Consider the following 58672-nt stretch of genomic DNA (forward strand, 5'->3'; position numbering starts at 1 on the left):
AATTGTACTTGTTGTAATGAATACGAGGAAACTGCCTTGTGCATGTTCAGTTACACTGTGGGGTACGGTCCAGAAGTTTATTAGGGAGAATATTCAGTGTTTAAAACATTTTTCACTCTTATGGGAAAATATACTTTTTGGTTTAACTGACTATCCTGATGAAAAAGAACAGTGCTTTTATTTAATTAATTTACTGATCTGTTGACCAAATTTCACATTCATAAATGTAAATTTAGCAATAAAAATGGTTTTGTTAACTGAAATATGTGTTCATATTGACCGTATCAGAGACTCTGTGAACAAAAAAGCTGTACTTTCCTCCCCCTGGCAATTGTTTTGTTTGTTGTAATTTGTATTTCCATCTTTTTCTGTTTTTTGTTTTTTTTACTTTTTTGTTTCTTGATAACATGTTGTATGTTATACCCCCCCCCCCCCCCCAGGCTTCATTTTGAACAACTTTAAAGATGATTTTCTCAATATTTAGATTGTTTTGCTCCCTCAGATTCTCAGATTTTCAAACAGTTGTATCTCAGACAGATATTGTCCTCCGAACAAACCACACATCAATGAGAGATGACTTATTCAGCTTCAGATGATGTGTCCATCTCAGTTTTGAAAAACCCTGACCCTTCTGACAGGTCTTGTGCTCCAGGATCTCATATACTTGGATATATTAATAATTCGTATTTATTTGCTGCTCCAAGAGTGTTCATAGTTCAACGGACACGTCTCTGTCCGGCCAGTAAACCTTCCTGCTGTTATCTATGTAGTTTATGAATAAATGATGCCGTTTTAACGTGTTTCTTGGACTGTCACCAGTTTTGACCGCACTGTCATCCGCCATCGAGCCGCTCTGCAGATATCGCGAGAGTTTCGAGTCATAGCTCGTATGTAGCTTAGAGTTCTACAGATCTCGCGAGAATGTAGAGCGACACTATCTTCTTTTGCTCAAGACCAAACTATGTTTATACAGTACGGAGCATTGATAAAACACGCTGAAATGTTAATAACTTGTATTTTACTTACATACTGAAACGACGTTTTGTGAAAAAGTGTTTAGAATCAGAGAGTTTTATTGCCAAGTATGTTTGCACATGCAAGGAGTTTGTCTTCGTGTCTGAAGATTATTATATTTATCTATAAAAACATAATAATCCTTATGTGTCAGTTTGATGCAGATTATTGTGTTTGCTATTATTTAAGACCCTCAGATACAATACATTTGAAGCTAACTTTCAAATAATTCATTCAGATTCTGATTAAATGAGATATCAAATAAATAAATAAATAATGAGTAAACCATCCTGATGCTCTTTACATATCTATATAATTGTGTTTTCAATTGTCTCATTCGTTGTTAATGAATTGTTTATATTACACTTTTATCTTTCTCTCTCTAAAATGATTTTAATAACAAAACAAAGAAAAAAAACTATTTTTCTGACTGAGCTCAGGCTTCTTGTTTTGAAGTGTTATTCAGACTACATGAAATAAAACAACAACCAAAATACAAAGTGCAAAAAAAAAACTTAACTAAAATAATAAACAAAATAAAATAAAAATAAACAAACATAACTTAAACTAAATAGAAATGTTTTTTTTTTTTTTTTTATAAGTTTCTCGTTTAGTGTTCTAGGTGGTTATTTTTATATAATGTTATTGTTTTTAATGACTGCTCTCTGCCTCCCTCTAGCGCCCGCCCCACGCCCCGCCCTCCTCACTTCCGCCACGCCCCTCTTATTCTATATTTGGCCATGCCTTACTAAAGCGCCAGTGATTGGTCTGTGCGGCATCGCAGCAGAATGACCCGGATATGCAAGCAGGGTCCCGGATGAGGAAGTGCAGCGCTGACAGGGCTGGGTTCCGTTAGAGAGTCGAAGCCGAACTGCGTCCAGAACGACCCAAACCGAGCCGCACCGCACCGCGACCCGAACCCGCCTCCGCCGCTTCAGTCCCTCAGACACCGACACCGAGCGCCGCAGTCATGGTAAGATCCGCCGCGCGCGCGAGCTGAGGCGAGCTGATGGCCGTTTTAGGAAGAGACGCGCAGCGCTCCCGGAACCCGAGCCCTAGACCACTATTATAACACCACAACACGCGCTAAAACACCCGAAATAAACACCCCGCGAGCACTGAGCGCTGCAGGCCTAGTGTCTGTCTCAGATGTGCCCAGTGTTAGAGGCTTCTGAGGGGTCTATAGATTGTGTTTGTGTTCTCAGGGCTCTAGGGTTTGTCGGATTGGTGTTTGTTTGTTGTAGCTTTATTCTGTGTAGTGTCAGAGTTCTCGGACCTTAAGTTTATTTTTAGGGCTGTTAGGGTCATTTGGTGGTCAGTGTTTGAGGTTTTAGTATTTATATATCGTAGTATCGATCTATCTGAGTTTAGTGTTTGGTGTTTGAGAGCTGTTTTGATTTTAATATTGTAGTCTTCAGGGCTGGTTTGAGGGTTTACGGATTGACTTTAGGGTCATAGTGTGTGTTGTTCAGATGTTTTGGGGTTTAGCAGTGTTTATGTATCTGCTAACTGTCAAATGGGTTTTTTAGTGTTTGGTTAGAATAATTTAATATTGGGTTTTCTTTGATGTAGTTCAGTATTTGAGAGTTTAGTATTTAAGAATCTTATGTTTGAGTTTACCTGTCAGATGGGTTTTGGTGTTTAATGGGTGGAGTGTTTGTTTGGTTTAATGTTGGGTTATGTGTTTATGTTTTATTTGTTTACAGTGCGCCAGGCTCATCATTTGATCATTTTTGTAGCTTAAACACCATCAAACCGCTGAAAGCTTGGGATCCTCCGGTGTTTCTCTGTCCTGGACTGCTATTGGCTCATCTGTGTTCGGTGGGAGGGGCTTGTGATAGGTCAGTCAGGCGGTCATCAAACGGTAATCACTAATATCAGGATTTGTTTGTCCATCAGTGTTCAAGGCTGGTCTGAGGATGTTTGAAGGGTTGAGTATTAGACTTCTCTAGGGCTTTAATATTGTGCTTAAAGGGATAGTTCACCCAAAAATGAAAATGATGTCATTAATAACTCACCCTCATGTCGTTCCAAACCCGTGAGACCTCCGTTTATCTTCAGAACAGTTTAAGATATTTTAGATTTAGTCCGAGAGCTCTCAGTGCCTCCATTGAAGCTGTGTGTACGGTCTACTGTCCATGTGTAGAAAGGTAAGAAAAACATCATCAAAGTAGTCCATGTGACATCAGAGGGTCCGTTGGAATTTTTTGAAGCATCGAAAATACATTTTGGTCCAAAAATAGCAAAAACTATGACTTTATTCAGCATTGTCTTCTCTTCCGTGTCTGTGTGAGAGAGTTCAAAACAAAGCAGTTTGTGATATCCGGTTCCTGAACGAATCATTCAGTTCACCAAATCGAACTGAATCGTTTTAAACGGTTCGCATCTCTAATACTCTAATACTTTTTTAATGTGGCTGACACTCTCTCTGAGTTCAGACAAACCAATATCCCGGAGTAATTCATTGACTCAAACAGTACACTGAATGAACTGCTGTGAAGAGAGAACTGAAGATGAACAACGAGCCGAGCCAGATAATGACTCGTTCACGAGTCAAGAACCGTTTCTGTCAGATGCGTCCGATTCGTGAACCGAGGAGCTGATGATACTGCGCATGTGTGATTCAGCGTGAAGCAGACCGACACACATCTGAACTGAACTGATTCTTTTGGTGACTGATTCTGAACTGATTCTGTGCTAGTGTTATGAGCGCTGGTAAACCGAAGGCTGAATCAAGGGCAGTCATTGCCAATGACACCTTTATGTCGAGCGCAAAAGAACCGGTGAACCGTTTTCTTCAACCGGTTTATTGAATCGAACTGTCTGAAAGAACTACTGATGCAACCGGTTCTTCACTCGTGAACGAGTCAGTCTGTTCGTTATCTGGCTCGGCTCGGTGTTCATCTTCAGTTCTCTCTTCACAGCAGTTCAGTCAGTGTACTGTTTGAGTAAATGAATTACTCCGGGATATTGGTTTGTTTGAACTCAGAGGGAGTGTCAGACACATTAAACAAGTTAACAGCTTAATTCATTTGTGGATTAATGCGTATTGGAGACGCGAACCGTTTAAAACGATTCAGTTCGATTTGGTGAACTGAATGATTCGTTCGGGAACCGGATATCCAGCTACATTGTTTTGAACTCTCTCTCACAACAGACACGGAAGAGAAGACAATGCTGAATAAAGTCATAGTTTCTGCTATTTTTGGACCAAAATGTATTTTCGATGCTTCAAAATATTCTACCTGCCCCTCTGATGTCACATGGACTACTTTGATTATGTTTTTCTTACCTTTCTGGACATGGACAGTAGACCGTACACACAGCTTCAATGGAGGCACTGAGAGCTCTCGGACTAAATCTAAAGGTCTCACGGGTTTGGAACGACATTAGGGGTTATTATTGACATAATTTTCATTTTTGGGCGAACTAACCCTTTAACTTTTAAGCGTTTGAGTATTTGTTTGGTGTTTTCTTGGATTTGGGACTTGAATAGGGTTTATTTTGAGAGTCAGTTTTCAAGGGTTTATTATTTAAGAGTGCGGTGTTAGATTGGTTCAAGTGTTAAATGTGTTGAGTGTTGGATTGGTTGACTGTTTGTTTGTTTGTTTATGCTTTGAGTGTTTTATTGGACATTTATTCAGTGTCTGAATTTCACTTGAAAATGGAGAGATGTGTTCAAATTCTGCACAGAGAAGTGTTTATGTTGGCGTTTAGTATTGATCTGCTTTAATGTGTAGTATTTGAAGTAGTGTGGGGTTCAGTGGTTTAGTGTTTGAACATGTCACTATTAGACTTGGCTTAGGGTTTATTCTTGGGTTAGTATTTGAGGGTTTAGTGTTTGTTCTCAGGGTTCTTGAGTGTAATGTTGGTTTAGTTTATGGTTTCTGTATTTGCTGTTTTAGGGGTGTTTTGTTGGGGTGTTTATCATTGAGGGTTTAGGTTCGTCGTAGATCGATGTGTAACTCCGGATCATTGACAGAAGTGATCTGTGTTGGTGTTATATCAGTGTTCACTCATCAGGCAGTTATTCCAGAGTCTCAGATGTGTGAGGATGTTATGGGAAGAGACTCCAGGTTCACTTCACATGTTCTCAGAGACAGCGAGAGTTTAGATGCTCTCAGACGTCCCGGAGCAGCTGGGGGTGTGTCTGCTGTGACCTTTGACCCCTCACACACACACACACACACACACACACACACACGTGTAAACCTGGCGTCAGGAGCCCGAGGTGTCGCTGTGACTCTCTCTCAGTTCTCAAGAGCTTGTGTTTTAGTGTTCACTCTGAAAGACAGCAGTCACCCGTTAAAGCGGAGCAGATGACAAACAGGAAGTTAGAGGACGTTTGTTGTTCTTGGCCTAAGCCAGAGTTTCCCAGACCAGATTAAAATAGCCACACATTAACTTGGACGGTGTTAATAATCATACAGCATCCAACTCAAATACAGCAAGCTTCCGCTCAGGGTTTCATTTATTACTGATGTCAGTACTCTAACGTTAACTTGGACAGAAATGTTAAACGTTAAAGTTTCAGCCAAAGATACTGTGTTTTTTCATTCATTAAAATAAAGATGTATTTTTCATATAACTTTACATTTCTAATTTTGATACAAATGTAAGGTTTTAATCTAGTATTTGTTGGTCCAACTGTATTTCAAACATTTTATTTTAGTTATTCGCCATGGCAACGTTTCTAATTTTAGAAATCTTCTTTTTGTATTAGTTATATTTTTTCAATTAATTGTAAAAGAGAATAGTTTATTTTAGTCCTTGGACTTGAAATGCCATCTATCTGAACATGACTGTGCTGTTTGAGCTGATCTGAGACTGTAGTTGTATTGTAATGTTTAGTGGGAGACTGATATAGTTCTGATGTTGTTTTGTAAAGCAGGGTGGATGATGCTGAAATAAAGATCATATCATTGTATTTATTTTAATCAAATATTAGAAAATGGATAAATTAAATGTGTAAAATAAAGAGAGAATATGAGCACTGTGCGCTCTCAGCGCTGTCAAAATAAAAGTCCTGTCTCGAATGCGTCGGCCAATCAGAAGAGAGATATATCCATCTGTGTTCTGTGTGAATCTGTGTTAAAGTGTAATGTATTTCTGTGATGCTCCGCTGTATTTCCAGCATCATCAATGTCACAGAAATCCTCTGGTGTGATGTTTTACTGGTTCAGGATGAGCAGAAGCTGAATGTGTGTGTGTGTGTGTGTGTTTCTGCAGAACGAGCAGCAGTTGGACTGTGCTCTGGACCTGATGAGACGTCTGCCTCCACAGCAGATCGAGAAGAACCTCAGCGACCTCATCGACCTGGTCAGTGTGTGTGTGTGTGTGTGTGTGTGTTAGCAGTTATTAGCGTTAGTGTCAGTCACACAGCAAGCACTCAGGTCTGACAGGAGTGTGTGTGTGTGTGTCAGGTGCCCAGTCTGTGTGAAGACCTGCTGTCGTCGGTGGATCAGCCGCTGAAGATCGCTCGTGATAAAGTGGTGGGCAAAGACTATCTGCTGTGTGACTACAACCGTGATGGAGACTCCTACAGGTGCGCTCACACACACACACACACACACACAGTGTCTCCGGCTACACAAGGTGCAGCACTGAGTGCTTGTTTGTCTCAGGTCTCCGTGGAGTAATAAGTACGAGCCTCCGATCGATGATGGAGCCATGCCCTCGGCTCGACTGCGTAAGCTGGAGGTGGAGGCCAACAACGCCTTCGACCAGTACAGAGACCTGTGAGTACACGCCCCCTCGCTCTGATTGGCCGAGAGCCGTGACTGACACACCCTCTCTCTCTCAGGTACTTCGAGGGCGGGGTTTCCTCCGTCTACCTGTGGGATCTGGACCACGGATTCGCCGGAGTCATCCTCATCAAGAAAGCTGGAGACGGCTCCAAGAAGATCAAGGGATGCTGGGACTCCATCCACGTGGTGGAGGTGCAGGTGAGAGTCATTAAGAGTCTGAGGCTGTTTGTAGTGTGGTGGTGTGTGTGTGAAGCGTGTGTGTGTGTGTGTGTTCCAGGAGAAGTCGAGCGGCCGCACGGCTCATTATAAACTCACGTCGACAGTCATGCTGTGGCTCCAGACCACCAAGACCGGCTCCGGCACCATGAACCTGGGCGGCAGTCTCACCCGACAGGTACCGCTCCCCCCCCCGCTCCTCTTATAGTGCTCAGGGAGTCATGTGACCGCCTCGGGTTACCCTCCGTGTGTGTGTGTGTGTGTGTGCAGATGGAGAAAGACGAGACGGTGGGTGAATCCTCTCCTCACATCGCTAACATCGGACGACTGGTGGAGGTGACTCTCTCTCTCTCACACACACAAACACATGCTAGTTTAGCTCACACGTGTCGTCACACACACTCAAACTCTCTCTCTGTGTGTGTGTGTGTGTCAGGACATGGAGAACAAGATCCGCTCCACTCTCAACGAGATCTACTTCGGGAAGACCAAGGACATCGTCAACGGCCTGAGGTGCGTCTCACCACACCAAACACTGCATGAACTAAAACTACATCTTCTACAAACATGACTTATACACATGCTCAGAGATAATACAGATCTGACAGGTCAAGGTCATTCAGATTCAGAATGACTGAGGGTGTAACAGCAGTAGACTTGTATTAAGTAGATCTATAAATGAACCGCATCTCTCCGTCTGTCAGCGTGAAGCACACGTGAAAGATCAGACACACAGCAGCTCTTCACAGGTTTATTATTGCATTACGCTGCTTTTCCTGTTTTCTGTGTATTCATAGACACGTTTGACTCTTGCAGCGTCTCTAGAGACGTTAAAAACACATTTTTAATTATTTGTTATTTAGTTTGTTTTGGGCTGTGCACTTCAGGTGCTGCGCAGGTATATAAGTACAAGTGTGTAATATTTTAAGACTGCACCGTTCGGGTTCTGTTTATTATTATTGTATTAATAGTAAGTGATTGAGTGAGCTCATGAAGTAAACTCATTCAGACAGTAACCTCCGAATGAGCGAGTCTTCTGGAATGAATCATTTAAAGAACTGGTTCATAAGAGTCATTTGTTTATGAATCAGACAGCCAGCACAAATACTGAATATAATGACGTGTTTTTCTTCTATGAATCAGAAAATTGACTTCTTACCCAGCTTCCACGTCTCTCATATAAATGTCCAATACTGTTGTTTTGTTTTATTGAGTCACTTTATTACATCAACAAATATACTTACTTAATATTTAATGTTTTTATTATTAGTATTATTTTGTTTACAGGTTCAGATTCATTACAGATTTATTACAGATTCAAATTCATCACAGATTGACTAAAGACTCAGATTCATTACAGATTCACGGCAGAGTCCTATGCATTAGTTGAGGTTTCCTCCTGTTTTCACTGTCTGTCTGTGGTTCTGTGGTTCTGTGGTTCTGGGGCTCCAGATCGATCGAGTCTCTTCCTGATAATCAAAAGTACCGTCAGCTGCAGAGGGAGCTCTCTCAGGTTCTGACCCAGCGTCAGATCTACATCGACTAGGGTCAGAGATGTCTGTGTGTGTCCGCCTGCACACCTCCTTAACAGACACACTAACTGCATGCAGTGCATTCTGGGTACTGCTCATCAGTATTAACCAGTGTTCATAGACCTCCCGTGTGGTTTAAACTGTAGTGTCATGCTGTCGATTCACTTTTACTGCACAGCTGAGCTGGTTTCTCAGGGTTTACATGGCTCCTTAAAAGCCTATAAAAAGTCTTAAATCTTAAATCGAATAATAAGCGTTTTAAGCATTATGAAGCACCAATGATCTCTTTGAATGAGCAGCTGAAGTAATAAAGAGTAGACATTTGAATATAAGAGATCTGATTGACTTGAATACACACGTCTTGAGTGTTTACTGATGTGAGATTGCCTGCTTAATGAAGTGTGTATCTGAGATCAGGAGGTATGTGTTTGTTGTTTAACAGCATGTGGAGTTGATGTGAGCGCTCTCCTGAAGCCTGTTCTCCGTCTGCTGATGAACTAAACCCGTCTCTCTTCCCTCGTGTGTTTCAGGAGCGTTCAGATGCTGGCGGATAAATCGAAGCAGGAGGCTCTGAAGAACGACCTGATGCACGCTCTCAACCAGCGCAGCAAACAGCAGAGCTAGAGACCATCTCTCTCTCTCTCTCTCTCTTTGTCTCTCTCTCTCCCTCTCTCTCCACCTCACCACTGTCTCCGTCTGCGCTAAACTAAGGAAAAAGGAGAAAAGGCTACGCTTCTTGTTTTTGTATTTGGGCTCGTATCACCTCACCCGTCTCTCTCTCTCTCTCTGCTCTGTAATCATGTAGTATTAAGACAGCATCTGATTGGCTCTCGGTGACGTCATCGCAGTGGGGCGGAGCTTTTCTCTTGCCATCAGAAGAACACGTTTTCTTGTAGTGTCACGCGTCAGGAATAAACGAGGAGCGGGTGATTATATGAATATAAATCTATATATAAATATCCACACGTATGTATGTATTCTGATCACTGTCTTGCTGTTAATATTAAAACTTGTGCTCGAGTCCATGCAGACGAGTGTGTGTTTTGCGCGAGTGTGTTTAACGTCATGTTTTTAACGTGTCATGATGCAGTAAACATACTCTCCTCTCTGTCCATCTGGGAGCGTCAGACGGTTTCCTTCTTTTCTTTGGGTTGGATAATTATTTGTCAAGTTCACTTTTTTTTCTTTAGGTCTTTTTTTTTGCTTTTGTTTTTTTTGTAAAGCTTACGGTTTATGTTGTATTAGGGCCTCCAGCAACAATAAAAAACAGGAAAAACTGACCCTGCGTGCTTTGTGTTGTGTAAAACTGGTTTTCTCACAGGTCATTGTGCAGCTCCGTCACGATCACTCTCTTCTCACATCATCAGCTTCAGGTAATCTATATTTCAGGAACTTTTATTCATTTCTCTAAGTAGCCCTGTCGTTATCACAAATCACACACTTGTCGCTTTGAATGCTCTGGTGATTTAATCTTAATAGAAGGAATAATCACATGAAGTTGAGAAGAGATTTCCAGATTCAGATCGCAGTGAGACAAATCTTTATAGTTTTTATAAACAGGGAAGCTTAATCGTGCTGAATCGTGATTTACTGAAGGTTACTTGTGGTGTACCACAGGGCTCAGTGTTAGGCACTGCCTACATGTTTTGCACTGTATATAAATGATATTTATAAGGTGTCTTGAGTATTGAAAGATGTCATTTTGTGATTAGATAAATGTATATTGGTGTGGAAAACATTTGGAACAAGCCTGCGTTTAAATGGGCATTTTAAAGAAATGGTTTGATGCTAACAGGTTCTTAATGAATTTTAGTAAAACAAAGTATGTTATTTAATAATCTGCAAACTGTTAATCAAGTGCAAAACTGTGTTTTAAAATATATCACACTCATTCAGAACTCAAACCGCGTGTTTCTGTGAGGTGAACCGAAGCAAGGACAGCAGAGGGCGCAGGAACAACACCAACACTTCCGGAGTTTAATAAAAACATGTAAACAGCTCAGAGTTCTGTCACACACGAAACATACTAAATACTCTCTGACTTGAAGCGCCTCTTTCACTGATGAATTAAATGCGTGTTAATCGTGGGTTTAAATGCATGACTTGTATTTGTGCGTTTATACATGAGTGTTGTGTTTACAATCCATAAATAATACACACAGATTATGTTCCAAATAATAAAAAAAAAATATTTGTTTAAATGGTTCAAAGTTGATGCTTGTAATGTAATTTCTGCGATAGTGTCTATTGTTTGTCAGCATGGAGACTCCGCACAAACTCTGAGGAGATGAACTGGTTTAATAGGGCTTGAGTGCCGCGTTGCATTCTGGGACGCGGCGGCCATGTTGATGGCCTCGCGAATGTAAACATACAGCAAGTCGAACGAGAAGAAGCAGAGTTGGGAGAAAGAAAAAATATGTTAAAATCGTGAAAAGCTTGTGGGATTTATAGGGATACGCTAAATAGGGATGCCAGGGACCGGTATGTGGACAAAATCTGCACTATTAACTGTTTGGATCCATATCAAATTCCCAACAAATAGTGGAGTACCGACGGAGACTTGCTGCCACACTTTTGCATTCCAGATATCTTCAGATATTACAGATATCTTCGGCTACCTTGTTTGTTTTGTGAGCGCCTACACTTCAGAACAGTTCCGAAGCTACAAGTCATTGGAGTCTCATGTGCAGTTCACAAATGGATGGGTTCAGGAGCTGCAAATCATAAAGCCGACAAACACTTTACAGTAATCTGGACAAAGGTAAGCTGTGTTCTACCTAGCTGCTAGTTTAGTAACTGTTAGTGCTAACAACCCTTCACACATGGACTTTTATCTGTGTTTCAAAAGTGTAGTTAGTGACTGTCCACCCTCCCGTTTTGTTCCGGGGTTCTCGTGTATTTGAGCTGTTTTCCCGCTGTCTTCCCGGTTTAGTGTTTACTGTAAAATATCCCGTTAGCTCTTCCAGTGAAACAGATGTTCAAAGCATTACTTGAAAGCAGTTTCTGAGATTCTCGGTGACGCTGGGCGGAGCTTACATGAATATTCATGAGTTTCCTGTTTCGCGGTAAAGCGACTCTGAAAATATTAGTGCGTTGAAACTGAAACATAAACGATTTTTAAAAAGGTATGTTTTAGCGTAGAATGGCATTATGCTTAGTTTATTGTTGTTTTTATTACTATTTTCAATATGCAAAATACTTTTATAGATTGTGTCTTGGTTAGTGATTGTTGTAATGATTTACCTGAGCTATGCTCCAAATGAGCCTTCAATGAAGCAGTTTTATAATGTTCTTATTTGACATAAAATGTGTCGATTAATAACTTTGACAAAATGTATGTGTTGTATCATTATGAAATGTATGATGATTATTCTGTCTCATTCTTAATTGTTTACTCAATCATTCAAAACATGTTTTTAATAACAAAGCAAAAGCTGGATGAGCTGAATAAACATTAATCTCTGTATTTATTATTTTATTTATTTGCCCCCAGAATTATACATTTAGTATACAATGCACAATATAGTAAAAAAAAAAAAAAAATGCAAAAATCTCTTAATAAACGTTATTTTTGTCTTTAATCATAAACTTCATTGTGGTGCACGTGTAAATCATCTGGACTTAAATGTGTTTTGGTCAAGTTTTGAAACCGACAACCTTGCAGTACTTTAATAATGTTTTGCTTGTTTTCTACAAATTTATAACAATTAAAATGTTTTGTGGTTTAATAACAAATGGCTAAATCAAACCATACAGTAATTTGTATATTCTCATTTCAAAGATAAAAGTAGATTGCTTTGCTAAATAAAGACTTCAGCTGATTCTGTGTTAAAGGTTTTATGAACAGATGTGAAGGCATTACATAAATGAGATTTAATACACACCTGTATGAATATAAAAGACATGTTGAAAAAAGAAAACTGCTGAAAGCTACAGAAGGGTTTACTTGTGTATGTGTTTAGGGACAGGTCTACTGATCCACACAAGCAAACATGTTATATGATTTCTGCTGTAAGTCAATTATTAAATACATTATTAAAGTAAATTCCTATAAGAACAACAAATGGCAAACAGAGATTTAAACACCACGAGAAAACTCAATGAAATCAGTCTGAATGTTGGGAGAAGAAACATGTCTATACCACTGCAGAATAAACCATTCAAGAATAACCAACATGTTTTTAATATTAATATATCCACCAACATGATCTTTCTTACAAAACCCTCTATCTGTGAAACTTGTTTTGTTAGGTTGTGCTTGGTTTGATTACCTTCGATTATCTTGATTTTTAAAAGTGTGGATTTCAGGAATAAAATGTAGTAAAACTGGTTAATAATACAACACTTGTATCAAATAGCAGGCTTTAGTTTTTATTTTGTATATGATTTGTTTAACAGTGATAAAGTACACACTCTGTTGGTCATCTTCCACCATCCCCTGCATCAGATAAACAAATAAAATCAAATAAAAAGTTAATTCTGAGAAGGTTTACCCATGTATGTGTGCAATATTGTCTCATATATAGCTTGAGAAATAAGTCTCTCACTAGAAGATCTTCTGAACTAGGAACAAATGACAGTCTCTGCTGATTTATAACAGATATATCAATCACAAACCGCTTCTCCACATCAACTGAAGGATGTCATGCACTTCCTTCTGACGCCTTTTAAGAGAGAAAAAACAAGTTAAATAGTTGTTACTTCATAAGAGTCTTTATATCCTTCTTTATTTCTCAGCTTACAGTGAGTTTGTAGCAAGTTTGTGCCATCATATGATACACAACTTTAAAACACATACTTATCAGATGACATGCTTTTAAAAGCGAAACAGAGGAATATGATGAAATATTTAACATCTGCTTAACATCAGCAAACAATGAACAACATTTAGTGCACAAATAATTCTATTCTACATTTGCTTCTCTTCATCCGAAGCTGAAACGTAATTAACATCCACAATGCTAAATTATATTGCTCACAACACACGTACACACAAACACACACACACACACATAGAGGAATACATTTTTGAGACTATAAAAACTGTTCTCTTATCATTTGTCAAATAAAATCATCCAAAATGCAGAACCAACACAAATATAAAGTGGTGACACTGACACTGACAATGTGTACACACACACACACACACACACACACACACACACGCACGCACACACACACACACACACACACAGGAGTCATGTGGTTTACCATGCTTACTGCCTGCAATGCATTGTAATGTAACATCATTGAAAAACAGGAAAAAAATGCTAAACTTTGACAAAAAGTATGTTATTTTTGTTATAATTGTGATTTTATAATATTTAGATATGAATCCAACTGAATCCAGCTTGTGAAAAGATATCTTTCAGCTAGTCACATAGCATATAGCACATAGTGGAGCTCTATAGCAAAAAATGGGTATAACTGTTACATGAAATCATTTAAAATGATCCATGTTATCCCATGAATGAAACTTAGAAATCTGGGTCTTTAATAAAGGGAAGTTTACATCAAATGCTGTTTCTTTGTAAAAAGCCTATTTAAATAAATATTTATTTATTTATTTATAGAAATGTAAAAGATATCATAAATCCTCCAAAAACTGCACAAATGTTGAGTAAAAACATTAACAAACAGAGTAAAATTACATTTGTAAAAAAACACAACAACTGTAATCTTGTTACAGAATGAAATGTTATTGTCTGGGGTCTCTGGAGACAGGAGTGTGGACAGGAAATGAAGAGCATCAGAGGGTCAGGTGACGGTGAACCGCACGGTCATGATCTGTGAGTGTTCTCTCAGTCTCGTGTTGTGCTACACTTCTGTGCATGACACCAGCAGCTCACTGATCTTTACGAACACACACATTTGATTTGAGATCATTTAGACGGGATGTTTCTCTTGGTTTGCACTGCAGACGGTCCTGTCCTGCACTTATACAGTATAAACTCTGTCAGATTAACCCATTAACACACAGTGTGTGCTCTCTTCACAACACAGTGTGTCTCTTGTGTTTGTGCTGAATCATTACTGAAGATCTCTGATAAACCTGGAATCATCTTTATATCGCTGGACTCTTGCAGTCAGAGAGATAACAGAATGAGACTCAGTGAAGTGTTTATCTGTCATGTGTGATGTGAAGAGTGTTCCTCTATAGTACTGTGACCTGCTCATTCTTCAGGACGTGTGTGTGTCCAGGCCAGGGCTCAAACAGCTGGACACTGGTCATCCGGATCATCCCAGGTCTCAGTTCTGCAGTTCATCTACACAAGTTTGGAAATGATGTGTAAATTAAACCTAGTTTAGATGACAACTACACTGCACAAAAGTGTTTATTAATGCTTGTGTCTTGTTTTCTAGTATAAATATCTGAACGCTCTTGAATCAAGAAGCATGTACTTAAGATTTTAAGTCTTGTGTTCTAAAAGAAATTATAATCATTTGTGTTCATTTTTGGTTAGAATTAGCACAAATATCTGCAATGGGAAAGCAGGTAAACGCGAGTATATTTTCTGTCCTCACTGGCAGATCTTTGTTCTGAAACTGAAGTGAAAGCACATCACTCACAGCAGTGTTATCTCAGCCATGGAGAAACTCTCTCATTCACATCTGCTTATTAATCTTTCATTCTTACAGTGCTTCATCTGTCTCTGAATGTGAACGAGCAGAAAACTGTAACAAACGCATCGATGATGAAAGTGTGTGTTATTTTCAGCACAAACAACACGTTCAGAGCAGAATGCAGCACTTATATCTTTTAATGCTGACACTGTTAATAGTTTGGCGTGTGGTGAGGATAAATAAAGTTTGCACACTTTGAAACTCTCCTGATATTTTATGTTTTATGTTTTAACATTGTGATTAACTAGCGTGGAGGATTGACATCAGATTAATGTGTGTGTATTGTGCATCGTTAAGATGACTTTCAGTTCATTCAAATAACAAATAAAAATAATGTTTAAAATGGTATTTTACTAAAGTTGCTGTGATCTGTAGTATACTGTATTTGTATTTATGTATTTTTTACTGTAACTGACAGATTCCAGCCCAAAATACCCATCCCAGGAGTGGACGGGACGGGAACGGGATCTCCCCAGTGATTCCCTGTAATCAGCACATCCTCACTGATGAACCCATGCAGTCCAGCTGCTCTGTGTCTCAGAGGGTCAAAGGTCAGGTCATCTCTGTTCAGTTCTCCACACACGGTTCGGCACGCGCTGAGACCGCTGTTCAACCTAAATCTGACAGAGCATCTGGAATATGGGTTAAATAAATAACACCTAAAACAAACAGGGTTCAGTTAATATATGTTTCTGCTGATGGAAGCTTCTGGACTCCCAGACATTACCCTGGACAAACCACTGACTCTTGATCAACACTCATACAACACTGCATCAGTGCATTCTCTTAAAGCGACAGTCTTTATATTAATCAAACAGCAACAACCCAGAAATCACCCACTGCTCTTGATTTACTCAATTCAATTCAAGTTTATTTGTATAGCGCTTTTTACAATACAAATTGTTACAAAGCAACTTCACAGAAAATTACGTTTCTACAATATTTAGTAGTAGCTTATAAGTGGTGACTGTCAGTTTGTGCGTGTGTGACAGGCAAAACTGAATGCAAGACATATTCAGCAGCAGGTGCACTCACTCACTGGTGTCTCAGCTCCACCAGCTGGCCGTGTGTGGTATAACACCTCACACACACATAGTAAACCTGGCTTTAACAGACAGTGTGTGTTACTATGATCTGTGTGGCTTTCTCATTCACATTCGGACTGGGACATTGATAAGCTGATACTTGATTCAGATAACATTTTACATCAATATTTTATACTCTATTTTATAGTGTGTTTGACTGGACAGGTGTTTTAAGTGATGATGTCAGTCTGTGAATCAGTCAATCAATTTAATCACCACAATCTCTGTGATTACACGATCTCTGTGATTCCACAATCTCTGTGATTACACGATCTCTGTGATTATACGATCTCTGTGATTATACGATCTCTGTGATTCCACGATCTCTGTGATTCCACGATCTCTGTGATTACACGATCTCTGTGATTCCACGATCTCTGTGATTACACGATCTCTGTGATTATACGATCTCTGTGATTCCACGATCTCTGTGATTACACGATCTCTGTGATTACACGATCTCTGTGATTATACGATCTCTGTGATTCCACGATCTCTGTGATTACACGATCTCTGTGATTCCACGATCTCTGTGATTCCACGATCTCTGTGATTATACGATCTCTGTGATTATACGATCTCTGTGATTACACGATCTCTGTGATTACACGATCTCTGTGATTACACGATCTCTGTGATTACACAATCTCTGTGATTACACGAACTCTGTGATTACACGATCTCTGTGATTACACGATCTCTGTGATTACACGATCTCTGTGATTACACAATCTCTGTGATTACACGATCTCTGTGATTATACGATCTCTGTGATTCCACGATCTCTGTGATTACACGATCTCTGTGATTACACGATCTCTGTGATTATACGATCTCTGTGATTCCACGATCTCTGTGATTACACGATCTCTGTGATTCCACGATCTCTGTGATTCCACGATCTCTGTGATTATACGATCTCTGTGATTATACGATCTCTGTGATTACACGATCTCTGTGATTACACGATCTCTGTGATTACACGATCTCTGTGATTACACAATCTCTGTGATTACACGAACTCTGTGATTACACGATCTCTGTGATTACACAATCTCTGTGATTACACGATCTCTGTGATTACATTGGTTCAAATGTAAAAAGATTTGATCTTGCACTGATTGGTGGCTTTCACTGTGAATGATGATAGTCTGAATGCAGAGCGATGAAAGAGAACAGTTACTCACAGATGACTGATCTCACAGAAGATGAATAAAGTCTCGTAATTCAGGAGTCAGACTGTTCAGGATTGTTTAGGATGTTTAAGCTAAGACATGACTGTTCTAGCCTCTGTCTAATCTTTTCTGTAGCAGATTTAACTTCTCAGCTGCTGATTCTGCTGTTTTCACATATGTAATAATCACAGTATTGTCCTTGTTTCCCTTCACACTGTGACGAAAGATCATTAATATACAAACTAAACCGTAAGGGACCTAGTACTGATCCTTGGGGTACACCCATTGTATAATGCAAATCACAGGACTTACCTCCTATCATTTCTACACGTTGTTCTCTATTTGATAAGTATGAGGATACCATGCTAAAGCTTCAGATCAAAACTGAAATGTAGAGAATTTAGCGAGCAGAACTGAATGACTAAGCGTGTCACATCCTGCTTTATCAACTTTAGATGTTATCTGTAGTATTGAAGGTAAAGTAGCTGTTTCTGATAGAGTGATTTACTCTGAAACTAAACCTCACACAGTGTAGGGCAGTCTCGGTGGTATTCAGATGGGATCTTCTCTTCAACCGCTACAGGTCTGTAGTTAATAACTTCATATGATCTCCAGATTTAACAACAGGAGGAACAAATGCTTTCTTCCACGCAGTAGGAACAACACTGCCTTCAAATGATAAGTACATTAAATGAGTGATGACGGGGTTAAACTATCTGTGTAACAAGATGATCAGCATCTTTACATTTGAGCTAATAACTTTATTAGTTTCCAGTTCATTTGTCTTAATTAGATTTATCTCCCTTCTTGAAAATGTCTCTCCTAGTTCTTTAACAGAGTCAATAATAAAAATAAAAATAAAATAGTAGCAATGGCACATCTCATAGCTTTCCCTTGACTTTGAGTTGAACATCTTCTATATAATAAATGTCTTTGGCTCCTCTCAGCTCTTGAATAAGTGTTTCTCAGAGCTTCATAATAAATCTATCAGTGTCTTCACAGCTTTCTGTATTCTTCATCTTACACAGATGACAGTAAAACACTCTTCAGCTTGAGACAACCGTTCACTCTTTGCACCAATACTTCTTATATTGACGGCCGAAAGTCTTCTCGCTTCACTTCCGGATCCCATAGGACCTTGATCAGCAGACTGAATGATGTTTTAACACTCACACACCCGTGTTATCAGACTGAGAAGAGGTCATGATGAACACTTAAACTACTCTCAAGTGTTTATTCATTATCATCCAGCAGATAAACTGAGAAGTGATTATCTAATAGTTGTATCTCAGACAGATATTATCCTCCGAACAAACCAGACATCAGTGAGAGATGATTCATTCAGATTCAGACGATGTGTTGATCTCAGTTTAGAAACATTAACCCTTCAGACTCCAGGATCACACCTTCTGTGCTGTTTTTATTCATTAATAGAGGTTTTCCACTTTTATAATTAGTAAAAATAGTCAGTTACACATGTTCTAAGTAATTAATAAAATAAGGCAATCACTTTAGCTTTTGGAAATGACATACAACAATATGACTATTGCACAATATTCTACTTTAGTTTTTTCCCCATCACATATTTTAGTAATTATCATAAATTATAAATCATGAGAAATCTGAAAAACCTCAAAGTTCAGGTAAACAGAAAATCAAATCAAATATCCAGGGGAAGCTTACAATCATTACACAGTGAAGGAGGACTGTATGCTGATAGTTTTCACAGCCTTTTGTTGTTTGAGCCAGAAATCAGATTAATATGTTCAACTTCATGGATAAAAAGTACAAAACAAGAGCTGAATTGACATTTATGAATGTGAAATTGTGCCAAAAGATGTTATAAATGTATAATGAAGTACATTTTTTCTTTACTTTGACTTTTATAAAAACATAAAATAGCATCCTTCCACAATAAGGTCTTTATAAATATGGTCAGTGATGAATCTGCGGAGGTTTTGCCCAAATGTTCTGGTGTGTGAGCAATGTCCCTTCTTCTACATGTAATCATGTAATGATTCGCAGGGAATTATACCTCTTTCACCTTATTTACTAATAAATACCTGTGAGGAATCATCCAAACCTTTTCCAGTCGATGTCATTTACATAAACGTAACATTTGGAATAGAAACGATCTCTTTCTGAAATAATGCACGAATGATCTTATTATTATGTGGAAGTTGTGAAAAACTGATTCTTCCAGCTGCTGAGTCAGTCTCAACACTTGAACATCGAATCTGCTGAATTTTGCTCTAGTGCCGACAAATACATACAAAATATGTCAAAATATCCACCTTGGAAATTATGCTCGAAAAAACTGTCAGTTATCTCTAAAGTGACAGTAAACAGTTGAGGAAAAAAATGGGATGTGTATTATATTAGATGCGTTCATGGTCTCTTAAAGTGACCGCGTCTAATTTAGCGACTGGCTGCTGTAATGTTAATCCAAGAAAATGAAAATGAAAGAAAATCACTCACTGCTCTTGACTGAATTACTTTCTAGTTTTAACAGTCAAACCAAAAATTATTCAGACACCAGATATAAAATATTATATATATATATATATATATATATATATATATATATATATATATATATATATATATATATATATATATATATATATATATATATTAATAGTAGATACAGGAGACTATGATACATTTATGTAAGTGAGTAGAGCAAAATTAAGCCAACTGTGACATATTATACCCGAAAAATCTTCATACAGTGAACTACTAGTGAAATTGATAAAAATGTTATATATATACAGTACAGACCAAAAGTTTGGAAACATGACTATTTTTAATGTTTTGGAAAGAAGTTTCTTCTGCTCATCAAGCCTGCATTTATTTGATCAAAAATACTGAAAAAACAGTAATATTGTGAAATATTATTACAACTTAAAATAATAGTTTTCTATTTGAATATACTTTTTAAAAATAATTTATTCCTGTGATGCAGCGCTGGATTTTCAGCATCATTCCTCCAGCTTCAGTGTCACATGTAACATCAGTCGATCACATGATCATTTAGAAATCATTCTAATATTCTGATTTATTATGAGTGTTGGAAACAGTTCTGCTGTTGAATATATTTGATCAATAAAAGGTTCAAAAGAACTGCATTTATGCAAAATAAAAATAAAAAATTCTAATAATATATATTCTAATAATATATTTTCTTTACTATCACTTTTGATCAATTTAACACATCCTTGCTGAATAAAAGTATTGATTTTATTTAAAAAAAAGAAAGAAAAAAAAATTACTGACCCCAAATTACTGACCAGTAGTGTATATTGTTATTACTAAATATTTATATTTTATAAACATAGCTTCTTTTTTATTTTTTTATTTCTTTACTTTTAATTTACTTTTTATTCATCAAAGTATCCTAAAAAAGTTCTGAAATAATATTAAGCAGCAGAACTGTTTCCAGCTTTGATAATGAATCATCATATTAGAATGATTTCTGAAGGATCATGTGATAATGATCCTAAAAATTCAGCTTTGCATCACAGAAATAAATGATCATTTAAAGTATAATACATTTTAAAACTATTGTAATAACTGTTGTAATAATATATCAGAATATTACTGTGTTTTTTCTGTATTGTTGATCAAATAAATGCAGGCTTGATGAGCAGAAGAAACTTCTTTCATAAACATTAAAAATAGTCATGTTTCCAAACTTTTGGTCTGTGCTGTATATATATATATATATATATATATATATATATATACACACACACACACACACACACACACACACCATTGGGACCAAAAATGATACCTTAAAAACAGCACCTTATAAAGCACCATTTGTTGCATTTATTTATTTTATTTATTTCTGAATTGCTAACCCAACCTCACACCACAGTCTGAACAAAAGTAAGCATTGCTTGGTAATTTATTTAATTTATTTATTTATTTGTTCGGGACAATGCACATTAATGAACAATCTAACATTTCTGTACAGACTGTAAATGAGCCAGGTTATAGCATAAATGCTAATTTTCACCTGTAGTCCCGAGGCAGGAAAACAACAACATACAAATAATACAACATAAAAGAACAGATAATATACAGTATCAAGACAGAAACACATTAGCACACATTCAGGCAGATTACATCAATAAATTAGTCAAAATGAGGACAAATCTGGGAGCTTTTAAGAAACTGTTTAAGGTGCATTTTAAATGTGCAGTAAGTAGGACATTCTCTAATATTTGTTGGGAGGCTATTCCAAAAATGACCTCCTCTGATAGACAGAACAGTTTGTCCAAAGGTAGTTTTTCTGTGCGGGATCTCTATATCTCCTCTAAACGAGGCTCTGGTGCTAAAACCTCTATCAGACCTAGGTTTGATATATGTGGAAGAGAAGGTGGGGCCAATCCGTGAAAAACTTTATAAATTAAACAGCTATTTTTAAAATTAATACAATTTTCAAAATTGAGCATATTGTATTTTCCCAAAATATTACACTGATGGAATGACAGAGGCTTTTGATCAAGTATTTTTATAGATTTTTTGAATAACATTTCTATTGGTTTTAAAATTGTATTTCCAGTGAGTGACCAGGTTGTGATGCAGTAATCTATATGTGAGAATATCATTGAATGTAGGAACATTTTAGCAGAAGTAATTGTCATCGATGGTCTAATTTGTTTAAAGTTATGTAAATTGAATTTGATTCTGTTTGCCGTAAGTTTAATGTGTTTTTTGAATGAAAAGTGTGACCCCGAGGTACTTGAACCCTTCAACAATGTCACTCCCCCCAGGAACACATTGGACCGCTCCAGTTTTATGATTTTTTCTTTGAACAGTTTTCTTTTTGTTCAATAATAGGCCGGATTTAAGCAGCCGATGCTGAATATTCTCCAGTGCTGATGTAAGAATGGATGATGCTTCCTGTGTGCTTTTAGCAGGTGTAAAAACAACTGCATCATCAGCATACATTTGGAAATGGACTTTTTGACAAATGTTTGGCATATCATTTATATATAGAGAGAACAGTACTGGTCCCAAAACAGATCCTTGTGGGACTCCTGCTGAACATTCAAGGTAAGACGACATAGTGCCACTAACACTCACAGCTTGTCTTCTGTTGGACAAGTAAGATTGAAACCAAACTAGCGCATCTTCTGCAAAGTTGAAGAGAGTCAGTTTAGACAGAAGGGCTCGATGATCTACTGTATCGAACGCCTTCTTTAAATCCAAAAAGACTGCACCAACACATGTGGTTTTATCAAGCAAGGATTCACTTTAATTGTTCAACAAAGTATTGATAGTTGTGTAAATATTATCATATTAACAGTTGTCTGTAGTTTTGGTTGATTGTAATGCATTAAATACATATTTTATAACCATTTAGAAACAATAGCAAATAAACTGTAATAATGTGAGAAATGTTGAAGGTGTCTGAATAAATGTAGGTTTGATTGTATATTTCATTTTTACACTGAAGACTATCCAGTGCTATTTTACATTTAATTATTCAGTTTCAGAGGGACTCGTGTCACGGTGGGGACCTAATTTTCAGCTATAAATGTAACTATACTGATACTTAATACCAAATATAATTATGATCCAGATCCAGTACATAACATCTAATAATTTGTATCTATAGCGATGACTAACTCTAACTGTGAATATCTGTCAGTGCTGCTTCCAGTAGTGTAGTGTTCAGTTTTAACATGTGATCGTGTCACACATGAATCCTGAAGAAGAAGCAGCTGTCAGTCATCTGGAGACTCCGCCTCCTCACGAGCTCCAGGGGGCGGGGCTAGACGGCGTCATCAGAAGGGGGCGTCCACGAGCAGATCACGACTCTCTGAATCCGAGTGATTCACGTCCACTGATCTGTGTGCTCTTACTGAGACTGATTCATCAGTGATGTGTACATTCTGCTTTATATGCAACTAATATATATATACAAGCTTATATAGAGGAATAAATGATACAATAATATTCCACGATGTATCCAACCATGCTATATATTCAAGAGCAGTGCAGTAAAATAGTTTAGATTTAGTTTTATAAAGACAACTATACTACACATCCAACTTTATTTGAAAGAGCTGTCAGATATTAGTCATGTTTTTCTGTATACCATATATCTAATTTAATCAACGGTTTTATACTTGACTTTATGCTTCATATCCAACTTTACATTTAGAGCTGGGTAATAATGTAACGTATAACATAATAGTAACAGATACCATATTGTGATGAAGTGTCTGGATCAGATACTGACAGATGTGTGTGTGTGTGTGTGTGTGTGTGTGTGTGTGTGTTCTCCTTCATGACACACCACTGATCTGATCCAGTGCTAAACGTGTTCACACTTCTGTTCACATGACTCGAAGCACTCCTCTTGTCCTGTCGTCTCATTGAAGACACATGTTGTAAAGGAGCAGTGAAAGCTGAGCTGCTGGTTCTGATCGAGTGATGAACTGACTCTGATTCCAGTCTTTCTCTGGTGTTCACCATGTCTTCTTCTCCTCCTGCGGGGTGTTTATTTCACTCCACCGGAGGAGACAACACGTCTATACTCACTTTAAAAGACTGACGTATGTTATAGATCAGCAGTGATGTGATTGTGAATGTAAATCTTAGTTCAGTGTTAATAGTACAGCTCTGTAACACATCATGCTAACGCTAATCACTGATCTGAATCACATCTGCAGGATTTACACTAACACTGTGTACAAATGAGTTTGATACAGAAAATGATACAAACACATTCAGAATTATGAGACGTAAACTCACATTCAGAGAAAAAGATTGATTTGTGAGATGAAAACTTTCAATTTAGAAAAAATACAATCAGATTTGTACGACTGAAAAGCCACAGTTACGTTAGAAGTGTTTTTAAACTGTTGCAGAAAGTTGTAGAAGTGACTTTCATCAGTGTGTGCCAGACAGGATCTTCCGTCTGTGTGTGTGTGTGTGTGTGTGTGTGTGTGTGCTCTCTGTCAAACACACACAGATGAAGCAGATCCTCAGTGTTTAATGTGTATTCTCATCAGACGCTGGTGTGGTCTGGACTCTGAGCTTGTCTGAAGATGAAGGGTGTCCAGCGGGTCCAGGTGCCCAGGACGCTCTTCTCTGTCTCCTCTGTCTCTGTGTCTGGACTCTGAGCTCGTCTGTCTCTCCTGAAGGGTGTCCAGCGGCTCCAGGTGCTCGTCTCTGTCTCGTCTCTCACACCTCGAGCAGACCGTCTGTCTCTGAGCGTCTGGATTCGTCTCTGAGCGTCTGTGGTGAGAGTGTGGTGTGGACCCAGGCTCCGTCTGTAAGCTGAACACCACACCTCACTGCAGGAGACTCAACTACCAACGTCAAATACAAATACTGTCCTAGATACACATACATAGACATATTAATAATGTTTTACCTCAACAATAATTTTTTCTCTCATCAAAAAAATTAAAAAAAAAAAATTCTCTCATTAAAAAAATCTTTCATTCTTTGTCGTTTCTTAAACCTATCATGAGATTTTTTCTTTCATCAAAAATATGTTTTACATTTCTCAAACTTTCCTTCTCTTAAATTTCTCATGAATAAAAAATCTCTCAACAAGAAAAAGAAAAACAATGTTTTTATGAGAAGTTTTTTTGATGAGAAAAAACTTTTCTCTCAAACTTTTCTCATAAAAAAAAAAAAAATCTCATAAAAAAAAGTTTTCTTGTCTCAAAAAAAGAATGAAAAAACATCTTTACAAAAAAAAAAACCTTAGTTTTTCCTGTTTAGAAATTATCTTTGTTTCTGTCTTCAGGAATCCAGCCATCCAGCCATCTATCTATCTATCTATCTATCTGTCTGTCTATCTATCTATCTATCTATCTATCTATCTATCTATCTATCTATCTATCTGTCTATCTATCTATCTATCTGTCTATCTATCTATCGATCTGTCTATCTATCTATCTGTCTGTCTGTCTGTCTATCTATCTATCTATCTATCTATCTGTCTATCTATCTGTCTATCATCTCGTCGTCCAGCAGGTGTCGCTGCTGCACCGAACCTGAGGCTCTTCACGAGATTCTGCGTCAGAAAACTAAATCACTTACTGTGAGATCTTGCAATGTTGGAAACCGCACAATGTGTTACTTTTTATAATAGAGATGAATGCTCATGTAAACTGTGCAATTGTTGAATAAAAAATAAAAAAACGTAATGTTAGATCTAATGTCACATGAGACACTCTGAATTATATACAAGCTTTTGAATAGAGAACGTCTTTATAAGGGGGAAAAATGATCTATATAATTTTTTTTTTTTTGATGACAGAATTTTTTTTGATAAAATAACTTTTTTGGATGAAAATAAAATTATGAGAGAAGTTTTTCTATGAGGAAAAGTTTTTTTTTTCAGAAGATGAAAAAGGTGTGATGAAAAAATTATTGAGATGAGAACTACTAAGATTAAAAAAATGATGAAAAAATGTGTTTAGAAAAAAGGTGCTAAGAAAAATAACATTTTTAATAATAATAATTTTTGGGGGGATTGCAGAACAAAATTTTTTGATGAAAGGAAAACATTTTGATGAGAGAAATGGTTGTAATCTTCAGATTCAGGGAGGATGTAAAACATTATTTAGTCCAGATTCCTGCAGGGTCATAGTTCTGTGTGTGTGTGTGTGTGTGTGTGTGTGTGTGTTACATTTCTCCACGTCCAGCAGGATGAGCAGGGTCTCCTGGTCCATAGCAGAGGCCAGCGGCAGCGGCACCTGCACACACACACACACACACACGTGAGCTCTACACTGGGAGTGTGTGGGTGATGCTGAGGCTCACGGTGGATCTCAGCTGGAGCTCCTGCTCTCTCTCTCTCTCACACACACACACACACACACACACACTCACACACACACACACACACACACACACACACACACACACACACACACACACACACGTGAGCTCTGTGTTCTCTACACTGGGAGTGTGTTGGTGAATCTGAGGCTCACGGTGGATCTCAGCTGGAGCTCCTGCTCTCTCTCACACACACACACACACACACACACACACGTGAGCTCTACACTGGGAGTGTTGGTGAATCTGAGGCTCACACTGGATCTCCGCTGGAGCTCCTGCTCTCTCTCTCACACACACACACACACACACACACACACACACACACACACGAGCTCTACACTTGGGAGAGTGTTGGTGAATCTGAGGCTCACACTGGATCTCAGCTGGAGCTCCTGTTCTCTCTCACACACACACACACACACACACACACACACACACACACACACACGAGCTCTACACTGGGAGTGTGTTGGTGAATCTGAGGCTCACACTGGATCTCAGCTGGAGCTCCTGTTCTCTCTCACACACACACACACACACACACACACACACACACACATGCGCTCTACACTGGGAGTGTGTTGGTGAATCTGAGGCTCACACTGGATCTCAGCTGGAGCTCCTGCTCTCTCAGCACACGTCTGTACTCGGGGTCATCCGTGTAGAGCCGGGCTCGAACCCCTCTGCGCTGCGCCGAGCGCCACTTACTGATGAACAGACCGGCCGACCACACGGACAGATGAGCACCAGACTCCTCCGTCACGTCCTGAAACAACACACACAGCTCTCCAGATCTGACTGAAGTAACTGGAACCGATACACTACTGATTACAGGTAATATCGGATTACATCTCCAGAGTTACAGAGGATAAATACCTTCTGGTCTTCATCTCGCGGTGACACTTCCACAAACCTCACGTGTCTCTTCTCCTGTCCTGATCTGTGTGTGAACACACACTCGTTTAGTGTGTGAGAGTGTTGATAAACTCATCCTGATGTTGATATACTGATGTACTTACACTGATGGCGTCTGAGGATCTACTGGAGTCGCCATCACCTCAAAACTGTTCAAACACGGTTTTACTACGGCTACAAACAAGGTTACTGTCGTTAAACCACAGTCGACAAAATATAACCATGGCTTTACTACACTAACCATAGCTTAACCATGTTATTTGTAGTACAACTGGGGTTATACAAATGATAATCAATCAGAATCAGCCAAAAAATACATAAAAACGGTTAATACTACTTTCATTTGACTATGATAAAACTATGGATATTTTTTGTAAAATATGGTTCACTCGCAGATGATCTTAAGCTTATTTATTTGAAAAATAATATTTTAATATTTAAAATCCTCTTGGCGTTTTAGTGCCATTTAATAAATAAAATAAAATGATAAAAAATGTAAAGATAAAGTCAAAAGTGACGATATATTAACAAAGTTTAATACTTTGAAAAATAATGACGAATAAGACATCACTTACCTCGACAAACATCGAGCAGAAATATTAATTTCGACCTTAAGGGTTAGGTTTCACTTTCAAATGTAAACAAACTAAAGAGAGATATGAAACATGAATCGTAGTTATGTTTTGACTAATTCAGACGATTTAACAACTTCGACGCGCAAGTCATGTCAAGTCTAAACTCGCCTCAGAAATCGGCCGTTATTAATAGGCGCGCTCCACTCACTGCGCATGCGCGCCAACGAACTCTTTAAAATGAACGCGTAACTTCATACCTATATATTTTAGGAAGAGTAGTCAAATGAAGACATCCCGTATAAAAAACAACAACAACGTCAATATGAACTTCGTGAATTGTGATTTCTTGAAAAACGCTATTTCACTGTAAAATTACCTCAGTAATAATGAATCATAAACTAGCCTGCTAGTAGATTGAATTAATCCTTTAACTGTTAACGAGGTTTACCTGGTCTTTAAATTTAACTTATTAAACTAAACACAACTGTTTGTTATTATATAAATGTATATATATATATATATATATATATATATATATATATATAAAATCAGAAAATGTTGAATAGTAAAAACGTTAGGCTACTATAGGACTGGAAGAAAATACTCCGACTATCCTGTCTTTGTGAGACTACTTAGTATACTTAACAACCAGTGATTGATATTGAATTACTTGCAAATAAGATAGTAAATATGTGTTAATATTACTCTGTTGTTATTAAATATAAGAAGAAAATCAAGTCGATCTTAATCTGTAGGATGATGTTGTTTTAATAATATTAAACTCCCTCATCAGCTCTGCTGAATGTTTTAGCAAATCACATTTAATACACTTTAATAATCAAAGAAGCACAGAGGAAATCAACACAAGTGCAGAGGTGAATTCATCCAAATGATTTTATTAAAAAATGTCAGGATAATGTAAACCAGTTTAAACACCATCTAAAAATCAGCAGTTCAGTTTATCTGTAACACAAACTCGACTACGAGTAAAACGCTGGGTTCTAGCACTGAATATGACACGCGTGATCAGGTTTGTTCAGAGGCAGACATCACAACCTTCGTCTGTTTTCACACACAAAACAAGAGCTGCTTTCCTTTAGCGTCTCGAGGAGCATGCAGGGACATGAGTGTCAGTTTGAGTCCTCCAGGTTGCCACACAGGCGTCCCATGATGCTTTGCAGGCTGGGCTGGACGATTCCTAGCAGGGGTCTCTGGGAAGGGTCTGCGCTCCAGCAGGCCTCCATCAGCTGCCAGCACTCCTCGTCAAACGTGGACAGACGCTCGGGACGCGAGCCTGAAAGCAGCACACAGAGGTTACCCAGAGTTCACAGCGACGCGATCCGGCGACTGGCGCTCGTTACCTTTCTTGACGTTGGTCCACAGCTGGTCTTTACTGGAGCATTTCTCAAAGGCTTCTGGGAGTTTGACGGAGCCGGAGCAGAGATACCAGAAGAGGATCCCAAACGCGTACACGTCGACCGAGTTATCGTACTTTCCTACGCCAAATAAACAAACACACGTACAATCAGAAACTAATGTAAACAATAACTACATTTTCAAAACATCAAAATAAACATTTTCAATTCTAAAAAAATATAAAGATGATTCATTTCACTGTCCACTATTAAAATCACATAAAAAAATTGGGAATAAATTGCCATTAAATTAACATTTAAATTAACAAATCATTTAAAAAGCAATTTTAATCAACTGATATTAAAATTGGATACTACATTTTTACTATTTCAAAATAAAATAAAAAATGCACAATTTATCAGCGGATGCTGGAATCATGTACTGTAATGTGTAAAACACTCAAGACTGAAAGCACTCCTCAGAGGATCATTGAGCGGTCGGTGACCTGTGAAGAGCTCCGGGGCCATGTGGATGGGTGTCCCCACAATACTGCCCGACATCATGGCCTCGGGTTTACAGAAGCCCAGGTCAGTGATCTTCGCCCGGTTCTGTTTGTCCAGCTACACAGAAGAACACAAACACACAGTATAATGCATTATAAAGCACTGTGAAGAGTTATGATGCATTATGGTCCTTTATGTAGTGTTATGATGTGTTATGAAGCACTACGATGTTAGGAAGCACTATGATGCATTAAGACACATTATGAAGCACTTTGAAGTGTTATGATGTGTTATGATGGGATGTCGTCACAGAGAGTCAGATGGTAGACGCAGTTCCTCACCAGGACGTTCTTCAGCTTGATGTCGCGGTGTAAGAGACCCTGACCGTGCAGGAACCGAATCCCCTCCACCACGTCCAGAGCGATCTGAAGACGCTCCTTCAGAGACAGACCGGCCTGAGAGAGACAGACGGGTCAATCACAACCACAGACGGACGAGCACACAGACAGACCGCCGGTGTGGTGATGGTACCTTCAGTCCGGTGTAGAGGTCTCTGTGCAACCGCTCCATGATCAGCAGAACCGCGACACTGGAGCCGCCGCTGTACGAGTGATCGATCACTGAGCCGTGGAGATTCACCAAACGATCGTGTTTAGGCAGAGACCTGACGGACACAAACAACTATACTGTTACTGGTATCAAACTAAAATATAATTACATATAATAACAAGACGCATTATTATTAAAGAGTAGATGCACTGGAGTGTTGTTACCGTGTGTAGTGGAACTCGAGCGCGAGGTCGTTCCAGTGTTTGTCGTCCGGAGGAACGACTGACTTCAGGGCACACGGGTGACGTCCACCCCAGTTATCACACAGATACACCACACCGTACTGACCCCGGCCCAGCTCACGGCCCATCTTCGGCTTCCCTGAGGACACACACACACACACACACACGGACTCAGACTCACATCACACACACACACACACACACCGTGTGATCCGTGTGTGTGTGTCTCACCGTGCAGCAGGACGTCTCGCAGCGATCGGCTCTCCAGTGACAGACGGGCGAGTCGAGGGGCGTGATCCTTCCTGACCCGCAACCACAGGTCTTCAGTTCGCTCCAGACGCCCCGTGTGACCCTCCTCCAGCTGCACACACACACACACACACACACACACTCATCAGCAGGGGAGTCTCGTCACATTAACACCAATGACTCTAATAAACAACTGACAAATAGCATTTACAAAAATATTACAATTACAATAAATAGCGAAAATGTAATATAACTATATTAATAATAAACCTAAAGAATATATTAAATGTAACTTTCATATTATAATAAAACGCATAAAAACATACATAATATAATTTTAATTTGTATGGTTATTTGTAAAATAATTTAACAAAATGTCCAAAAATCATGTTTTTATTTTGTTAGTTAGCTGTATTTTTCAGTTAATTGTAACCTCAACAGAATGCAGTTTGATTGAGATTAATTGGAATCCACAATGAAAAAACATTTTTTAAATTGTCAAAAAATCTGTTTTTGGAAATGAACACTTCAAATAAATAAATTCTTGTGTTTGTGTGTATGGAAAAATATATAAAATAATGAATATATATAAAATTATTAAAATATATAATACAATACATAAATTATTAATATAAATGTAGATAACATTTTTAAATATTAACATTTTAATATATCAAATAATTTAACGAATGAACTCTAAAGACCAATTCAATAATAATACAAATAATGACTTCTTTTTGTTGAAATTAAATATTTAAGTAGTAGCAGGACACTAAGTAAATGAAAGGAGTGTGTTGTGGTAGTCAGTGGCGTGAGCACAAAGCTCTTAGCTCTGATTGACCGGAGGAGTCTGACGAAGCACCCAGGAGGAGTATGCGCTGCACAGTCACCTGTCGGAGCGAAGCGGCGAAGGCTTCATGGGAGCTGTTGAGTCTGGTCCTGAACTGAGAGCAGATGCTCTTGGCCAGTTTGGGGGCGCTCAGGCTCTCGATGGCGTCCTGCGCGACCTTGCGCTTCCACTCGGCCGTGACGGACGGAGGATTGACCCACGTGATGCGGTGGATGATCTGAGGAGACACGAGCGTCAGCCGCCGCACCACACACGCCAGCGCAGGGCATCATGGGTAACCTACCTGTTTGATCTGCTCCCAGAAGAGCCGGGTGACGGAGGAGCCCGAGTGGAAGGTCACCTCCACGTTATACGCCGCGTTCAGGATCTGACCACAATTACACAACTTAACTGTATTGTTCTCTATTACTGTATAGTGTGTGTGTGTGTGTGAGCTCTACCTGTTTGAGGTGGTTGGAGGTGACGTTGCTGCAGGACTCCGGTGTGCTCTTCTCCAGGCTGCCCAGGCATCTCTCCAGCGTCCCCACGAAGCTCTCTCTCAGGTAGTCCACCGAGCTGGTCAGTTTATTAGCCACGGCCTGATTGAGACGCACTACGATCAGGTCCTGGATCTGACTGATGCACATCTTGATGTCCTTGGAGCTCACCGGCTCGCCGTTAGACGACATGATGATGTCTGAACACACACACACAGACTGCTCTATAGTAACAGGACACACATGCCGCTTATTAACACTAATGCATTCCCTCTGACACACAATTATCTTTTCGGTGGAATAATTACATTTTGAAAATTATAAATTAAACATAAAAACAGAAACTAAGTCAATAATATAATAGTAATAAGTTAAGTCTTCTTAAATGTTTTTAAATAAAAACACTAAAAGCGAAATGAAAGTTAATGAAGGAATAAACATTAACCAAACTAAAATGAAATGATAAAATAAACCAAATATAAAAAACTAAATAAAAAAAAAATTAAGAGTTAAAAGAAATTCTAAACCTAATGTAAAACTAACAATGATAAAAAAACTAAACTGAATTAATAAGAAAATAATAAAAAAATAAGCTAAATTATCAAGCTACATTAAAAACATAAATTATCAATTATTTAAAACATAACTTTTTAAATGCAAAAAAACTAAAACTAAAAGGCAGAAAGAAAATGAAAAAATAATAAAAATAAACTGCTGAAATGATAAATTGAACAAAAATAGAAATTAAAAACTAAACTGTAAAGTTTTTTAAACAATTGTCAAATGTAAATTTGTTTTGCTTATGAAATCTTCATGACATAATGAAAACTAATCAAAAACAAACAAAACTGAAATTTTAAATATAAACTAAATTTATAATTATAAAAATAACTTTTTTGATAAGTTAATGTGATTTATAAGTGCTGCGCTTGACAGAAATCTTCTGTGATGCCCTAACAGCTGGGATTAGCGCTCAACGCATCCATCCATGTCTGCTAATGTTTGATTCGAGACCTAGCGTCTCCTTTGAACCGATTCATTGTAATGATCTGAGCGATTCGAAACCGTAAACATGACGTAACACTGTTCACCAGCCGTTATATCGATGTGTTTGCACGGCTGAAACACTGTTCGAGTGATTACATGAGACAGAAACTTATGTTTAGTCATGTTTATTTTGTGCTATAACTAGTAATTAATAATTTGAATTAGTAATTAATTGTTTGAATATTGCAGTACAATGGACACAGTTTGAGATCTGACACTTTGTTTCATTTCAAAAGTATCAAAGCACAAATTGTGATGTATTGTACGGGAGGAGCTACAGTGTTCCAAAGACACACTAATCAAGTCTTGTGATTTAAGAATCGACATGACTCTGTAGAAATCTCCCAGCTCCTCACTATAATGTCTGTGTGACCTGTGAACTGCAGGTTAGCGGCGTCCTCCAGCAGCTGCTCCTTCATGCAGCTCAGCGTCTCCACGATCATGTCCTTCATCTCCTCCTGCTTGCGGTTAGCGATGGCCATCAGAGAGCTGTAGAGTTCTCCCTCCTTCTCACGCGTGTACTCCAGCCGCCGCGGCGTGATCTGGAGATCCCTCTGCATGTCGAACGCCTGACACCACACAAAACACAGCTTCCTTCACCACAAACACCAGCGAGGACACAGGACAGAGCCAGAAAACATCCTACAGTAGGGGTCACCTGGTTGATGAAGAGGTCGAGGCAGCGGCAGTGGACGGTGTTCAGCAGCGAGGCGGCCTCCACCTGATGGTTCTGCAGCAGCTGTCGAGTGGAGGGCCCGAGCACACGCTGCAAACTGTCTCCCACCACAGGAGCCTCGCTCAGATCCAGAGACAGCAGCTGTCTGTGCAGGGCCCCGGGGTCCGAGGAGCCGCCGGAGACCCTGATGAAGCAGACGGGGAACGATGGGAGAGTCTCTCGCACCTTCCTCAGGTCCCTCACCTGCTCAGAGCTCAGTGTGTCTGTACTGACGGAGTAGAGGATGATGGGAAGGATCCCACGCCTGCAGTCCTCCAGAGACTCCTCCACCGACTGGACACCACGACACGGGAACACCATCACCTTCACCTCCTGGACACACACACACACACAGTGAACACACACACACACCTGGCATCACCTCACACCAGGTCAAATAAACAGTCCGATAAATGCACATACTAACCCTAAACGTGATGAATGTGGCATGACGAAATAAATGTTGATGTTGTTGTTGTTTTGATACGTATAGACATACACATTACTACAATACACTAATATACAGTATATATTTAGTTTTAAACCAGTTAACATCCACAATATTCTCAGACACTTCTAGTTACTGGATAAAAGCTTTCAAAACAACAGCTTAATAAAAGTGCTGTGGTTAGTTGTGGCTTGGCCTGGAGCGTGGGAGGCGTCTACATTAGACACGGCGGGTCAAAGTTCATCTGTTTGATTAATCCTGAGCGAGCGCGTCAGAGCCAGAAGAAAGAGCTCAATAGAGTCAGTCAGAGCCGTCTCTCTGGAACAAACACAGCCGGCGGAGACCAACAAACATCTGATTCAGACTACAGTCCACTAACATCTCTGTGCTCACCAGAAAACAGACGAGTTCATGTGAGAGCAGACGTGACTCTAGCAGATGTGTGTGACGGGAAACATGGTTTAAACACGAGAGAGAGTCATGACGGAGACACACACACACACTGAGAGAGTCTGATCTCCATCCGAGTCTGAGTCAAGATAAAACACAGAAGCCTTCGGTCACTATGATCCTGATGAGAGATTGTCTGATCTCTGAGCTCAGAGATCTGAAACGGTCCAAACACCGAGCCCTGTTCCAAGAGGAAATCATCTGTGACCGAACCTACGGAGTATGCACCAGACACATGGATCCGCGTTAGAGATTTTATGTGTACTTGCACACATTCTAAACTTAAATTAGTAGGACAAAATATAGAATCTGTTCTGGGCACTCTTGATGAATGAGCAGCTGACTGATGTCCCTGCGAAAACAAACTCATCTCACAGAATCAAATCACATCATTCTTTAACTGTAGATGTAATAAAGAACAAGTTACTCAAATCATGATGTAGTTACATTTTCAAGTTGACCAGTTAGAAATCTTTTAAATAAGTACTGCCCCTGACCTGCAGCAGGGCGTGATGGAGCGTGATCTCCAGCTCGGCCAATCGTTGCGCAGGATCCTCACACTCCTGGATCTCCAGGTCCTCGAGTGGAACCGTGTCCCAGCGTCCGCAGTGAGACGCCAGCTGATGCACCAGCTCGTAGTGTCCCGGCAGAGCCAGGCTCAAGCGTGTCTGACGGCCATGTGTGAAGCACAGCTTCCTCCTCCTGCAGGCCCCGCCCTCCGGCCCACAGGCCCCGCCCACCTCAGAGCCCAGGGGGAGGAGCCTCTCTCCCAGCAGGCAGTTGAGCAGCTGGTAGCGAGCCGAGCAGTCCTGGCCCAGGATGAGGATGTAGGGGGCGCTACCGAGCACATTCTGCAGATATTCCTCCTCGTGACGCGGGAGCGAGATGCAGCTGAGCTGACCTGACACACAGAGAGACACTGAAGATTAACATGTAGCTCACACAGGGCTTAAAAACACTACGCAAATCACAATATTGCACTACAATAACATTCAACTTCACTGCAAAAAAAACTTGCCAACACAAGAAATATAAGGCACAAACACAAACTACACTACAGAAATATCTGCTGAGGAAAGCGATATCTTTGTCGTAACATTAATATCCTTTTATCTGTTATGCGTGATTTAGCTGCTCAGTGCATTTGTCCAATGTGTCGAGCTGTTGTGGAAACTAAAAATAACTAGTTTATAGTGTTTATTTTTCAATGTAAAAGTCTTTACTGCTGACTCATTCATAGAAACAGTCTGTTGTCGCCATCTAATGGCAGAACAATGTAATTACAATCACAAACAAGCACCGTTTCTCAATGCAATTACTAATGTGCTGGTTCAAGAGCGCAGAACGCTCACAGAAAACACCAAAGCTACTTTACAAATAAGCGTCATCTTTATTAACAATCTGCATATTTATTTAAATCCTAAACACGAATATTCTCGCCTGAAATCCTCTAAAAACTACATTCCATGACACAAAACTGTAATATTTATGGAATGATACACAGAAATTAATGAAATTTACTAATCTGTTTTTTTAAATCGAAACTTGATAAAATTATGTAACTATTATTATGAAACTTAAGAAACAATTAATGCCAAATCAGAGTTATTATACTCTTCTAATATAACTACAATCATAAAAAATGACAATCCTTGAAAATAAATAAACGTTAACTGAATCATTTCAAAGAAAATGTACATAAAACTAATATAAATTAATAAAGTAGCAGGTTGTTGCCAAGTCAGCCTTCTTATATTTATTTAGTTTAACTTGTAAAAAACATATCTGAAACTGAAATAAATAAACAACAAACTAATAGAAATAATAAAAAAGAGAGAAAGTAAGTAGAAGTCATCTATGAACAGAATGTCCCAGTGACTGTGAAGCAGATGTCTGATGATGAATGTAGAGAGAGAACACAGGGCTGTTCCTAGAGTCAGGAGTCAGGACACAAACACAAGCACAGCGTCCTGAGGCCTGCATCTCATGACCCGCTCGGAGCCGATGGTTACTGGGTTATTATTAGGAAGAGCTCATAATCCCAGCGCTGCCCTACACAACCGCCGGCTCGCCGCCTAATCTGAGCCACCACAGATCTTTACTGAGAAACTCATGCACAGAACAAACATGTGTTTACATGCAGCTCAGGGGCGTGGCCAGAGACACCCACGCTCTGATTGGTCAGAACCAGCGCCGACAGGCCAGAGGAACACAAACACGAGCGCGGGGTCCAGGGAGAGAGATCAGGGGTCACCTGAGACGGGTCAAAGGTCACGCCGTGAGGCCGTGAGAGCACTGCTTCAGACACACTCAAACATTTCACTGAGACCCCAGAGGAAACTTACGTCAGACCTGCAAAACACCTCTGTGACGGGAAAGAGGATGACAGCCGCACCCACACACACACACACACACACACACAGATCAAAGCACAGTACAGTACGGGTGTCAGCGCTCATATTCTCACACTGACTCATCACACAGATTCCTCCACAGCACACACTGATCAGAGTGAAAACTACTTTCAATGACATGAAAACAATCATAACACACAGGCTTGGGCTCTGAACCTCAAATACACTTTCTGATGTCTCTCTTGATTTGGTGCTGATATGAGATTCAGACAAGATTACGTGATGTCAGTGAATCAATGTGAGCTCATGTTAATGTGTGTGTGTGTGTCCTCATTAAAGCACTGAGGAGTGTTCAGTTCTCGGTTCAGTTGAATGTGTCTCTGTTCACAGATGTTAAGCTGCTTATTTCTGCACCAAATCCCATTTGAGACATTTTCTGCTGTTAACACTGAACCTGCTGCAGGACACACACACACACACACACACACACACACACTCACACACACACAATCAGGAATCCCCATCACTGATAGCTAACACATTAACACACAAGCAGAGATCGACCGATAACTGATATCTCAAACCGATATTTACACTTTCATGTGTTGTGTATCAGTCGTCTGATCACAGATCTACTGATGACGGACTCTGATTGGTGTGTGTTTGAAGAGTAAAACCTAACTGCAGGATTTAAGCAACACATCTTTAAATAAAATTCTATTAAAAAATTCTAACTGAATCATAACTAATAAAAACATGTGGAGGTGAAACTTATTTAAAATTTATAGAACAGAAAATTACAAGATTAAATATAAAATTGTAATTAATTTTTACATAAGTTTGACAAAAGTACTAAAAAGTCTATTTAAAAATACTACAATAAATACTATATAAATAGAACTTAATGAGTACTTAATTTGACCAATTTAGAAATGTGTAGCTTAGTTATTAGAAGGCAAATATATGTGTATTTAGGGAGGAAATATGATATCAGGAACATTTAACTACATAAATCTATTTAATTATAACACAAAAATAATTAGCATTATTTATAGTTTCAAAAAGCATAAATAAAAGTGAAACTTGCAGACTGTGTTCATATTCTACGCTAGCATGTATTAATACTTTCCATCAGCTTGTGTGTTTGTATTTTGATCTTTAGTGTCTCTGGACACCGGAAGCGGAAGCGGAGTCACCTGTGTCCAGCGCTGCAGGTGTGTTGCTGTGGTTCTCTCGGATCTCTCTGAAGAAGCTGAGGGTCTCGTGCAGGTTCTTCTTCAGGAGCACGTTGTGTTTGTTGTAGTGGCTGAAGGCTCGGGTCAGATCTCTGAGCAGAGGACTGTGTTTCTGCGGGTTCTCCATCCTGACCGGAGCGAGACCCAGTGCGCGCGAGTCCGCGTCACATCTCCACACGGGCGCGCGCTGTTTCTGCAGAGGCCCGGATGGACCGAACCGATAACGCTACAACAACAACAACCAGCGGCGGCGCGCTCGCACGCGTGTGTGTGTGTCAACAGTGCATCAACTCACGCACGCACGCAAACACTTACACACACTGCCTCCTCCCGTTAACTGGACCGATATCGGCGCGGTTCTGATCGGTAATACAAGCACACCCGCGCGGACCGGGTCGCTGCTCGCGCTTCGCGGCTGTTCGGCGACTCTTTCCCCCGCAGGCGAGCGCCGATCATCGATTATCCCGGTGTTTGCGTCGGGAATGTGTCACTTTTCAGCCCAAATACGGGAGTTCTGCGCTGCCAGCCTCCGCCGCCACTGCCCGTCCATAGGCGAGAGAGGGACGCTCGGGGGCGGGGCGGGGCGCCACTGCTGCATGCTGGGAAATGCAGTCCGCTTTGTGTAGCGAACATAAATAAAGCACGTACTAAAATTATTTACGTAATTAGGTGAAATACATTATTAAAAAAAAAAAAAAATCTAACAAATATTTTTAGACCTCCACACACATTTCTTGCTGAAAATCCGAATGGTTTCCATTATTACGAACCATTTAAACCATTAAATCCATTAGAAATGAAGTGCTGTTATACATATTGCATTATAATAATGGAAGACGACTAATTACTAGAAAATACCAACAGGGACCATTAAAACCAGTACAATTCCCATGTTAACCAGTAAAACCATTACAAATTATGTGATGGTTTCTATTGTTCTCGCCCCCCGTATGAAAATTAACCATGGTTTTACAACAAATGAGACAAAAAAAAAAAAAAAAAAAAAAAAACTTGGTTACTATAGTTAAACCAGGGTAACCTCAAATGAACCATAGTTTTGCTACGATATAACCATTGTTTAACCATGGTATTTGTAGATATAACACTGGTCAGTGATGGAGCACTAGATGGAGTCACTATCCTTTGGACTCGTGACTCGACTTGGACTCGTGGACTGATGACTCGTACTTAGAACTCGGACTCGAGGATATATAAAATCGGACTTGAGCATTCATCACGTTGTTTTTGACAAAAAATGTTATAAAAAATGTTTCGTGCCCAAGACCGGCCAGGATCAATAATTTTCCCTCACAGACACTGCTACCGCTCGCTCTCTTTGCTTGACAACACACTCACTGACGTCACTCACTTTACTTTCACTTTACTTTTTTTCCAAAGCGCTCGGGCACTTGCGGGGAAAGGATGAAGCTGATTGGTTAGTTCTTGTTACATGACCCTCGATGCGCTTGCGGCATTCTGAAAAGTTGAGATGTTTTTAACTTGATGCGGTGCGGACGCGCCTGGATGCTTCCATTAAGAGCGCGCATACCCTTCGCACATATCGCGCGCCTACATTGGAAATAAAAAAAACTTGAGCGCGCAAAAGACGCGATATTTGAACGGCTCTTAACGTTACACGTTGCTTTCTGACCAGTCGTGTGCCATCACACAGACACATTCACTTGAAAACATACTAACGCACTCACGCTAAATCACTCGTTCACTCACACACAAACGCTCTCTCTCGCTCACACACACACACACACACACAAACACACACACACACTCACTCTCTCTTTCTCTCTTTCTCTCTCTCTCTTGGCATATCCTATGGATTTTTATGTTTTAAGTATCTTTAAAATACAGTGTCCTCTAAAATGCACGTTTCTTTTTTACTTCGAGTGTATTTCTGTAATACAGTGTTAAGGTTTAGTTCACACAAAAATGAACATTTCCAAATCATTTACTCCTCCCAGTGCCATTCAGGATATCCATGGCGTTTTTTCTTAAATTATGTTTTTTAAGGAAAACATTTCAGGATTTTTTTCTTCATATAATGGACTTCACTGCCTACCAACTCGGTTGGTTGCTATTGTTTCCTCAAAAAATGTAAAAAAAAATTCCAATATGGGTCTCGAGACTCGACTCGGACTCTAACTCTGGTAATGGTGACTAGACTTGGACTCGACTCGGACTCGGACTTGGTGACTCGGACTTGGACTCGGACTCGAACACTGAGACTCGACTCGGACTCTACAGTTGGTGACTCGACTACAAGTCTGACACTGGTTATAAGTGGTAATCAATACCGCAAAAAACATGGTTTCTACACCCCTTCACTATAACAAAAACATTGTTTATTTTCGTTTATTATTATTATTATTATTATTATTGTTTTGTTCGCTGAGTGTATTATTTGCATCCAGCATCCAGTCTTTATCTTAAATTTTATATTCAGTTTCTAAAAAAGAAAAGGTGGTGGATTCGCTACAATCTCCTGTTTTCCTCTCTCTTCTCCTGCTGTGCAGTCAGTGTAGTACACTAGATGTATACTGTAGTGTGCTTGTAGTGCGGTGACCTGGCGCCCTCTAGAGGTTAACTCTGCGCTACTGCAGCTAATCACTATCACCCAAGGTTCTTTCGAAAGATACATGATTTAGTCAGTGTTGTTAAACACTCAAGTCTCTCAGCCTCGTTCATTCCCGTCAGAATAGTTCTACTAATAAAACGAATTAAATGTTAACATGAAACACTATTAACTTAGCCCGTTTGATGTAAGAGTTCACTTACTAAACACATGAACGAAAACAAATTCCCCTTTAATTCCACTCTTCATAAAGTTTACACTTTCGGTTTTATTAATGAAGATGAACATTTTCCCGCGCTCTCGCGAGGATGTTACACGAGCGCCAAAACACCTGCTGAGAGGAAAATTTACAAGAGTAAATTGTAAAAGTAAACTTAGTTTTTTTATGAGTATACTGTTGACTTTAGATTATAATGGATTATTATGACTTTAGAAATTATATATGGAAAATTCTTCATCCACAAAATACTTTTACTCATTTTAAAATATAAATAGGTCACTATCTGTATATGTAAAAAGAAACAAGAAATAACAAAGTGAAAAAAAAATTGAATAATTTTAAATCTATTTATTGTTTATTATTATATTTATTTTGATGTGATTTATGCTATTGCCTTTGTACTGTATGTTCATTGTTCTAAAGATGTTCTAAGGATCTAAAAACCCTATAGGGCCGAGCGTCTTTAGGCCACGCCCCCAGAGGGAACACAATCCCGCGCTCTCCACTGACGCTATTCAGCGAAGTGATCCTCGTCATTTCTAAAAACAGAACAATGTCTAAAAGCTCATGTGTGACCAGCTGAACAGTAAATAAGATGAAAACAGTTATAGATGTGGGGATGTTTCTCATGGGCCATTCACTTTGATCATTTCTCAAATAAAAGGAAGGTGTAAGCCAGGGGTGGTTCTAGGGTGAGTGGAGATCCGGGGCTTAGCCCAAAAAAATCCATGTATGTGACTTTTTATTTTAATAAATCAGAAAGATTAACCTTATTTAAAATATACAAAAACAATAAAAACAAAAACAAATTTAAAACATTTTATTTAAAGTATTGAGGAAAATACATTTGCTTTTTGCAAACAAAAATTAAAAATTGCAAAACAAATGAAACAGCGCGAAAGCAATGATTTTGCAATACATATTTTCCATGGTCATATCTATTAATTTATTTGCAACGCTGCTTTTATTTTGCGTGTCAGTCTAGTTTGAGCTTGCGATACCATTTTCCCTTTTCGCTTCACTTTTCTGCACGTCTCTCTTTGTGGCACTGTTTCTACGTGGGGGCGGAGTCAATGGACGGGGGCGTGTACAACATGCCTCCATGGAAGTGACGTCATCGGCCCGAGACGCAGCTCACTGATCCAGGTCCTGTCATGATGAGCAGAGACTTTCGACTGGATCGTTTATTTTTATTCAGTAGCATTAAAACATTCATTTTTTGTTTTATTTACTTTATTAACATGTATGTGTATTAGCAGCGTTTGCTCAAGTTAAAGAAGTTGTTAACATGAACATCTGCTGTTTATTTCTCTTGATGTGCACACTTTTATAGCATTATGTTTATTGGGATCGCAAATCATTTGAGTCAGTTCGGGAGTTCGTAGCGGGATCGCGAATCATTTGAATCATCTGACTCCAGTTTGGGAGTTGGAGCGGGATCGCGAATCATTTGAGTCAATTTGGGGATCGCGAATCATTTGAATAAGTTCGGGAGTTCGTAGCGGGATCGCGAATCATTTGAGTCAGTTTGAGGATCAGAAAGATTTACCTAGTTTAAAATATACAAAAACAATAAAAACAAATTTAAAACATTTTATTTAAACTTTATCCCTTGTAACCTGAAACATATGCTGATGTTGTGTCTCTATCTCACTTTTTTTTTTGTCTCTGTCTCTGTTTTCTTTTATTTTCCAATCAAGCCTGACCGGCTACACTCGTCCTGGTAGAACAGGGATAAGAAGCAAACATGAAGCAGTGCACTGACATACTCTTACTCTATAAGGATATACCGGTCAAAGGACTTTATCTCTGTGTTTAAAGCCAAGTATATTTATAAACGCAGGGCTCTATACACTTATATTTTTGAAGGAGGACTTACAAAGCACTTACAAATTGCATAACTAATCATAAGAAGGTTAATGTATCAAATATACAATTTGGAATAGGCTACAGAAATATGAAATTATGAAAAAAATTAGAATGTTACTTTGCCACTAGGTGGCAGCATGCCACTGCCTTAATGAGTGAGTCGGTCAGTCATTTAATCCATGGATTCGTTAGAAACGGAGGATTCATTCTGAAAAAAAAGTGTGTGTGTGTGTGTGTGTTTCCCCTACAGACTGTGCTGCGCAACCGTTAACTGTTCGATGTTCAAAATGTAACGTTAAATCAGACACAATTTAAAACCGAAAAATAAATATAAAAGTTACATATACCTGAAGTAAGCGGTTGTATCTTGGCATTCAAGTGTTTTGGCTGGGGGGTTTTACTTCCTTTTTTTAAGAAGAAGAAGATTAATTTTGAAATATCCATTTTAATTTTCAAATAAATTGATCTAGTAAAATACTACACGCCAACAAACCACCTGCCTCCAAAAGATCTCACTTCATTGGCTGATCGTACAGACGCTCATCGATGGTTGGTCAGTTTACATGTCAGTTAAAAGCACTAGACTCAGTGGGCGGTTTTCGTCGGATGTGAATGACAACGCGTACTTACTTGGGTAAATTTACAGACAACTGTGGACTTGAGTCGAGAGATATTTATTTATTTAAATTCTAATATAAATTACTTTATTGGGCATGAAAACTCATTGATGGCATGGTGGTAATAAAAACATTCGGGGCTTTACTGAAAACATTCGGGGCTCCAGAATTCTTTCTTAGAAATAATTATAAAGCTGGTGATATTTATTAAGTCTATCTTGTTTTAAGAATTATTTTTACATAATTTTTCTTACGCATATTATTGGAAAACAATACATTTATATGTTAATAATTGGAATATATCTGCAATAATTTAAAAAAAAAAAAAAAAAAAAAAAAAAAAATATATATATATATATATATATATATATATATATTAGGGGTGTAAGGATACGCGTATTCGTATTGAACCGTTCGGTACGACGCTTTTGGTTCGGTACGCGGTACGCATTATGCATACCGAACGGTTCGTTGGACTAATTAATTATATTTGAAAAAAAAAGAGAAATATAATGATATGCGTTCAACAAGGTAGCCCAATAACCCAAACGACGTAACAGGCAACGCCCCTGACACTCCCGAAGAAGAAAAAAAACACCATCTTATATGTTTATGTTAGGCTACTCAGTCAGGCGCTCGCTCACTCAGTACGCGCTGAAGGCTCGTTGCAAAATGGCCAATGCGTTTAACAGACTAGAAAAAGAAGATGACTCTCAAACATATTGTTTGAGATGCATGATTCCATCTATGAGCTGCTCGATCAGAGTGACATGAGAGCCCCTCCTTAGAACATTATTTGTAAATCCATGTTATGGTAAGTGTGCACGTGAAGTCTTTGCACACTTTCTGAAATCCACACTGTGGTAAGTTTGCACACTACACTAGTGCTCTGCATTCTTTCTAAAATCCTATATAGTGAGGGCTTCGCGCGGTTGCTTCATTGCTTTAAAAAAAAAAACACCAGCGTGAATACTTGAAACATGTCAACTCATTTACGCCGACATCACCTTATTGTGTCAGTATCTGGGAAAAGACGAAAAAAAGGAGAAACATGCACGCAACAAACTATGCCTGCAGCATTTAGACACCGGTACACCATTATAGTTTACAGGGAATCCAAAGTGCACCCAAACACCAGACCTGTTGGTTATTTTAGGATCTTATATTTCTGGTCTGTTAAATGCATTAGACATTTTGCAATGAGCCTTCAGCGCGTGCTGAGTGAGCGAGCGCCTTAGGGTCCGTTCACATATCGTGCCTAAAAACGCATGGAAAACGCTAAGCGCGTCTTTCTCCTCCTTTCCAAAGCGCTCGGGCAGAAGCGCTCATGAGGCGTCTGTCTTTGCTAAGCAACAATGACGTGCTCTCTCCATGAGACGCGGAAATTTCAGCGAAGGATAAATGGATTTGCAGCTCTAAAAATCGCTTGCAGTAGCTCTGCTACTAAATTTATTTCAAAATTGCAATCCATATACAACTATAATCAGCTGTTCCTTCATCTTGGCTGAGTTTTCAACGTTGTTATGGGAAAGGATGAAGCTGATTGGTTGGTTCTTGTCACATGACCCGCGGTGCGCTTGCGGCATTCTGAAAAGTTGAGATGTTTTTGCATTTTGCTGTATCTAAAACGTACCGAACCGAACCGAACCGAACCGTGACATCAGTGTATCGTATCGAACCGAACCGTGAATTTTGTGAACCGTTACACCCCTAATATATATATATATATATATATATATATATATATATATATATATTTACAGCAAATCTATGATTTATGTTTTAAACAAGATAAATCATTTTCCCTTAAATTGTATAAAAACATTTTTTTTTTTTTTTTTTACATATTTTTAAAGGAAAACACACACACACACACACACACACACACACAATTTGGGCTCAATTGCTGTTTTTTCGTATTTCCGGATTGAGGTTGACTCAGTGCTCAATCTTTTTGTTCGACTAACAAATAAAAAGGTGTCCGGTTTTTTCATTTATATGAAACATGTATTTCTATTGACTCTGATTAACCGTAGATAACTTTCTTTCATTGCTCTTTTATTTTTCATTGTTATTAATAGATTTTGTCCTTTATTGTAATTTCTTAGTTTTTTAATAATAAATAAATATTGTCTATGATCGACACTCACTCGGATCCTATCTCCCAGTGTGGCTGTATTACTCTTCTTTTTTCTTTGTTTTGATTTACATGTGGTATAGCAAAATAATAACTAAAATAATAATCTCCTAAATAACATTTCTTGTCGACTTACCAACAGTTTAATATGTAAATGGAAAGAACACATTGATAAGTCTCACCTGTGTTATTTTCCTCTTCGTTTTCTTCATGTTTTTCTTGGCTTCATTCATCACTCTAGAACATTCTTGTGCTCCTGGGATGTAACCTTGTGTTCTTCATGGGGAATGCATAAACCTAATAATAGCTTATATGTTCAGTTATATTAATGAAGGGGATCATGGTTTTGATGTTTAAAAGCTGAAAAGAGACTCCTGATTTGATGACATTTATAATTAGAGAATAAAGTCACTCCAATTTTCTTTTTCAGAAATGAAAATTATTAATTTAACATTAACTTCATTTTTCAATGTATGCAAAAATATTATACTATTGTAAAAAAGAATAATATCAACCTGAAAAAAAAACGTTTTTTCTTGCAATCTATTATCCCAGTTTAAAAAAGTATTTTGTATTAAAGAATGATACTTAATATATTTGCTATACAGGAAACACTGGCGTCTAACAAATGAATTGATAAAAAAAAAAAAAAAACTCATATACATTTACATTCAGTTATGGAATAACCATGTGTCATATATTCACTATCCTCAACTCCTGAAACATTGGTGTCTCATATTTTAAATATGTAAATGTGCGAAAATATTAAGATTTAACTCCCTTTGTAAGCTTTAACATTTTTAAATGTAAACATGAAACACTATTAACTGAGCCAGGATTGTGTAAGAGCTCACATACTAAACACATTAACGAGAGCAAATTCCCCTTCAATACCATTCTTCATAAAGTTTACACTTTCGGTTTTATTAATGAAGATGAACATATTCCCGCGCTCTCGGGAGGACGTTACACGAAGCGCGCCAAAACACCTGCTGAGAGGAAAATATTAATCGCGAGTCATAAACTGAGTAAATTGTAAAAGTAAACAGATTTAGTATAAAGGGTTTACTCAAAGCAAGTATGTTTTTTCATGAGTACACTGTTGACTTTAGAATTTGGTATATAGTACATTTACTTATTATATAGGCTATGGAAAATTCTTCATCCACAAATGTAAACGAGCAGTAAAAAAAAAAAAAAAAGAACTTACTCATTTTAAAATATAAATAGGTCACTATACAAGAAACAGCAAAGCGGGGTAACTGCAAACAATTTTAAAGACTTTGTCTATTCATTATTATATTTATTTTGATGCCTTTGTACTGTATGTTCGTTGTCCTAAAGATTGCAAAACAAAAAACAACAACAAAACCCTAGAACCGAGCGTCTTTAGGCCACGCCCCCAGAAGGGAACACAATCCCGCGCTCTCCACTGACGCTATTCAGCGAAGTGATCCTCGTCATTTCTAAAAACAGAACAATGTCTAAAAGCTCATGTGTGACCAGCTGAACAGTAAATAAGATGAAAAACAGTTGTGGATGTGGGGGTGTTTCTCATGGGCCGTTCACTTTGATAATTTCTCAGATAAAAGGTGTAGTGTCCTAAACACTCAAATTTTGGTTCGACACCTTATAAAAACATAGTTCTATTTTTTTTAGATTGTTTACTGTACACCTTGTCACAAAGCAACTTTTAGACATTACTCTGTTTTTTTGTTATAAGTCAGAAATAAGAAGCCAGCTTCCGCGAAACAAAATCAATTGGGAGCGTGTGGGCGTGGTCTCAGATTATGTGGCGTGTCTACAAAGGATTGAACAATGCCTACCTAATTCAAAACAAAGCCTAGGGGCGGTATTTACGGGAAGAGCCCCGCCCACACCGTCTCCAGTAGTCGCTCCGCGCGCGCCCGTCTCTCACTGTTGCACCTGCACGCGGACATGAACACACGTCATCTCACTCTCACTCTTCCTCTGCTGAAGTCTGATGGAGTGTGACGGGGCTGCGGGCGTCGCGCGCGTCAAGCGTCAGGCCGTGAAGCGGCACCATCACAAACACAACCTGAAGCACCGCTACGAGTTCCAGCAGACGCTCGGGACGGGCACGTACGGGCGCGTGAAGAAAGCGGTGGACCGCTCCGGCAACACGGTAAGAGAGCGCGCGCTGTCACCATAAAAACAACGCGTTAAACATCAACAAAACATGAATTCACATCATCAAATAATTAAGTAAACAATACAATATCTAGAATAAAATATACAATATTTTTTACTGTAGAGAAAACTGACAGAAGTTATTTAATAGGTGTGTTTTGTTAATTGTCCTGCAGATTTGAAGCACTTTTGATTGTGTGTGCTTTGCAGTATGGCAAGCCGCTTTAACCTTTATTCCTTAACACAATAAGAATTCTTCATAAATATAATTCAGTTTTTACTAGTTAGATTGCTAGTTCTGGATATAAGGAATTACATTTCAACTCGTAATCTTGATATCTGTAATTGTATTTTCACTAGTTAAACTTCACCAAAGGCTGCACATGTTAATATCAAGAATCAAATTAATTCGTATTGCACATATCAAAAAATACAATTCTTATTTCTGATTTCAGTAATGATATTGTTACTAATAAAAATGTACAAGTGTTAAATTGCTACTAGTGAAAATGTTGATTGGTGACGTTTAACTAGTGCAAATGCAATGCCAGACATCAAGAATGATATTTTTACTAGTTGTAATCTAGTTCCTGAAATGAAGAGTTGTCGTTCTGTTGCGTGAGATCTGAAGGAGTACACAGCTTGCCATACTGTGATCTCTGATCACTGAGAGTAAACACTGAACAGGTTCTGCAGAGACGCCCAGGCTTGGGAAAGAGCTTTGAATAGCCCAGGGCTCCATCCACACAGCCTGCACTTATTATTAGAGCGTTAGTCCCTCGCACGCACCGTCCTATTGTTCTTCTGCTTTAATAGACACCTCACGCACCGCTCTCAGGAACACAAGCCTGTTTCAGCAGCACCAGCGCTTCTGTGTTCACCAACTATTTTATTAAAAACCTGTTCTATACATTTCAGCACTAATTCTATTCATTTCCATTAAAAAATCATGTTAAAATGCAAAAAAAAACCTAACAAAACCCATCCTAAATAGTGTGTTCCTCAAGGAAAGTGAAACCTCCTGGTTTCTTCTACTGAAATAATAGTTCAGTTTTTTTTAGAATAAATCTGCTATGAATCTTGTTCTTCGTTTATTAAAAGCACAAAGCACACTAAACTATGATAGTTTTATCCTTCAAACAAGAAAACACTATTTTAATTTAATTTATATCTGACATAAGAATTGATATTAAATCTATCTTGTTTTAAGAATTGTTTATTCTCTATGTTGTGTAAAATAATAATTGGAGTATATCTGCAGTAAAGTGTGTTTTACAGCACAGAACTCAGATTTCAGTTTAAAAGCAGATCAGAGTATTTTCCCAGAAGTCAGGTTGTGTGTTTGTTCGGTGGATCAGGAAGAGGTTATTATTATTATTGTTATTGTTCTCCTCTTCTGAGCGAGTCTGGACACGTCTGAGCTCGTCTCTGAATCTAATGATCATGACAAACTCAACTGTGGGACACTGTCAGGATCAACTACACACACTAAAAACACACTTAGTCACCACTCAAAAGATGGGGTTAAGTGTGTATATATATAAATAGAGTATTAAAGCATTTGCAGAGTTTCTTTCGGTCACTTAATACTTTTAGAATTACTTAAGTATATTTTTGTGTATCAGAACAGGTGTGTGTGTGTGTTTGTCCATCTGCCACTCATCAGTGACCTGTGGAGACACGTCTGACACACACACACACACAAACATGCGAGCACAAATCTGATTTGTGTGTGTGTGCAGGTGGCCATCAAGTCGATCCGTAAGGAGAAGATCCGGGACGAGCAGGACCTGATCCACATCCGGCGTGAGATCGAGATCATGTCGTCTCTGTCTCATCCTCACATCATCAGCATCCACGAAGGTACAGAGACGCTGACCCCGTGACCCACACACACACACAGACACACACACACATCTGACCTCACAGCTGACCTCTGACCTGTGTTTCAGTGTTCGAGAACAAGGACAAGATCGTGATCGTGATGGAGTACGCCAGTCAGGGAGATCTGTACGACTACATCTGTGACAAACAGCACCTCTCTGAGAGTCAGGCTCGTCTCTTCTTCAGACAGATCGTCTCTGCGGTTCACTACTGCCACCGGGTCAGAGTTCACCTGCTCTTCCTGCCTCTCTCCGTTTCTGTACACATACCTTCTGAACAACACATACAGTGTTTGATGCTTGATCTCAGGGGACCGAAGCTTATGTTGGCCAAATCTAGTTTAAAAGTAAAACATATGAGGAAAAACACAAGAAAGTTACAAACTTAAACTTAAAACTACATTTTTATTTTATAAACTTTATTAGCATACTAGAATAACACTGCTGTAATTTCTATTATTTAGTGTCTAAGGTTACAGAAAGGGTTAAAATAATTATAAATTATTTTATTACATTTATTGTTTATTTTGCAACCTTTTGTAAATTCTGTTAATAACTACAGTTAAGTACTAAAATGACTAAAACCATATAGACCAGTTTTATTTTTTAAATTATAAAAACTTAAAATTAGAAAAAAAAATAAAAAATTAAAAACAACATTATATTCTTCCATAACATTTTAAATAACACTACTATAATTTATATTTATTAATATCCAAGCTAAATTAAATAAATTAAAATAGAAAAAAAGTTAACATTTCTAAAACAAAATTACTAAAAACTAATTAAGTAATTTTACTAAAAATTACTAAGTTACTAAAACTAATAAAACTAAGATGGAAATAAAAATGAATAATTAAATAGATAAATAACAAATATGACAAAATCACAACAAAAAAATACAACTTAAAAGTGAAAGCTTTTAGAAAATTGAGTTTATTTTTTATTTACAAATTTAATAATAAAAACTATTTTGATTTGCTTGACTTTATTACTCTTGAGGTGAAGTTCACACTCCACAGCAGAGCACACAAATAAATGAAACACCTCTGATGCTTGTTTGAGGAACCAAAGAAGGCCCTCCTCCATGTTTATACGCAGTTAAACTCTTCTGATTGTATTGTTCCTGGGCTGAATGAGTCCTGAGCTCAAAGAGAGTTTCCTACAGAGGATGACGATCATGTTTCATCATACTGACCGTCTGCTCTCACAGATGAAGCTTGTTATGGTTAGATGCAGGGTTGTAGTCCGTCCAGCTTTACTCAGACGTCATGTGGGCACATCTCGAGTCAGGAGAACTATAGAAAGACTTCAGCTTCAACAGAGCACAAACAGGTGTGGAGGAGTCTTCAGGAATGTGTGACGCTCTGTTGTGATGTTAAACCAGGATCTGCCCTCCTTCAGAGACGCACACAACCACCAAAGACTCGCACTCCTGCTCTGACACGACCAAATCAGTGTAGAATCAGAGGAAACTCGGGGGTTTCCTGAGCGTTTGTCATCAGGAAAGTGTTCGAGAGTGAAACTGAAATATATTTTAAACAGTGATGTCATCGAGGACTGGATCATTAAATGGTTACAGATTAATAGCTACTGCATTTAATCATAACAAGAAAGGGTTTAATAACTACGATACTGGTTTTGAAATCAAAGCTAAATCACAGATATAGCAGAAAACACTAGCGTCTCACAATGCCTTGGAAAAACATGATTGTGTCCTAAACTGTAAGTAACTGTAACTAATTAAAGATACATGTATTTAGTAATTAAATTACGTAATTACGTTACATGTAACTAGTTACTCCCCAACGCCCAATTTTTTGGGTGAGCGATACCTTTAAAGCCATAATTAACAGTAAAAAATTTTATAAAAGTACACTGATAGCGGTATTATGAAATATTCCAATAACGTACATTAGCAAGCAACTAAACACTGGAGTATTTAACTCAACAAAGTGTGTCAAAAATGGCTCATCTGTATATAATTTAAATCTGATTGTGGTTTCTAAATATCTCTGTTTCTCCAACAGAACGGTATTGTTCACCGCGACCTGAAGTTGGAGAACATCTTGCTGGACGACAAGGGCAATATAAAGGTAAGCTCTTTTAATTTGTGAAGGTTTTACAACTAGATTCAGATCAACGATCAGCAGAATAGATGAATTCAAACAGGTATCGAGCATGCGCTGAGAACAAACAGATCTTCAAAGTCCGTTTGAAACATGATCTCTGAAACTTTCCCTAGGGTTATTAAACAAGACAAACACCCTATCGAAACCTGAGCATGAGATAACGGTGTAAATCTATGAAACTGGCCAACGACTCTCTGTGTGTCTTCCAGATCGCGGACTTCGGCTTGTCGAACCTCTACCAGGACGACAGGTTCCTGCAGACGTACTGTGGCAGTCCTCTGTACGCGTCTCCGGAGATCGTGAACGGCCGGCCGTACAGAGGACCCGAGGTGGACAGCTGGTCTCTGGGGGTCCTGCTCTACACCCTCATCCACGGAGCCATGCCTTTCGACGGACACGACCACAAGAACCTGGTCCAGCAGATCAGCACCGGAAACTACCGCAAACCCAGCAAACCTTCTGGTGAGGCTCTTAAACCATACAGAAGACGACCGAAACCCAAGACACCTGCTTTGTGTGCCGTTTGTCCTATATTTAAACCAACGCACGAAACTGGTTTACTGTGTTTGTCGAGGCAAAGGTCCAGACGTGGCTCTTTCAACCATGCCATCTAGCAGTTTTATAGAGGGAGCTTATCTATTTCCAGCAGATAAGCGTTTAGGGCAGATAGCCTTCCATCTGTTGACCATTGCATGGCTGTCTCATAAATTTGAGTTAGCACCAGCAGCAACACAATGTCCCTACATTACACAGAACTGGGAAGGTGTCCAGAGTAACATGAACTAATCTTGCTACACGATGTTTCCCAGCACTGTTCCTGGAGGCACACCAACAGTACACATCTAGGGTGTCTCTCTCACCCCCTTCAGCTCATGGAGTCTCTACTAACAAGCTGATGAGTTGAGTCAGGTGTGTTTGATTGGGAAGAGTTTGCAGATGTGTACGATTGGTGTGTCTCCAGGAACAGGGTTGGAAAACACAGTATCGGGATGCTTTCCCATGCTTTCATTTCCATTAGTAGTCAAAACATTGCATGGCTGATCATTTGCATAGTTACATAAAACTTTGGATACACCTACGTTGCACTGCCAACAGTCCCTCACACCCAGAAGCCACATACCAATGTGTTTAAATGAGGTGTCCAGATCTGCAGCTGAAGGGCCATTTTCCTGCAGGGATTAGCTCCGACTAGCTCTAGAGATCCTGACAACTCTGTTTGGGTGTCTAGGGCAAGTTTAATTAGAGCTGGAGCTAACTCGACTGGAAGGTGGCCCTCCTCGTGACATCCCTGTGTAGCATCAATACTAATCTTTCTTGTTGCTCCACAGATGCGTGTGGTTTGATCCGCTGGATGCTGATGGTGAACCCCGAGCGTAGAGCTACTTTGGAGGAGATCGCGGGTCACTGGTGGCTGAACTGGGGCTATCAGCTCCCTCTGCTGGCTCCGAGTGAATCTGCAGCTGTGCATCAGGAGCCAGGACAAGCGTCCGCTGCGTGTCCCACCGGTGGCCCGACTCGTATCGCAGACTGGCTCCGCCGCACGTCTCGCCCGCTTCTGGAGAGCGGCTCTAAGATGCGCTGCCTGCTGCGGACGGGTGGGGAACCGGTCCAGAGACAGCGCTCCATACGCCGCTCACGCAAGGAAAACAACGTCTCGCAGACCATGCAGGAAGCTCCTCGTCCGTCTAAAGGGATTCTGAAGAAGCGGGGAAGTCTTAAACAGAGAGCGCCCGGTGACCCCCAGGCTACGCCGTTGGAGGAGAAGAGCCAGAACACTTTGGCTCCACCGGTCCTGCCTCCACCTCCTAAAGGGATCCTGAAGAAGCCTTCGGAAGGAGAGTCCGGCTATTACTCCTCTTCTCCGGTGTGCTCCGGACAGACTCTTGGGAAGCCGTCACCGGTGCCGCACCGCAAGGGTATCCTCAAACGCCACAGCAAGTTTTCCAGCGGCCTGGAGGAATTCGGATCGCTGGACCAGCTCGCTCCTTCCTCACCAACAGTGGTCCACAGATCCCGACCGAGCGGCGCGGTCAGCGAGGATAGCATCCTCTCCTCGGAGTCCTTCGACAGACTTGACCTTCCTGACCGAGAGATTCCCGTCGCCCCGGTGGAGCGTCCAGCAGGTGGACGCAGGATGAGAGGAAGTGTGTCTGCTGACAATCTCCTCGACTTGAGGGAAGAGTCTCAGTATCGGGGACACTGGGACATGGCCTGCTACCGCGCAGGAGTGTCCGATAGCGTCTTCTCAATTTCTGACTGTGAAAACGTCACTCAGACATATAAACAAGCCTTGGGAGCGACCGCTAGCTGAAACTCACAGGGACTACGATGTGCAGAGCTGACGCAACTCCAGTTGTGCTAGGAAAGGGAAGCCGGTTGAAGACTTGGAAATGTTCTGGAGCAATGCCAGACAAAGAGTGGTCAGGGAATGTTTTCAGGCCCAGCAGGAAATGGGCTTTCGTAGAGGACAGGACATCCTGTTTAGGACATGCATTTAATTCTGAGGGAACGGCAGTTTGTGTTGTAACATGCAAAAGAGTGGTTTTTATAAAGTAGCCTTGGTTTGAGAAAAGTGCCTTTTATTTCGCTCCCAGACTGGGTATTCTTTGAAACGTTTTTAAATGACTGTTTAGGGTGTTGGCTAGTCAAGTCAAAAATAAACACCAAAGATGACTCATGATGAAGTTCAGAACCATTGTGAGTTCTGTTTGTTTTTAAGGTGAACACTGGTATTTGAACAACAACATCTCTCCAAAAATAACCACGGTGCAGAGATTGACTCAAGTGCTCTTGAAGATCGATCATGCCATTATCTGCTCAGAGTTCACAGGTGCACCGACACAATACACTACTGTCTGTCCATGACTTTATACAGTCCAGACTTTAGATTTACATCTGTTTGATGATAAGAGTTTTGCAGATAGGAGTGTCTGAACTCCGTTTATTAGGATGTAAAACACAACGTGACCTTTCAGAATAAGCTTCTCCAGTTTTGTTCCAATCATTGTGTCTTCAAGGAACGTGTTGAAGCGGTGAGATTTACTGGATGTTAACAGCTACTTAGGAATGGTGTTTTGGTGTCATAGCGGGGCGTTTGGGGTCATCAGTGAATCTGAACTCAGAGCTCAGTAGAGCAGAAGGGGGATTTATAGGAGATAACCGAGGAATGAAGGGTTGTTCTTCTGTTTGCTGATATATTTAGTTTGAGTTCCTGCATGTTTATTTGCCAAAGTGCCTGATTTATCTGCCCTGATGTCTCTTTGACTCGACAATAAAACAGCACAAATGGAAAATACTCTCTGGATGTTGTTTCTTCTGCACTCATCATGTAATCTCATTTAAGTATTAATGAATTTGAAAGTAATTAAGACAAAGAGTGTGCAACAAACGTGTCTGTGCTCTTTTGAAGTTGAAGTAGGACCCAATATCAGGGTTTTTATACTTAACCAAAACACAAAATCATTATGGGTATTTGAAACCCACTGAACTTTAACTGAAATAAAATCAGATATAAAAATTGTAACTATTTTATTTCGTCTAGTTGCCAATGCAACATTTATCAACTAAATGATAATAAACTTACAATGCCTGAAAAATATACTGGTGTGTAGTATTAAATGTGTTTTTGGGATTCAGATTATTTAAATTATTGCTTCTTTTCATATCTTAAGTTTATTTTCCAGGTGATTTGTGTAATAAATCCAGACCAAAAAACATCCTGGTTATATTTTATCCCAAAATAAAGAAAAAAAAATATTTTCACGTAAAGACAACTGAGATTATTTGGGGTCATTTTTTTGCATTGTGACATTAAATGTAAATTTGTTTATTAGTATAAAAGAAATATCAATTACTTGCCAAGCTAGTTTCTGTTGTTCTGAATTAAATGTATGCTAGTTTTAATTATAATAAATTTAATAGATGAAGAACATAAGCATTCAGTTGATCTGTTGACTTCTGCTCAAACCAGCACATTAAAACCATTCAGCATTCACATCAAGTCCTGTTTATTTTCACACGTGTCTTTAAAAGTTTAAAAGAGTCTATCAATAACGCAAGAAGAGCACATGGAATAAGTGCTGTGTGTGTCTGAAAGGGCGAAGGTTTCCTGACAAAGCAAATATTTGCTTGGGTGCGGAACATTAAACCTGAAGCGAACGTGGCCAACAAACGCTAATGTACCGGAACCGTCAACAACAGGAGGAGAACACGAGAAGCCACGGGCAGCAGACGGGAGAGGCTCTGTCAGAGCGTGAGGTGCTGGTCGGGTGGAGACGGGAGCATGTGACGGATGGTGTCCTCCAGCGACGAGAGACAGGAGCGCAGAGACACCTGAGAGAGAGAGAGAGAGAGTCACGCTCAGAGATCCAGCTCACACCACTGAGAGAGAGAGAGAGAGAGTGTCCTCACCAGGTCTGTGTCCAGGACGTCCCTCAGCAGCTGCAGCAGGCCGTCGGTGCTGTACTGGCTCTTCAGGACGTCCAGTCTGACCACCGCCGCCGTCACACACGAGCAGGCCACCGCAGACGGAGCCAGGCCCGAGAACTTCAGCTCTGAAAACACACACACACACACACAGGTTTGAACGAATCGAGTGAATCAGTGACTCAAACAGATGATCAACAGCTGCAGGGGAACAGGAGAGTACCTGTGGAGCTCAGAGCGATGTAGGAGAGCGCGTGTCTCCGGACCGAAGCCGATTCCTCGGCGCTCAGAGGCAGCGTCTCCAGCAGCGGCTCCAGGAAGTCAGACGGCAGAACCACGGCCAGATCCCAGTCCAGACGAGACACCAGCATCACCTCCCACTGCTGCACACATCACCCATCAGAGCGAGACAACCCCAAACGCTTCTGGACAAGCGGGAACACAACCCTTACCAGGATCTCTGGGACGGAGACGGCGTGGTCCGTGTAGACGCACAGCTTGGCGGCGCTCAGAGGAACCGATTCCCTGAGTTTGGAGGCCAGGAACATGCAGACGCACCCCAGCAGCTGCAGACGGCACCTGTGCACGGCATTCTGGGACATGTACCTGTCCAGGTAATGGACGGCCAGAGGAAACACCTCCTCCTCACACTTCTGATCCTCACACACCTGCTCCAGAACAAGATCCGTGATTCACGATTCAATCAGAGTATGATTCATTAGACAGCATCAGATCAGTGTGATTCGAATCACTGAGTCAGAATATGATTCATTACAGGAATCAGATCAATAAGATTTGAATCACTGAGTCAGAATGCGATTCATTAGACAGCATCAGATCAGTGTGAGTCGAAACACTGAATCTGAACACGATTCGAATCAGTGATTCAGGTTGATATGATTCATTAGCTCTCTCCTCACCTGCAGCATCCATCCCGTTAGGATTGGGCGAACGTAGCGCTGCTCGTCGGTCGGTTCGGTACCGGGTTTGAAGCTCGGTCTCTCCGAGCTCAGCAGGTTCCGACAGACGCGCGAGTCTCGGGTCAGAACCGCGTCTCTGAACGCGCGAACCGGTTTGGAGCTCGAGTCCGGTTCGACATGCTCGTGACAGAACAACTCCATCTGACAGACCGATTAACGCGGTCAAACTTACCGTTAGTCACGAGCGAGACGCGGTATCTATGTTCACAGAACTCCTAACAGCTCTACAAATATATATACAATACATTTAGTCAAATTCATAAATTAAAACATAGTTTATTTCAGTTAAAAGAAGCTTCGCGAGCTAACTGCGGCGCGCGGCGTGCCCGCGCTCACGGGAATGGCTGAGATCGTTGTGACGTCACATCGCCGCTGATGCAGCCTGTAGTCTTCAAAAAAAACTAAATTAATTTATTTTATTTATTTATTTATAAGTTATCGGTCTAATGATTTCAACAGGAAAATGATGTTGATTTAATGATTTAATAATTACTTGGAAACCTGTTTCTGTGAGACTTCTTACAATTCTGACTTCATATCCGAATTTACAATGAAAAGATATGAACTGAGAATAGAGAGATGTGAATTTGCAATGTGGAGAAAAAAATATTGTTACATATAAACTCGCAACTGCAAAAAAAAAGAAAAAATTATTATTTTTATCTCGCAATTATGACTTTTTTCTCAGAATTGTGAGAAAATCTGGATTTTGAGATAAAAAGCTGCAATTATCTTTTTGATTTGGGCATAAACAAGTGAATAATCAAAATAGTAATGTAAGAAGCAAACTCGTCAGATGTAAAAGTTTTTCATTTAAAAAAATTGAGCTTTTTTAAAAAAAGTTTCTTCTCAAAATATTAAATTTTATCTCATCTAAAACTTTATTTTCTTATTTGCTACAACCTCGTTATTATGACTTATATTATGACTTTAATATTATCAATATATTGTCACTTTAATAACACAGTGCTATGACTTTATTCATAATTTTACAAGTTTAATCTTGTATAAGACTATTGCTGTATTGCTATGACTTTATTCTCATAGTTTTGAGTTTATTCAAGTTTTAAAGTTGTTCAAATGAGATCTCAGGAATGCATATTACTAATCAAGAATTAAGTTTTGATATATTTACGATAGGAAATCTACTAAATATATTAATGAACATGAACTCTTAATATCCTAATGATTTTTGTCATAAAAGCGAAATGTATAGTTAAAAATAACAACAGGATTTCTGTCATTTCTGAAGATTAGTTTCGCTCGATTTCTCCTCTGGCATTTGTGAGATAGGACAGCAATGATTTGTTTATCATTCTTGAGGCAGACTGAACCTCCAGATCTGATCTGTTGTGTTCTGGAGGATATAGGCCCTCTCGTGTTCACTCACAGGAACTGCATCAAATAATACTTCTCAAGCCTTTTTACAAGTCTTGGCTGTACCCTGCAGTGAAAATAATTATGCCCAAATGTATTTGATATAAATTTATT

General features: G+C 39.3%; 5 protein-coding genes across 6 annotated transcripts; 2 read left to right on the top strand and 3 right to left on the bottom strand.

The window, feature by feature from the left end:
* Positions 1–1796: 1796 nt before the first annotated feature.
* Positions 1797–9789, top strand: LOC127987600 (F-actin-capping protein subunit beta isoforms 1 and 2). Of its 2 annotated transcripts, XM_052589975.1 has the most exons (10): positions 1813–1987; positions 6244–6333; positions 6438–6559; positions 6639–6752; positions 6818–6959; positions 7039–7155; positions 7248–7313; positions 7414–7490; positions 8430–8524; positions 9040–9789. In XM_052589975.1, the coding sequence occupies exons 1-9, from the start codon at positions 1985–1987 to the stop codon at positions 8521–8523; spliced, it is 825 nt and encodes a 274-aa protein (XP_052445935.1). In that variant the 5' UTR covers positions 1813–1984; the 3' UTR covers position 8524; positions 9040–9789. The 2 variants fall into 2 exon arrangements, with proteins under 2 accessions (XP_052445934.1, XP_052445935.1); XM_052589974.1 differs by lacking the exon at positions 8430–8524 and having other exon boundaries at positions 1797–1987.
* Positions 9790–24334: 14545 nt separating this feature from the next.
* Positions 24335–27300, bottom strand: LOC127987609 (uncharacterized). The gene is made up of 5 exons (XM_052589984.1): positions 27236–27300; positions 27093–27156; positions 26818–26982; positions 26062–26128; positions 24335–24695 (listed from the first exon to the last, which is right to left on the bottom strand). The coding sequence occupies exons 1-5, from the start codon at positions 27268–27270 to the stop codon at positions 24424–24426; spliced, it is 603 nt and encodes a 200-aa protein (XP_052445944.1). The 5' UTR covers positions 27271–27300; the 3' UTR covers positions 24335–24423.
* Positions 27301–28582: 1282 nt separating this feature from the next.
* LOC127987570 (dual serine/threonine and tyrosine protein kinase) lies at positions 28583–38763 on the bottom strand. The gene is made up of 14 exons (XM_052589940.1): positions 38142–38763; positions 35089–35492; positions 33637–34026; positions 33352–33547; positions 31896–32131; positions 31739–31822; positions 31496–31672; positions 30588–30717; positions 30339–30495; positions 30097–30229; positions 29907–30020; positions 29568–29682; positions 29068–29202; positions 28583–29000 (listed from the first exon to the last, which is right to left on the bottom strand). The coding sequence occupies exons 1-14, from the start codon at positions 38305–38307 to the stop codon at positions 28837–28839; spliced, it is 2601 nt and encodes an 866-aa protein (XP_052445900.1). The 5' UTR covers positions 38308–38763; the 3' UTR covers positions 28583–28836.
* An 8738-nt stretch (positions 38764–47501) lies between these two features.
* LOC127987579 (NUAK family SNF1-like kinase 2) lies at positions 47502–55069 on the top strand. Its single transcript, XM_052589947.1, has 6 exons — positions 47502–47756; positions 49504–49624; positions 49714–49865; positions 51675–51740; positions 51986–52238; positions 53105–55069. Exons 1-6 carry the CDS (start codon positions 47595–47597, stop codon positions 54085–54087), a joined length of 1737 nt encoding a protein of 578 aa, XP_052445907.1. The 5' UTR covers positions 47502–47594; the 3' UTR covers positions 54088–55069.
* A 604-nt stretch (positions 55070–55673) lies between these two features.
* On the bottom strand, positions 55674–57572 carry ccnd3 (cyclin D3). Its single transcript, XM_052589976.1, has 5 exons — positions 57122–57572; positions 56654–56869; positions 56425–56584; positions 56187–56329; positions 55674–56108 (listed from the first exon to the last, which is right to left on the bottom strand). Exons 1-5 carry the CDS (start codon positions 57320–57322, stop codon positions 56022–56024), a joined length of 807 nt encoding a protein of 268 aa, XP_052445936.1. The 5' UTR covers positions 57323–57572; the 3' UTR covers positions 55674–56021.
* Between the last annotated feature and the right edge of the window lie 1100 nt (positions 57573–58672).

The sequence above is a fragment of the Carassius gibelio genome, chromosome B22 (genome assembly GCF_023724105.1).
Source record: "Carassius gibelio isolate Cgi1373 ecotype wild population from Czech Republic chromosome B22, carGib1.2-hapl.c, whole genome shotgun sequence".
In the NCBI taxonomy this organism is placed as follows: Eukaryota; Metazoa; Chordata; class Actinopteri; order Cypriniformes; family Cyprinidae; genus Carassius; species Carassius gibelio.

Coding starts and splice junctions, on each gene's coding strand:
- LOC127987600 (XM_052589974.1), top strand. Junction 6,960..7,038: donor TCCACGTGGTGGAGGTGCAG/GTGAGAGTCATT, acceptor TGTGTGTTCCAG/GAGAAGTCGAGCGGCCGCAC. Junction 7,491..9,039: donor GACATCGTCAACGGCCTGAG/GTGCGTCTCACC, acceptor CGTGTGTTTCAG/GAGCGTTCAGATGCTGGCGG.
- LOC127987609 (XM_052589984.1), bottom strand. CDS start 27,270: ATGGCGACTCCAGTAGATCCTCAGACGCCATCAGT. Junction 26,983..27,092: donor CGCGAGATGAAGACCAGAAG/GTATTTATCCTC, acceptor GTGTTGTTTCAG/GACGTGACGGAGGAGTCTGG. Junction 26,129..26,817: donor AGCTCCAGCTGAGATCCAGT/GTGAGCCTCAGA, acceptor GTGTGTGTGCAG/GTGCCGCTGCCGCTGGCCTC.
- LOC127987570 (XM_052589940.1), bottom strand. CDS start 38,307: ATGGAGAACCCGCAGAAACACAGTCCTCTGCTCAGAGATCTGACCCGA. Junction 30,718..31,495: donor TCGCCGCTTCGCTCCGACAG/GTGACTGTGCAG, acceptor GTGTGTGTGCAG/CTGGAGGAGGGTCACACGGG. Junction 29,203..29,567: donor GGCCCCGGAGCTCTTCACAG/GTCACCGACCGC, acceptor TATTTGGCGTAG/GAAAGTACGATAACTCGGTC.
- LOC127987579 (XM_052589947.1), top strand. CDS start 47,595: ATGGAGTGTGACGGGGCTGCGGGCGTCGCGCGCGTCAAGCGTCAGGCC. Junction 49,625..49,713: donor CATCATCAGCATCCACGAAG/GTACAGAGACGC, acceptor CCTGTGTTTCAG/TGTTCGAGAACAAGGACAAG. Junction 49,866..51,674: donor CGGTTCACTACTGCCACCGG/GTCAGAGTTCAC, acceptor TTTCTCCAACAG/AACGGTATTGTTCACCGCGA.
- ccnd3 (XM_052589976.1), bottom strand. CDS start 57,322: ATGGAGTTGTTCTGTCACGAGCATGTCGAACCGGACTCGAGCTCCAAA. Junction 56,870..57,121: donor TAACGGGATGGATGCTGCAG/GTGAGGAGAGAG, acceptor GTTCTGGAGCAG/GTGTGTGAGGATCAGAAGTG. Junction 56,585..56,653: donor TCTCCGTCCCAGAGATCCTG/GTAAGGGTTGTG, acceptor TGATGTGTGCAG/CAGTGGGAGGTGATGCTGGT.